The 70026-nt window shown below is 41.9% G+C and overlaps 7 protein-coding genes across 10 annotated transcripts; 1 reads left to right on the top strand and 6 right to left on the bottom strand.

The window, feature by feature from the left end:
* Positions 1 to 8630: 8630 nt before the first annotated feature.
* LOC142946211 (transmembrane protein 275-like) lies at positions 8631 to 9239 on the bottom strand. Its single transcript, XM_076087273.1, has one exon. The coding sequence runs from the start codon at positions 9237 to 9239 to the stop codon at positions 8631 to 8633; it is 609 nt and encodes a 202-aa protein (XP_075943388.1).
* A 1225-nt stretch (positions 9240 to 10464) lies between these two features.
* mknk1 (MAPK interacting serine/threonine kinase 1) lies at positions 10465 to 16142 on the bottom strand. 2 transcript variants are annotated; one of them, XM_076087766.1, is made up of 14 exons: positions 16050 to 16141; positions 15446 to 15508; positions 14802 to 14904; positions 14573 to 14671; positions 14385 to 14482; positions 14069 to 14148; positions 13894 to 13967; positions 13671 to 13775; positions 13510 to 13565; positions 13314 to 13409; positions 13026 to 13220; positions 12588 to 12752; positions 12430 to 12473; positions 10465 to 12283 (listed from the first exon to the last, which is right to left on the bottom strand). In XM_076087766.1, the coding sequence occupies exons 2-14, from the start codon at positions 15497 to 15499 to the stop codon at positions 12064 to 12066; spliced, it is 1389 nt and encodes a 462-aa protein (XP_075943881.1). In that variant the 5' UTR covers positions 15500 to 15508; positions 16050 to 16141; the 3' UTR covers positions 10465 to 12063. The 2 variants fall into 2 exon arrangements, with proteins under 2 accessions (XP_075943881.1, XP_075943880.1); XM_076087765.1 differs by having other exon boundaries at positions 13510 to 13775; positions 16050 to 16142.
* Positions 16143 to 16263: 121 nt separating this feature from the next.
* On the bottom strand, positions 16264 to 21881 carry mob3c (MOB kinase activator 3C). Its single transcript, XM_076087767.1, has 4 exons — positions 21573 to 21881; positions 19094 to 19707; positions 17802 to 18004; positions 16264 to 16974 (listed from the first exon to the last, which is right to left on the bottom strand). Exons 2-4 carry the CDS (start codon positions 19509 to 19511, stop codon positions 16945 to 16947), a joined length of 651 nt encoding a protein of 216 aa, XP_075943882.1. The 5' UTR covers positions 19512 to 19707; positions 21573 to 21881; the 3' UTR covers positions 16264 to 16944.
* A 5210-nt stretch (positions 21882 to 27091) lies between these two features.
* On the top strand, positions 27092 to 40138 carry elovl1b (ELOVL fatty acid elongase 1b). 2 transcript variants are annotated; one of them, XM_076087763.1, is made up of 8 exons: positions 27092 to 27237; positions 37624 to 37726; positions 37809 to 37999; positions 38193 to 38273; positions 38368 to 38424; positions 38506 to 38611; positions 38916 to 39052; positions 39298 to 40138. In XM_076087763.1, exons 2-8 carry the CDS (start codon positions 37657 to 37659, stop codon positions 39595 to 39597), a joined length of 942 nt encoding a protein of 313 aa, XP_075943878.1. In that variant the 5' UTR covers positions 27092 to 27237; positions 37624 to 37656; the 3' UTR covers positions 39598 to 40138. The 2 variants fall into 2 exon arrangements, with proteins under 2 accessions (XP_075943878.1, XP_075943879.1); XM_076087764.1 differs by having other exon boundaries at positions 27169 to 27303.
* An 809-nt stretch (positions 40139 to 40947) lies between these two features.
* On the bottom strand, positions 40948 to 46392 carry zfyve9b (zinc finger, FYVE domain containing 9b). Its single transcript, XM_076087427.1, has 13 exons — positions 46303 to 46392; positions 46099 to 46210; positions 45887 to 46009; positions 45510 to 45665; positions 45145 to 45369; positions 44980 to 45062; positions 44747 to 44851; positions 44487 to 44637; positions 43646 to 43726; positions 43216 to 43378; positions 42970 to 43075; positions 42270 to 42449; positions 40948 to 41645 (listed from the first exon to the last, which is right to left on the bottom strand). Exons 1-13 carry the CDS (start codon positions 46390 to 46392, stop codon positions 41484 to 41486), a joined length of 1737 nt encoding a protein of 578 aa, XP_075943542.1. The 3' UTR covers positions 40948 to 41483.
* A 3244-nt stretch (positions 46393 to 49636) lies between these two features.
* Positions 49637 to 53435, bottom strand: btf3l4 (basic transcription factor 3-like 4). Of its 2 annotated transcripts, XM_076087762.1 has the most exons (6): positions 53334 to 53435; positions 52783 to 52844; positions 51595 to 51708; positions 51202 to 51403; positions 50201 to 50260; positions 49637 to 50013 (listed from the first exon to the last, which is right to left on the bottom strand). In XM_076087762.1, the coding sequence occupies exons 2-6, from the start codon at positions 52834 to 52836 to the stop codon at positions 49967 to 49969; spliced, it is 477 nt and encodes a 158-aa protein (XP_075943877.1). In that variant the 5' UTR covers positions 52837 to 52844; positions 53334 to 53435; the 3' UTR covers positions 49637 to 49966. The 2 variants fall into 2 exon arrangements, with proteins under 2 accessions (XP_075943877.1, XP_075943876.1); XM_076087761.1 differs by lacking the exon at positions 53334 to 53435 and having other exon boundaries at positions 52783 to 53320.
* A 1918-nt stretch (positions 53436 to 55353) lies between these two features.
* On the bottom strand, positions 55354 to 57517 carry ptgfr (prostaglandin F receptor (FP)). The gene is made up of 2 exons (XM_076088580.1): positions 56723 to 57517; positions 55354 to 55662 (listed from the first exon to the last, which is right to left on the bottom strand). The coding sequence occupies exons 1-2, from the start codon at positions 57515 to 57517 to the stop codon at positions 55354 to 55356; spliced, it is 1104 nt and encodes a 367-aa protein (XP_075944695.1).
* Positions 57518 to 70026: the final 12509 nt, after the last annotated feature.

The raw sequence follows: 70026 nt of genomic DNA, 5'->3' as shown, positions 1-70026 counted from the left end.
ACGCCGTTTCATCCACAATTTAATAAACAGTCCCTTTTAAGAGAATTCAAACTACATCTTAGCGCTAAAGCTCGATAAGAGTGGATATGAGAGGAGAAGCTGGAGACTCCGGGCCCTCCTTTGTCCCGGGGAAGTTGGCCACCGAAGAGGCAGCATTGTGGACGGCGTTGTTTTTAAATACCGCCACATGGCACAAAAGGAAATGCAAACCTGGGACTCTTCTGCTGGCTACAGCAGGCCCTCGAGTGGAGCCTGGAACAAACAGAACATTGAGGGGTCAGATTTAATCCCCCCCCCGCCCCTGCCTTTTGTATTCAGATTAAAGACTAAGGAGGATTTGCAGGAGCCTGGAGTCTCTTGTTAAAAGACTGTGTTCTCCACTTAACCTGCAATTTACCTGTCACTTAAGCCCGCTGCAGCGATCATCCACACCTCTGGTAGTGAAAGGGGCTGTTATTTTTTCTGTTCTTTTCACAACTCTGAAGAAAGGCTTTATGTTCACTTGAGCATAATGAATTCCCTGACAGATGCTGATTAAAGCAGCAGAGGCTTGCGAAAGATACGTAACACTTATACAAAATAAACAGGAGTGAGTTTGCCACGAGTACACACACACACACACACACACACACACAAACACACAGACTACTTCTGATAAACCAGAAATCACTTCTTCACCAGTCGGACGGTTCTGATGAGGTTGAATTCGGCGTGCATCCTCTCGAGTGCCGTGAAAGAGAAGCCTTCAGGACACAAGAGCCAGAAACACATTGTGAAGCTTCTTGACTTGATTTGTACTGCCAACCCTCCTCATCTGCTCTACTGAAAAATCCTGCCATGGAAGCCTGACCTTTTTTCACCTCCAAACACCCTCTCGCATGATTCATCTCCCCCCCAAACCAAGTCAGGGGAATGAATGAAACTGCCCCCATTCATTCTACCCCACCTCATCCATTTCATGCTCTCCTGCGAGTTGTCTTGCCCTCCGCTGGACGGCCATAACGCCTCTCTAAATCTTCCTCCTGAACAGAACTCGCCAGGTCCACGGTGGCAGTAAAGTGGACCATTCGTTTTCACAGCACAGCCAACAGGAGTAATGGAAGTGGTGCGGAGACATATCAGTCACTCGCTGGTTGCCAAAGCTCTGTGAGCTGCCCCCCCCTTTTAAAATAAGAAAAAGCATGTGCAGATGCCCACCAAACAACCGCGCTGCTCTTGATGGAGCTTTACACAAGACTTTGATACGTCCCTTAATCTCCACTAAACTATCCCACTGGTTTTAACACCCTTACGCATTAGCCTATGTCTTATAACTTAAGAGTTTATCGTTACGCGCTAAATTTAGACGCCCTTTCTTAAGACTCAAGGCAGCTTGGAAGCTGTGTGCATACAGCGTACAAAATTATAAACCTTCCGAAACGTTCATTGTTTTAGGAATCAGCACCTTCTGCGATTGAGCCATAACAGATTAAAAACAGTTTGGAGGAACAATCTTCTGGATGGAGGAGATCATTTTTCACTTGGTTTGTGTGGACATTCAATTTAGAAGAGAGGAAAACTCTTTCAGTAAGCCCGAAGTGAAGGGCAAGAACAAATACAGAAGTTTCATCTTGATTCCTTTGTGATAAAGAGGATCGCTGTCTGGTGTGCTTTATTTCTAGAACGCTTCCTGTCCTCTTTCGACCATTCGCTCCTTCCCCCCCCCCCTCTCTTAACCGAGCCTGTTCTCTTCGGCGCCCGTGGGAGTTGCTGTCTTTATTCCGGAGGAACTCACCTGTCCACCCGCACATCAAACCCATCCCCGATGGGCTTCTGTGTTAAATTCCAAAGTTAAAACCCATTACTGAGCTATCAGCCCACTCATAATGCTGTCTAACGACCTCATTTCCCTAAATGTTAGCCCTGTCAGTCACCAGAGGCCCTGTCAGCTCGGCCGCCCATGTCCAAGGGTCCCGGCTGCTCTGAGGCATCACCTTCACCGCCACCGCCACGCGCACCTCGTCTCAGCCCGTCCTCATCAAAAACAGGATAGAACGCTCAGTCTCTGAGAACATGTCAAGGCAAAGTGACTGGGGACACAGGGGGTAAGAGACTTTGGAATGAAAGTGCCGGTTATTTCATTTACCATATCCACTCTATCAGTCAGAGCGGCACAGTCAATCAGGGCCCCATTTTGATTCGAGGGGAGTCAGGGGAGAGAGAATTGGGACACGGCAAAATGGCTGACGGTCACGGAGTGGCTATTCCAGCTCAGCCCAAATCAGTTTGAGGAGTCACCGTGTATAAAATGGATTATTGCCATTCGGATCCAAGACGTCACCGCCTGTCCTTGTTAACCGAGGGAGGTGGCACTGAGCATGTGCGGGGAGGAAAGTGACGAGAGGGGACGGGAGGGTCGAAGCCGAATGCAGGTGTTCGTGCATGTGTGTGTGTGTGTGTGTGTGTGTGTGCTGTCTGTCCGCTCGCTGTCTCCTCCCCAGGTCTCCCAGCGCACCTTTCTGTGAAACCATTTGGTAAATATGGAAAGGGGCCCCGAGGCCACAGAGGCCCGGCCCCTCTTTAGGACTGGATAATTGACTCCTTTTCCTCCTTGATAATTCATTGCTTGCATATGCCAGCTAATACATCAGCTGAAAACTGCCACGGCCCTCATCTCCCTTGACACCCACACATGCACGCACACACACACACACACACACACATACACACAGACACACCACCACCACCCAGAGGAATGAGTGACTGTGGAGCGCATAAAAAATGGGGATGACAAATGGGAGCACTTCTAGATCTATGAATGAATTATGTCTTCTAAATACCTTGAGCAGAGGCAACTGTCAGCCGGCGTCTATACTAATCTGGGACAAAATATGACCAGCTCCGCATTAAAAAGGAGGGAGCAGGGCTGCGAGAGAATGAGGCGAGAAATGAACGAGCAATCAGGCCATTAAAACGTGGTGTCTGATTCAGCTTTGGTGGACATTTATCATGAGATGGATATATCCTCCCCCTCTTGTCATTTTAATACGGCCCCTTCCATTGAAATAGATTAGGATTATTCCAACAGGACAGAGATATCGTTTGTTTTACAATAGCCGAGTCAGCACTCACAACGGTCATTAGGAATTAGATCAAGCCGGCTGCTGTTGGGAGGGACGCTTTGCAAACTGAAAAGAGGGATAAAATGAATGGCACTTCACTTTCAAGAGGCGGGATGTTAAACGCCTGTTCCACCCGACAACAGCGGTGGGACGGAAAGACAAATGGCTTGTACAAGACGCCGGGGCAAACCGTATACGAGCCGGGCCTGTGTATAGGAAGTTCAGCGTGCATGAAACACAACGGGGTCATTCACCTGCCGATGATTATGTTCACAGAGGAGGGCAAAGACACTGTAACCTTGCTATTGTTCTATCTTCTGAATATCTGGTAATGTAGTGTATTACCTGTGGGAAATGTATTTTTCAGGCGGCGGTTCAGAGACGAACCGACTGTGTTTCAGGGCCGCAGGAGGATCACTGCATCCCTCTGAAACGCAGCGAGCTGCAGGCAGGAGGAGGCACCACCAAGGACGGCGCAGTGCAGCCGGGCACTTTGAACAAGCGAGGTTGGAGGCCGTGGTGCATTCAAGGTCCAAACACTTTGGATGTGAAAAAGTAAAAATAGAGACAAAAGATATGGAAGAGTGTTTAATTCCTTATCATCGTTTATGTATTTTTCATTGGAATATTCTCATTAAAACTCGATCCAGACATGCTTTGAGACTCATAAAAACTCACTGCTTTTACTAATAATTTGGGTCTGAAGTGTTTTTTCCACAAAAACATTCACTTTGTAATTTTATTAAATCCGTCGCTGTTCTGACCCGCAATCCTCTGCACAGCGGATACATACTCAAGATGGTCAAAATGTAATATTATGGTGAAGTGGTACGTCCCAATTGAATGCGTACTGCATGCAACCGTATGTGCTTTGTGAGGGCAACTGCTGTACGTCAACGGAACCCCGATCCAAATTGCATACTTAGTTTTTCTACATGCAGCAGTTGCCCTCACAAGGTGCATACTGTTGCATGCAGTACGCATTCAATTAGGACGTTCTACTTCATCATATGGTACCTTGAACTTTGACTCTCTTGCTCAAAATACCTGCTGCACAAAGGATTGTGGGTCAGAATAGCCAGAAAAGCGTGCTGGCTCGTATAATGCAAAATGCGACCACATGCAGTAGCACATAGTGGTATTTTTTGGCATACATTTGACACACTAAGTATTGGGACTTACAAAATATTATCAAGCATACTAAATAGTATGGTAGTATGGGTATTGGAACGCACAGGTAGAGTCTCATTTAAATTGAGCACAAAAACACTTTGTTTTCAACAAACGTGAAATGCAGCAAACATTTTTTTTTTTTTAAAGGAGGGGGACTTTAAATGTGCACTTTCTATGAAGGATTCTACACGATAATTACTAGTTTACAAGTACAAATAACTGTCCCTAACCCTAATAAAGCAGCCCTGCAAAGACTGAAAATGTTTCTATCGGTGAGTTATGACTCAACACAAAACAAACAGCAGCACAAACTACAGCGTGGGAAATGACAAAAGTTGAGTTAACAACTCTCTGAAAAGAACACAGAACGTTTTCAGTAAATATGAGCAATAAGACCCTCATGAAGGAATTGTAGGACCGCATTCGTTAAAGCTAACGTCAGGTGTACTTAATAAACGCTAATTGAGACGGAAGGCTTCGTGTTAACAGCAAATCAAAGAGCTTTTTGAAGAGCAATGTAAGCGTTGAACTGGATTTCTGATTAAATATATTTTTCAATATCAACATCAAAACCAAAGACTACACCGAAAATAAACCGAGTAAATGTTCTCACCTCGAAATGAGAAGGACCGTCCACACCTGGCGTGCAAACGCTGTGTGAAGGACGACACTGCCCCCTAGTGGCAGAACTCAACACTGGAGGCAATGAAATACAGGAACAGTTCTCCTGTTGATTCAATTTGGGAATAGGAATTGAAATATAAACGGAATCCGAAGATGTCTCATGAATGCAGACTGAAAATGAGAGGAAACAAGAGGATGCCTTAAAGTAACATTTCTTTACTGACATCCTGTTGTCTAAATTATTTTTGAAGCACCAGCTGGCTGCAGGATGAATAATATCTGATGTCTGACTAATTCATAAGAAGTAGTCATGCACTCCATGAGGACTAACAGGGCCTGCTGCCTTCTCTCCACAAGGTGGAGATATAAGTCGTGATGCAGCTTCAACTCTGTCAATGGAGCTGAATTCTGTTTTATTGAGCTTTTGCATTTGATTGCAGTTCATTGTACGCTCACTGAACACGCTCCTCGTTCTAATGGCGGCAATTTGCATAAAAGCAATAGACTCAGCCGCGGCCCTTTGTGAATCATTCAGCTCCCACACTGACACTTGTGTGATTATGAGCCCTCAGCCTCACTATTAAATTCCCAAAATCATTACTTTAATGAGTGGGGTGGAAGAAAAATATAGATTGCCTCGCAAATTACAGTTATTTCATGCATTTGTCAATTATATAGTAATATTTGAAGACTCCTGTGATCATCAATATGAAGAACAACAGAGAGAGAAGCTCCATGGTGGTGAAATGGATACAATGGACTGTGGTATCTTTACAGGAAAAACACACAACACTTTTATTCAAATTATATTTTTTATTACAATTATTTTGCTTTCCCATTGCTCAGAGCGACGTGACTTTCTCACTGTTTGGTCCAATGGTTGTCAATACATGTTACTCAATGAATAACTGTCATTGCTGTGTGTAGGTGTTCATGCTGCAATGCTTAATCTGGAGCCATATGGTGAAATAACCCCCTGATGTGAAAGAGCTCAGTATGACTGGGTTTATGTTGGTGTGAGAGGAGAGAAAGGATTCATATAAACAGTCTGGTAGGCTTGTTCTGCTTTCCAGCAAAGTCAATTCTCACATTTTCTTTTTTACTATTGTGCGTAAGACGTTTTCTTTTTGTCTGGAAAAGCCTTTTATAGTTTCTCATATATTTCACTAAAGGAATATTCAAGTAATTGTCAAAATTGTTTTCTGTTCATGCAGAGGTAAACCATGCAGCACTTGTGCTTGCTTATTTGTACACATTTTATATTTTTGTACAAAAAAACAAAATGTGCACAGGCAACCGATACATCTTACGTTTTTGCTCTATAGTCATATTTTAGTATTTTTTGTTAATATTTATTTTTTACTAATTCACATTTTTGCTCCCAGCGTTGCTCATCATACACACCTGTCTCCAATCAGAGAATCATCCCTCCCAGTCTGCACACCTGCTTCTCATCAGCCTGCAGTAAATCTACCCGGGCTTGTCAACCACACAGCTGCTGTGGTGGCTACAAACCAGGCCAAGCTTTGTAAATTCAGTTTCTCTTAAGTATTCTTTTACCTGAATTAAATGTTGTCTTGTTTCCTGTGATCCAGGCTTCCTATCTGCTACCCTCGTGCAAACTGTCGCCATCAGTGGGTTTGGTGGATGCAAAAAAGGTCTAATGCTTCCTTCTTAAGGAAAAAGCAGCTTTGTTGATCTTGTATCATTGTCAGTTACTACAGAGCTGGATTGCAGCCACCTATACGCCTCCAGGGAATGAATGTTTTGATGCGCAAGTATATTTTGGGTGATACTCTAAAATTGCTGAAAATTCTCTAACAATATGAGGAGGGTTTCACAAACACTTTAAACTCTTTGCAGCTGCTTTAGTTAGTAAACAGGGATGATTCCAGGATTCTCTCTGAGAGGCCACTTGTAATTCTTTACCTGGGTGCCAAACTGAGGGCCACTCGAGGTTTCAACCTGCGTCTCCCAGAGGCTGTCCCCCAGAGGCTGTCCCCCAGAGGCTGTCCCCCAGAGGCTGTCCCTCAGCAGTGCTGGAGACTTTCTGTGGAAATCCTTCCTCTGCCATGATCCCAGTGACCCCCGTGGTCTGAGGTTGATCCTGAGAAGGGTCTCTGGTCCTCGCTCATTACCCAGTCCGCCTCAGGAAGCCACCTGCTGTGTGATATACACTGCGGACGGTGTTAATCTGGGGCTTAAATACAGTCCTGATATGCAGACTGTAAAGTCCAGCACACAGATCTAAAGAGAAATCCTGAATTAACTGAATGAATGGTGTCATTATTACTGGACCTGGATTTCCCGTCTGACAATGAACACTATGAAATATTACACTCAAGTTTTATATTTAGCATTGTTGCTTCCTCAATTTTATGTAATTTTAAAATGTCAAGATATTCCTCATTGACAGGATGGTTTCTCTTCATGAATGTAACCAAAGGCGTTACCAGTTATGAGAGATTACAATCACAGTTTTAATACCTTGTCCCATTCATGGATGTCTCTGAGTAAAATCCAAACTCAAAGTAGGAGTAAATAATCAAAAACGTAAGGAGAACTGAGGATGCTTGAGGAAAATTATGTTTTGTGCAAAAAAAGGCTCAGTGACACGAACCTGCAAATCTGCACTAAAGTAATTTCACTGTGCCATCCGTCAGAGCAATATGACCTCATTGATTGTTTAGAAATGAGTTCAGGTTGCCCAGAGATGTCATCCCCTATATAGAAACACTACCGGTCATATTTCTGATTCACTGGATAACTAAGGACGCCCACGCTGCCTCCCTGTAGCCGTTTATGAGGCAATAACAGCAGGCTGTGGCGGTTTTCTTTTCCAGTGGTTGAGTTGTGTGCAGGGATCACACTGTGTGTCCTGCTCTGTTTGTGGACAGCAGCTGTATAATGATGAGTAAACAGGGATCTCTCGCCTTTGCCAGCAGCTGTTGGGTCAGATGCCAAGTGATGGGCAACATGTCAGAAAGGAGCTGTTTGTACTGCCGCAGCTTGCTTTTCTCCGATAGCGAATGAATTATCTTCACAAGCCGTGCACCTTTCTCACGTAGCCTGAGATTTCTTTCTGCTACACAGTGTCTTGTTTACACTTTGTTCTTTTTAAAATCCTCACCAAGGTTTTTGTACAGAAACGCGACATAAAACTGACAATTAAATAACCTTTCAGTTTTATTTATAAAACGTGTAGGTGCCACAAACATATATAGAACATCTGCAGTAACAACATGGCATACACATTCACTTGTTCTTGAATATCCATCTAGACATGACACAGGTTGCTCACTCTTTACAGCTGATGCAAGGTTTTAAAAAGTGTGTGGAGAAAAAAAGAAATTGTGGTTGACCAGGCTTACACAGGAGCAGCTTTCATGACTCAGAGAAGCTTGGCTGGACATCTTCTTTCCCAACGGAGGTTGACAAGCGCCAACCACAACGTGAGTGCAGGATTATCAGCCTTTATACAACAAGAAGTACACAAACAGGCACTTGGATTAAAGTACCATCTCCTGTGGCAAAGTGTTGTACATCCTGGAACTGAGCAACAAACATTCAACAACATAACACACCGAATGAGCTACAATCAGAGAGGTTTATAACAGCACATTTCAGTCAACAGTCTGAGGGTGGTAGTCTCCCTTTTTTTTTTTTAAATCAGTCTTGTCAATCGCACCAGACATTTTTCATCCAGTAAACAACGAAACAAACAAGTCCATGCTACGTGGAGGAAGTGTTCTGAGCAGGCAGCATCTGTGTGGGAGTGCTCTCCTTGCTGTCAGAGGTCAAGGTGGTGTTGTCTCCAGTGACACCCACGTCAGACACCTCTGACATGTGCAGCTCACCGGCTCCATCCTGACAGCCAGGCGGAGGAGGGGTGTCGCCCCCGTGGCCGCAGCTGGACTTATGAGAGGAGGTGGGGGAGCTGGTGGGGCTGAGCTGAACGGCCGTAGTGTCCTGCAGCATCTGGTCGCTCGTCTCCATCTCGAACGCCGCCGTCCCCATCCGCATCAGCCCCCACTTCTCGCCTCCGTTGGGCCTGCGGGCCACGTGGGCCGGGGGCCTCCTGCTGACCACACAGCACGCGGTGAAGAAGGCCAGGGCTACCAACAGGAGGAGAGGCCCGATGATGATCGGGGGGTTGCCGGTAGGGATGAAGGTGCCGAAGGCGAAAGCTCCCACCAGGGTGATGTTGATGCCGGCCAGCATGATGCACAGGCCGCAGGCGCAGCACAGGGCCGGGGAGGGCAGGCTCTGGTGCCGCGGGCCGCGCCGCTTGGGGGCCTTCATGGGAGCAGATGGTCCCGAGGAGATTTCAGGTAGCACCATGTCTCATGGAGAGCTCTGTGAAAACCCAGAGGAGCTGAAGATCACATGACTGACTTGTCACTGAACTCAACACAGAGAGATGATGATGATGATGATGATGATGATGATGATGATGATGAAGAAGAAGAGACTGAAGAGCCGACATGTGCAGCTCACCGGGACAATACTGCTAAAAGTGCAGCTATGTTTAAGAGGCTGAAGCTTTTATAAGCTACACTTTAGGTTTCTGTGATCTTTTTTAAACATGTCATTCAAAAGTAATTCAATGCAGCAAAAAAAAATCTCCATATATGACTAAGTGACAAATTATAAAACGCCTGCTGAGAAAGGTTTTTCAACACCAATAAATGACTCAAGACATGTAATGCATGCAGCAATACCACTAAAAGTGCAGCTATTCCCAATAAGAATACATTTTAAATCCACATTTTCCTCACTGCTGGTCACTTTAAAATGCGCACCAAGAAGAAAACCTGAAAACATAGCAACACTGTTGTAAAGCCTTCTAATCTCAGTGTCACTTACCTTCAATCAGACCCATAAACCTCATTGATGTTGTGCCGTCTTCTGTCCGTCCATCACATGCAGGAGTAGCAGAGTTGGAGATCTCTCCCTCCTGCAGGTGAACAGCAGAGTGAGCTGCTGCTCTCACACACACACACACATACACACACACCACATGTTATAATGAACAAGGACCACCGGGGGCGCTACAGGGATCTGAAACAAACCCTCCAAACAAATCGGGGGCAATACCGTGTTTGCATGTGTGCATTGAATACATTAACATTTGATTGTTTGAGGAATCTATGAGAAATCAGTAGAAACTCAAATATACACCAAATGGGTGGCGATGAATGTTACTACTGCTACTTGTTGCTTTAAATCAATTTATTTAATTATGATGAAACCACATTCTGTTGATCTTAAAACGATTCAGCTTATCTGGGTACACACGCTTCTCCTCTGCTTTAAAATAAGTCTTAACAAGGACACGGCTTCCGTCTGAGCGTTGCTATCTGATCAGTGTTTGTGCGGGTTAACCGCACCGGCTTCCTGTCCCTTCACCATCCTCTCAGCATCCAAGGACGCTCACTCGACTGAAGCGTTAAACCACATTTACTCCCAACACCAACAACTCAACACACCTGAACGAGAACTTGCAATAAAGAAAGAAAGCATAAATTGACAAACGAATGTAACACAGATTAGACAGGCGAATATGTTTGAGGATATTTTTTTTTATTGAGAACACAGCAGTGAAAATGTGCTCCACACAGAGCTTTATGCATCGGACCCCATAACTGCATCTCATTTGATGATATTACATTAGAAGTCCATTTATGATTCATAATGGGAGTGAGAGGGCTTCAACATACCAAGTGGGTTTTTTTTTTTTTCTCGCTCTGAGCAAATCCCCGTCAGCCTCTGATGGCCCAGTGTTGCTATAGGGATGGGGTATCCATGGCAACAGGGGACGTGTCATTTAATAGGCGCAACACAGAGTTAATTCGGTGATTAGGGAAATAAAAAGGCGATGGACTGCCGTCCACTGGTCAAACAAAGACGGGCTTCATAATGAGTTAAACAAAGAAGTTAAAATATTTCTTTAAAATTAAAAAAAAAAAGGAACTTGGACTCAAAACTTTGGTTAGTCCATTATTATTATTTTCCATCGGCACACTCTGAGCGAGTCACAGAACCAAAACTAAATATAAAAATAAATCCATTCATCACCTCACTACAAAGTGTAACATCAACTGTTCATGAACCCTCTTCAAAGTCTCAAGTCTTCAGCTACAAACAAAAACAATTCTCACATTTCAATTCAGCAGAGTAAAAACACACAGATATCAGATCAATAAGAAACTAAGAGTCTTTTTGGGATGTTTAGTTACAAAACGTGCGAAGATGTGGTGCAAAAAAACATAAAGAGCCAGAGGAAACGTTGGACTCTAATGAGGATTAAACGGTTGTTAAAACATCACTGCGGGTGTTGACTTCACTTACATAGAATACAATATTCTCCCTTTCAGATAAATGAAATCAGTGACTTATGTTAAAGTATGTCAGTGCTACAGGTAGCTTGTGTTGAAGTGAAAGAACGATAAGAAATAAAAAAAAACTATTTGATCGAAGAGTCTTCTCAAACTTTCAACATCCATTCACCTTCCTGCACGTTCTGTAAGGTCTACGTAGCCTCGACTGACTTTAAAAAAAACAAGTTTTAAAAATGATGTGTAGCATGGAGAAAAGCCCATTTTCACTGATGAACAGTCTCCTTTAAGTGTTTATCAATTTAACCACAATCAAACCAAATACACTGACAAGCTTCAAAAAGCAAAACATAAAAGAGAACTCATCCCTTTCCTCCAGTGACCGAAAAAAAATAAGCAGCATTTAAATAAAATATTAACTAATTCACAGTTGGACAACAAGAAAAATAAAATCCATCAATATTAGATATTACATTAAAACAGTAACAGCTGCAAAACTGTACTGAACCCACGTAATGCTGTGTTATTAATGATATGTACTCATACAGGCATTAAGAGCGGTTTCTGCTAAACTGAATCATTGAATAGAAAATAAATATCTCTGTTAAGACTAATTGTAACAGTAAACCCCAAAAGCTGTTGTCAAATTTAAAATCAATAAGGAAGTGGTAGCCGACGATTAACCGTCAGTGCTCAAACTCTGTCCAGGTGATAAGATTACTGGCCATGGGACAGAGCTTCAAGAACAGTTACAGCGTGGCTGATCCTAAAAGGCTGCTGGTGAAAAAATAAATTATAAAAACACACGCAAGGACCTCACTGGTCCTTCAGGCCGTGAGGTCGTCCGACGCGGGTGCAAAGTCGCTGGTGCGCAGGGCGTTGGTCTGCGCCCGTCTGCGGGCCAGTCTGGAGTTGGAGGGAGGAGAAAGCCTCATGGAGCAAACGATGGCTCCCACGTCCTCCTGCTGCTCGTCGTGCTGAGATAGCTGCCGGTTAAAGGCGATGGCTTCTGCTGCAAACTGGCTCAGGTCTTTGGTGCTGCTGTTCCTGGAGGAAGAGAGGAGGCAGAAGAGGATTCATGAGATGGTTGAATGTTTTCACCTAAATCATCAACAGACTTTTCACACAATTTAGTTTTGAACACCTTATAAACTTCATAAATACATCCGATGTGACTTTCTTAGCTGCCTTACCTCTGTAGAACATGAGGAGTTGGAAGACCTCTCTCTGGAGCGTTCTGTAAAAATTTTTTTTTATTAATAATTGCTTTAAATACAACAAAAAGTAGCATTGGATGAGTGATACAGTGGCCTTGCATGTGAGATGCATCAACAGATCTAATGGCACCCACCCCTTGCACCCAAGGGTGCTTGAGGACCCGAGCAGCACTGAGGCGCAGAGTTGCGTCCCGAACCAACAGCTTGGAGATGAGATCCTTGGCCCCCTCTGTGATGTGATCCCAGTCCTTGTCCGGAAATTCATACTTGCCCTGCTGGATGCTCTCAAACAGGTGACTCTGCGGAGAGAATACGACCCGACATCCTGTTAAACTGTTGTTGCGTATTTGTAGTGAAGCAGGACGGCAACATTCTTCAAGCTGAAGCACAGAGGTGCCTGAATGAAAGTCTGGTGGAGACTAAATGCTGCTGAAGGATTTAACATTAAACCCCTGACTCAGAAAATCAAAAAACAATTCATGTCCAGAAGTACAGATGCAGTCACACGTAAATCAAGCTATAGAGAGACTTCCTCACTTAAATCAGATATGGCTAAACTAAGAGGCTCGTACCTGGCAGGTTCTGCAGGTTTCTCCCCGGTCCCATCCACAGTCGGTGCCACAGTGGCCCGTGAAGGGGGGGCTGCCGCTCAGCAGGATGTAGAGGATGACCCCGAGACTCCACAGGTCACAGCGTTTGTCGTAGAAAGAGGCCTCGTCCGTGAACACCTCCACTACTTCTGGAGCCATGTACTCTGCTGAGCCACACTGAGAGAAAGAAAAACACACGGGAGACTCACGCAACTTGTTTTCCATGAGTTCGGTTCAGTGTGTGTCATGAATTAAAAACTAGACCGTTACCGGTGTGGTGAGCTCTGGAGTCGTTATGGGCGTACAGGCACTGCTGAGCTTCACTCCACTTCCCAAGTCAAAATCACAGATCTTTACTGGGGACACCTGCGTAGAAAGACGGAGGAAAAGCATTATACTTGTACACTCTACACCTCGAGGAAACACTAATGTCCTTCAGCTTCCTGTCCTTTAAAAAGTCACTTACCCGATCAGTGTATTCACAAAGGATGTTCTCCAGCTTAAGGTCTCTATGTGCAATGCCTGTAGAAAAAGCACAGTCACCATGACGAAAAATGAAAATAAATAAATAACCCACAGCTATTCTCTTTGGACTTTCACAGAACAGCCGCGTGGTTGTTGACCTACCTTTAGTGTGAAGGAAGTCAAGAGCTTGTGCAATGTCCCGGACCACCTTACTGGCCTCCAGCTCGTCAAAGTGCTTCCGGTTCTGGATGTGTGTGAGAATGGAGCCTGAAGGAAGAGAAGACAATTGTTGGAGCAATCTGCGTGTTTATCAAGAGAAAAAAAAAAAAAAAAAAGCTACGTGTAAGCAGTTTTAAATGTTAACATATTAATTTATATTACTTACCACCACGCAGCTTTTCAAATACCAAATAAAAGCAGGAGCTGTCTTCAAAGAACTGGATCAATTCCAAAATGTTGCTGGATCAAAAGATAGTTCAGGACACCGATTAGAATCGCTTTCATCCTGTTCGTTTTATTTAGTTAAAAAAAAAAAAATGTCTTTTACAAAATACACTCACTTGTTTCCTTGACACTGGTAGAGAGTTTCCACTTCTCGAAAGACTCTGCTGCGGCTGTGCCCTGCACTCTTCTCTATGATCTTTGTAAAATAAAACATATTAAATACATGAAATGTATAAAAAGTCAAAGCATTTATGCAAACACTTGCCAAAGATTTGATCCAAAACTATTTCCACAACTTTCTGTGTCAAGGTTGTCCATCAGCATGATAACATAATAAGTAATTAACTGAGAAACAGCATCCAACAAGCTGTCTAAGCATTTCCTTAATCATAATAACAAATAACTTTGTTACCTAAAATGATACGTACTCACCTTCACAGCATACTCCTGTCCGTTCTGCAGACTTATGCATCCTTGAACTTTAGCATACGCCCCTTGACCGAGCACCTCATCCATCAGTTTGTAGAGATCTGAAGAAACAATATCATTATGGGACTGCAGTACATGCTTGAGTCATCTTTACATTTTTGATGTTTCGCCAATAACATCAGCTTCATTACCATCAAAGGTGCCCGTGGAGCTGTCGGTCGCTCTGGTTCTTTTCTTCTTTTTTCGTTTAGCTGCATCTGGGATATTCACTGGCTGGCTTTTCTCGATTTCTGTGGCGACACAAAAGAACCCATTTGCAAGCAAATTCGTTAAAACAGTACAGAGTTTGCCAGAGTGTTACTGTGTGCACCGAAAGTTTCAGTAGCTCCAGAGCTGTTGTGAATCATAGAGCTGTCGTACCTTCTGGGCCTTGGGAAAGGTGCTGTCTCTCCTCTGAAGCGACCCCGTTCTCCTGAGTTCCCCCACAGTTCTGCCCCACTTGGCCCAAAGCCAGGGAGTTACCCTGTAACAGAGCGAAGGAGGCCGCATGGGAGGGGAGGGGGGGGGGGGGGAGAGTGCGAGAGTATCCAGAGTGAGATCAGGTGGTGGTACAGTAGAGAAAGCACGAGAGGGAATACATAATACTCTCACTTTGTTCTCAATGTGAAATTACAAAAAAAAAAAAAAATGTCCCACACAACAGGCTTATTACTCTTATACATGATAACAACTTATTTTGCATAATGTATGCGTTTGCATGATGTATAACTACTATTACAAACCCATCTCATCTCATCTTCCCCTTTGGCAACCTGCCAAAACAGCCTGATGTGAATGCAGGAAATACTATATCAGGCCTTACCTCACCCTGGTTATTACCAGAAGCCTTTACACAAACGCTGAAAGTGGCGTGACTCATGGAAAATGATGAAACTTCTGCATTTCTGTTCTGATAGCCTTGACAGTCTGTGAACTGCGTCCTGGCAGCTTGTTCGTTTCTAACACGTTACATTAAAAAAAATTAAAGGGTTTTAAATCGCCAGCATTAAGAGAACAGATCTTACCTGGAGGGAGTGCTGGAAGGTCTGCACCTCTGTCATCATGCTGTGCCTCACCATATCTGCCAACTGAGAGTAACAAATACAGAGTTAGTCTGGCACAAACTGCATCAGCAGATACATAAAGATACACGATGACAAGCTATTTAGGTCAAAGGGAATAAATGAAACAGCAAAAAAGTCCATTGATCCCCTCGCAGTAACAGTTTCCTCTTTCTTTACTCTCTTGTGTCAAACTTTCTTTCGCTCTGGTTATTGAGTGACAGAATAAGGTTGTTGCTACGGTAGGTTAGCTTTAGCATTATGCAGCTAACATTTGCTACATTGTTACTTCACATTCGCACTGTTTCTACACAAATCGAGGCACTCCGACCAAGAGGCAGCAACGACTAAACGATGAACCACTCATGTGGAAAGCTGAGAGTTAGCGTTCACTGGTGACTGTACAACCATGGATGTTATTGTCGTTAACCCCAGCTAGCTAGCAAGTACCCTTAGCTAGCTTGTCCTACCAAATGTTCGTCCATTCGCTAGTTTTGGGGTAGTTGGTGTTTAAATACGAGTAAAGTTTCGTTAAACAGAAAAAAGAAATACAACAAACCAGTCGAACCTGGACTCTGGATCCAAATGGTCCAAACCAGCCAAGTCCCCTCTGTCAAAGCCTCTCACAGCTGATGTAAGCACCCATCACTAGCTGAAATTTCAGTCAGTGACGCGCAGGGCGGGAAAACACATAAACAGACGTTTGCTCCGCCCCTTTTTGCAAACCCACCTTCTCCCATTGGTCGGGAATACGGCTGCCTCTCCTACGTCACTTCGCTTGACTCCCCGCCACACCCCGCACCACGTATAGTGGGGATTTTCTTGTGCATGATGATGCGATTTATTTACAGAAGCACAGGTTTGACAGGTCAGCATCACTTATAAGATTAAGTATGGCTCATGCCACATACCTACAATGTTATGTCATTGATATTTTTGATAATACTTCTCCTTATCCTTGTCTTTATTTATCTGGTGAAAGCTTCATCTGTGTTGGTTTTGGCCTGAAACTAAAGGCCTGATGCATTTTTAATACTCATCTTGTTGTCTTGTGAATTGTATACATTTTCAAAAGCATTTTTAGACTGCATTTTTATGTTCAAACTGTACAAAAAAATACACACATTTACAACAATATAAACATTGAACAAAAAACGACTTAACACTGTATACAAAAAGGTCAAACATACATGCACAGGAGGAAAGAATACGCACAAGTACAGGAGGATGTATTATAATCCAACACAAAGTCCTATAATGATGGCACCAAGCACAACTTCAAGTAAAAACCTGAAGGCACTGCCACCATATGCAGAAATGTAGTAAGTTAGTGGACCTTCCCAGTTATGCTTAGAAAACGTGATGTAAAATTGTTCTTTGTTTTGAGTGTTTTGAAGGCGATGACTTCTCATGGGGCTCAGATAACGTCAAAATGTAAACTCCTTTTGTCCTTGTGGTTTTGTTTAATTGCATATCTTCTCTGTCATCGCTTTCTGTAGGAAAAGAAAACAAAGGACACGTTTAACACATCAAAATCTTATTGTACGACGAGATGAATGATTGTTAATAAGGGCTATCTACACTTTCTGTATGAAGAACATTATTTCTTATCGTGAGACAGAAAATTCCTATCAGACAAACAACAAAAAGAATCGCCTTGGGTACTAAAGGTGGAACAACAAAACAGGGTCTGTTTACAAGACTCATCCTTTCTGCGGAGTGTTGACATAAATGTCTCATCCCCGTTTTGCTTTATGAGGGGGGCTACACGACCCAGGCTTCATAATGATGATAACTGAAGCTTTTTATTGACGCTCGGAGGACCATTCTCCATCTGCTCATCTGTGATGGAGGTCTACAGCTACACAAACGCTGCCTCACTACATGACTACACAAAGACAGCAACTCCTCTTACGAGAGTTGTTGCTTCAAACCAAACCATGAAGCAGTTTACAAGTTTATTTCATAATGGAGAATTGGGGGAAAACGTGAATACTGGTTCCAATCCTAGAGTAAAATGGAAAATGATTGTTATCGTAGGGAGAACATGTAGTCTGTCAGACTTCAGAAGACAAACATTGCCGTTATTTTCTTTGTGCATTAGCCGGGAAAACACACTGGCATGAGGACAAAACTCAACCTCACCAAGCATGCTGCACATCAAGGTTATAGATGGCAGGATGGCTGATGTTTTCTGCAAGACTGACAGTTATGGGAGTGAGACTGACAACCCCTCCCAACACAAAACATCCATTTGATCCTCTTTCTCCTGCTCCCTGTCGTCACCCTCACACATCTGAGGTCGTTGCTATTGTCTCACCAGGGGCTCCAGTTCCGAGTGATCGATGAGGTTGAACTCCGAGATGAAGTAGTAGTAGTGCTTGTAGCAGGTATTGATGTGGGCCTCTGCACCCATGCTGCAGATGCTGTCAAAGTGATGGATGTAAACGTGCACAAACACCCTGAAGAGGCGGCTCAGGATCTTCTTGCACACCTGCTGGAAGTTCTTGGGGAAAGGTACACCTAGTGTGTAGAAAGGAGAAACGTGTTACAGACAATAGTAGACTTCCGCCTGAGAATTTGTTTGATTAAATCTGAGACATAAAGTTAATCAATCATTTTATATAATTGAATCCCATCTTTTAATAGATGTAATATTCTGTAAGTACAAGTAATAATTTCTCCTCAACAGCATCAAAGGGAGAACTCCACATATTAGTTTACAAATAGGATTACTTATTGGTGTGAGCCTGAACTTTAGCATATTTACTGCCACAATAACCAAGACTCAAGCAACTTGTGAAAGATTCCAACTTAATAGCTACACGTATAGATAAATGGCAGAAAAGTCTAACTTTTACTGCCTGAAGTGGTAATAATACACAATGCAAAAATCAGCTTAATAAAAGAAAGAGACCAGGCATCACAGTGTTTTCTCAGCAGTGAACAACTAAAACAATTCCTTTAAGTTATCCCATCTATGGAAGGGGCTCATTGATGAAATGTACTTGAGCCCTTCTGAAAAGGCTCTGTGGGTATGCCAGACAAATAAAGCTTACGGTATTGAGGCACATTGTTCCACGTCTTACATGGACGCTCACACTAACTTTCATTTTCTGTCTCTATTTATTCCTGTTCAGGGCCATGGAAGATTGAGCACACACTGGGTAAAAAGATAGGAAAACACCCAGTTAAAACTGGCAATCTTTAGTCTAACAAGTAGGCAAAACCCTTTTACACCTAGAGGTAAGTTTCACCTGACCTGCATGTCTATGGACTGCAGGGGGGAAGCAGAGCTCCCAGAGGAAAATCACACACAGAGAGGCCCCCGATTCTCTCCTCTAACAAATGTTGATTGTCAAATCTGCTGCTGGGATAAAATATCACCACAATCACTCGTCCAGTCTCCTCTAAATGTCAACCTCATTGTTTAATTAACTCCTGCTTGAACTTTATCATCCCATTTGAGATGTTAATGAAGGGGAACAACACTGCACTCCAGGCAGACACTTCAGCACTGATGCAGCACAACGTCAGTGCAGCAATCAATCAGGCATTAGGCTCACACTCAATAACAGTCTGACGCCTTCATTTGCAAGACTCCTCACACACCTACTCTGGTGGGGAAGATGTCCTCATTATTGATGAGCGACTCGATCCAGTCCATCATCAGGTTCATGTACTTGAGAGCGGGCAGCTTGGTGGGTTTCTTGTAGTCGTCGCCGTCCTGCCACCTGTACTCGTACCTCAGCCCCCCAGACATGATGGGACAAGTGCGCTCGGAGCAGTACTCGCTCACCGTGCCGTAGATCAAGTTGATCCTGTTAAAAAAATCGACCACGTGAACGGCAATCCAGTCGTTGATGTTCTCCCCCTCCGGCAGCTGAACCACTTTCCTCAGGTCCAAGCCGGACTTGAGCGAGGCCTGGGCCTTCTTGTAGAGTTCAAAGCGCTGGGTGCCCGGTTCGAAGCGCTTCCTCGGCCTGAATGTTTTGTCTTTGCTGAAGACTTGTCCGAGACACAGCGCCATTGACTCAGCCGATTCCCCTGTGATAAGGGGAGAGTGAGCTCTCCAGAATAATAATTAGTTTTGAGTTTGATAAAGCGTGACCTTTCCTGAGCGACGGCACCAGGCGCGTTTCAGCTCGGAAATCAGGTCAAATGGGGGTCAGCGCCTGTCGCGTAAAGATTGGAGGGAGCTCTTGTTTTCAGATCGCGGGACGTTTCTGTGAAGAAGAAGAAGAACAAGAGAAGTCAAAGGCTCATTCATTTCCTGTCAATCCACTGCTTTAAACTTTGTGTGACTGAGATGACCTTTTCACAAGATCTTCAGTGGCACACGCTGATAAAAATAGCAACAGTTTTAATCGGTTGTGGCAAAGTTCAGGCCACTACAGTCAAGCATAATTGAGAAAATGAATGGCATGCTGCGTCTCACTCAGAACACTGGATGCTATGATGGCAAAACTTTAAGTTTGGTTTAAAAACAAATTTCTGGGAGATGAGTCTTTGGATATGACACACAAACAGTACATTATTGACATACGATTATCTTTTTATGATAGCTATTTTTGTATTTTTATTAAACCCATTTTAAACCACGTGACTCAGTGAGATCAACTCGTTTTTTTTACAAGGGCGACCTGGCCAAGAAAGCAGCATAATAAGTTAAAGACAACAACAATGGCCGCGAGAAAAACGAAGCATAAATATATTAAAGAGTCAAAATATGAAAATACCTGTATACACGCACAGTGGCGGGTACCAAACGATTCAATAACTATTTCACTTATAAGAGCTTGATTAGGCAGAGAAACCAGTTCCAGTTTCAAGTCTTTTTTTCCCAGTTTGGTCCGTGCACTTGGAGCAGACAACAAGACGATATATCATGTGATCTCAGACTATAACTACAGTGAGACTTCTGTGCAATCACAGTGCTAATAACCGCCTGGCAGATATTACACACTGATCAGGAGCATGCCCTCGCTGAACTGTTATGTGATCCAAAGCCTTCATTATTATGGTAATAAAACAATAATGCCCGCATTTGAAAATTAACTACATACTGTAGGTTATTATAGTAAAGTGAGGTGGGCAGTTTGTGAGAGATACAATCTAGGTACGTCACATAGTTGAAAGGGTTACATTTCATTGTGTTACACTCCACTGAGTTGTGTGTTTCCATCCAGCAATGTGGAAGACTGCAGCATATGTTGCTCCCACAGATTTGACACTGCAGTGACATTCAAGTGACTGTGGTTGCAACATGATACTATATCCGCATTTGTGTCCCATTTTGAACTGCCGGTCTCAACGTTTCCTGTGGTTGTTTCCCTCTGACTCCAATAAGCAGAAGGGTTTTTTTCGTCCCCGCATTATCATCTGTGCTCACATTATAGGCTGAGCACTGATACGGTGGTTTGTTGTGAACTTCTGTTGACCTAGTACCTCATTTCAGAAAAATAGGGTTCTGTTCACCCTTATCCTTTTGAGCGAACAGTGATGATTTGAAATGCAAACAGCATTTGATATATGAGAAGGGTACTCTTTCTTTCCACTAGCTTTCACAGTCTGCCTGATCTCAGTTTAAAACTCACCACTGGGGGAGCGTGAATACGTGGTCATGAGATAGCTCTTAATGTGTCCATAACAAAAGGGCTTTCTGAGGAAGGCTCACAGTTACAACATGCCATTCACTTCTCCATAGGGAGACACGGTTTCAGCCAAATATTGAACTTGGACACTCTTAGTACTGAAGCCAGGAAGGGTTTCAACAAAAAGTGACAGCATGTGGGACAGAGGGACTTTTTGTATTGATCACTTTACATCTCCCTGCGTGCTTCAACAGCCTCGGAATGAAGCATGTCTGATCACGCACTGTTGGCATACTTTAATGGCTTTTCTGCAGTTTGCCTCTGACAACTGCAGACTAGCAAAAGCCCTTCCAAGACCCAACACATAAATGAGAAAGAAGAAAAGAAAAAAAAAAGAAGGCACTGCAAGTCTCGGTAACCAGAAAACAAAGGAAGAGGGAGATCACAAACAAGAGATTACAGAATCGGGGGAGAAAAAAAAGCTGTCTGCACTGTACCTGGCTGAAATCCTACCGCAGAGGAATGTGGTGGGAAGTTGTGAGAAGTTCAGGGAGGATTCAGGCGCCGGAGCCCTTGGCTTTAATCTCCCCGTGGAGGACAGATCCAGCTGCTCTGCCCCCTCTAACTCCTCTGGATCCACTCCCTCTCTGCCGGCCACTAACAGACCGAGAGGCTCCAACTTCACTCAGCAGCACAGACAACACAGTAAAGGGAGAAAAAAGTTGTTTGGCTTCTCTTCCTGTGGATGATGTCACATCCTGACTTTGCCTTCTGGGCTCTGTGTGTGAGTGTGTGTGTATGTGTGTGTGTATGTGTGTGTGTGTGTGTGTGTGTGTGTGTGTGTGTGTGTGTGTGTGTGTGTGTGTGTGTAAGACCTATAAATTGAAAGAGTAGAAGGGCTGGAAAAGGCCTTTCTAAACCCCCACTCTGCCCTCCCTGTTTTCCATTTCTTTCCTTTCTTCTCATCCTGTAGGAAGAGCAGCCGGCCCACTTGTCCCACTAAAGTCCAGCCCTCTGGTAAAGGTCCTGAGAAAGCAACCCCTCCCTCTTAAGCCACATATAGGACAGAGGGAGCAGAATGATCCCACAAACATTTCTGGATGTTTGGCAGTCCGTGCTGCTCTTTTTTTTTGTGAAGTCTCAATAACATATTATTTAAATTCTTGGCCTTTTTTTCTTAAGATATTGTCGTTGAACTCAGAGCTCAACCTTGAATAGAGAAAATGCTAGTCTCCACAAAAAAAAACACTGCATTCAAATCATGAGCAAAACAAGGCATGTCCGACTGTCTATCTCACGGTGCCCTCGGGGGCTGAGTGTTCTCACGATAGCTGCCCTGACTGTTCGCTTTGTCCCGAAGGTGAATGGGTGCCACTAAGATGAAGACGGTGTCTGTTTCTCTGCTGTGTAATGGCACCCAACCTGCAAAGAAGAAGCGGTCTACTCTTTGTGATAGGAGTCCCTCCAGAACGGGAATGATAAAACTCTAGGATGAGATAAAGTCTCATTCACACAGGTTCAGCTTTATGACATGATTTACATTTTCTTAATTAAGCAGCAACAAGATCAAAAGCCAGCAGACAGACAACTAGATCTGTGATGACTGTTGCCTTCCGTCCCAGGATTACAATATTGCAACAGTGTTTAGTGTGTGTCCTTATCTAAACAAAAGAGTTTCCCTGAGCTGCAGCAATCAAGTCAGTTAGTTGAATTGAGGCGGTGAGATTCCCAATTTTGGGGTCCTTCATGAAGCAACAGGTATACTAAATGAGATTTTATTGTTTCCTTTATCTCAAGACGCTTCATGTTGCTGCATTGGAGGAATTCTGACCCTGGTCCCACAGTCATTTGATTCAAGACGCATTGTACTGTAGGAGGCAAGAATTTATTTATTTTATAAAGTTATTCCCGACTATATATGGAGCCAAACGAAGACAACCTGAGACATAAACGCATGATTATGATATTTGTATCATTTAAATTAGGGATGCTCCAATCGGGTCGATACTGACTCAAGTAGCTGCTATTGTGGCAAAGTAGCCGATCTGTTCAATGCTATGTTTATATACTATATACATTATAAACTGGTATTTTAATTCATGTTTAACTTTTGACCAATTTGTTGAGCTGTAATTTCTGCTGGTGTACAACGTATTATTCTAATGATAACTAACAATTCAATGAATTCATAGCTATGTATTTATTTGTTACATTTTGTTCTACAAAGTTAGGAAAACAATATTGAAGGTATCGGCCCGAATCCTAAAGCCCAGGAATCGTATATGTATGCATAAGTATATATGTATATGTTTTTGTATATTATGTTGTGCTTCTTATCAATTTAATTCTGCAACGCCACCTTTATACTATTCAGTGCTTAATGGAAACTTAAATAAAAAAGGGACATGGACTGTCGTCATAAATTGCAGTGACACAACATATCCACTTGAGGTCACTATGACTATTACTATGAGTGCGGTTTCATGACACTTTCTGTACTCTGGGTTATAAGTGATGATATAACTATCATCAGAGGAATAGCTTTGTTTTCAGATCAGCAGGTTGTTTGGGTTTAAATACTGATTGAATATTGTTTAATGCTCATCAATTTGGCATAAAATGTTTGTCTACTGCACAATACATAAAGAAAGTAGCCTCAGAATAAGTGGAAGACTACACTTTTAAACTGATGTTAAGTGTTGGATTAGTTTACCAAACTCAATTCAAATGGAGTAGAAGTCTCTGTTTGAAAAAACATTTTAGGAGGTCTATAATCTATTACATACAATTACGTGCGATCTAACCAAGTACGATTTTTCAATAAAATCCCCAAAGTTACGACATACACAGGAAATGCATGACAGATTAGGTCTGCTGCTGCTCTTTGCTCTACTTTAGAGTGTTACTCTCATCCCCCAGAAGTGTGACACAGGAGGAAGTGCAACCAGTCAGGCCTTCTCTTCAGCTTTGATCATCACTCAGCACTCACTGTCCCCAAAACCCATGCTGCCTGTCCAAACAAACACAAAGTTTAATGACACAGTTGTAGCTGTAGGTTTGGGGAAAGTGGTATGCCATTGAACTATAAATATGTTTTGCTACCATCTGTTCTCAACTGAAAGTAAAAGGGTTCACCTGGAATCCTCGGGTACTGTAACAGACACTTGACAGTTTACAACCAAACGGGTGGATGATTTATGATCATGTTAGCAGAGCAGGTGTCCGACTCAATACAGATCTCTCTGTGTTCTCTGTGTAATCATTAAAGGCTCACAGGTGAACGTCACCCATCGGAGTATCCATCCATCTCACTTTAATGTGGGATTACTTTAAAAGGAGACATCCCAGGTGAATATGGACAAAAACATAACTAATGGATATCACCATGAAGCTTCTCCATTGGATTACTTACATTAAGACAATTATTTCATTTGTGCGACAAGTTTTCTGAAATGTTCTGTTTAAATATGCAAACGAGGTACTATATTAAATATATGCTAATTTACATATATCTCCAGAACAGCAAACTGAACATTGGATAAAGCCAGGTTCGAAATTCTTGTTTCATTTCATTGACATATTAGAGTCAAAGGTTTCATCAGAGCGAATTTTGGATATCTATTTTTTATCACTCAAAATATAAATATACTTTCCAGACACCGTTTTTAGGAATAAAATGTTCTATAAATCAGGCTATGAATGATATACGAACAAACCCCTTGGTAAAAACCTTCAGACTATAGTTTGGAATGAAACTGGAAAGTTTGGTGTGTGTTAGTGATACTGAAGTGGAGATTTCTGGCTCAGAGTGAGAAAAAAAACACATTTTGAGATAACGGCCCTCAAGTGTCTAAGATATTTGATGCAAAATGCCATGACTTTTGAGAACGCTACACATGCAAATAGACAAAGTGTAGTGAAATAAACACCTAAATGTGTTTTTTTACGTGTAGTGTCTCACCTCAAGTGACCAGCATTACACGTATCTGAGCAGATGCAGGTTAACAAAGTATCAAATGTAATGCTGCTGACAGACATGCACAAGCAGCAGACCTTTATCCTTACAGGGGATCAGATTAAGTCATTCATTGACTGGATAACAGTGTTATATAAATGATGTTGCCTTTTCATCCTATAGCACTGAACAGTGTGCCTGAAGATAAAAGCTGTTAAAGAGATAAAACTTTGAGGCAGGTAGCTCAGGCGTGCTTTGTACGGGGGGCCCTGAGGGTCAAAACACAAAAACTCTTCACAAAAAACAAGATTTCACAAAACAAAAACATTTCACGAAACACAACCGCAGAAGATAAAACACAACCACATTGAGGTGAGACTCAAACAGGAAGCGGTAGCTACGTATTAGACAGTCATTCTGTCAGCCTGCGACAAACTGAATTACTTAATTTTCTGGATGCCCTGTGGCACATTGCTCCCTCTCAAAGGTCGGGATGATAAGATTCAATTAAACTGTATTTATCTCAAGGGAATTATTGTGCAGCAGTTGCAACACCATGTGTGAAGAGTGCAAATATGGCGCCCAGTGTAGATGAGCTCTGCTCCGAGCTATCTCTAAGGCAGAGCCCAGCTCCCCTATGAAGGAAGCTCATTTTGTCCGCTTGCATTCGTGATCTCATTGTTTTGGTCAACGACCAAAGCTCATGACCATTGGTGAGGGTCGAAGCGTAAATGGACTGGTAAATCAAGAGCTTCGCCATCCGGCTGAGCTCCCTCATCATCACCACGACGGTCTGGTACAACGCCTGCATAAACACAGACGCCGCATTGTACCGCCCGTCCATCTCCTGCTCCAGTTTAGCGTCACTCATGAACGAGACCTCGACATACTTGAACTCCCTCGCTTGGGGCGCGAAACAAAATGTTTTTGCATATTGCGAAATGTTGCGATGTTGTTGTGACATGTTGGTAAGTTGTCGTTTTGTTTTGTCAAACATTAATGAGTTTAGTCAATTGTGACGTTGTTTTATTTGGTGATTTGTCGTTGTGTTTTGACCCCCAAGGGCCACTGTAGATTTTAGCATCTTATTTTGTTGCAAATATCACAGATATGTAGATTGTGTTAAAAACTGGGTTGGTAATCTTAAGAAATTAGCAAGAGTGTGCTAGATTTTTTAAATCATCAAACTAGAAAACCAAGCCTAGTGTTACTAACTGTTTTCTAATAAAAGTAGCAGCGCTAGCTCCCAAAGTTGCTAATAGTGAGAAAGTCGCTAAGTCGGCAACACTGACAGCCGGTTCTTTCAGAGCTCTACAAAGCAACTCCCCCAAAATTACCATTATGAAAGTAACATTTTAAAAAACATCATAATGACAAGTAGGCCGTTCAATCATTACATACAGGCTGAATGAAATTATTATTATTATTTTGTCAGAGAATTGGATTCAATGATTGCTGTTCGGATTTAATGAGAATTTCAACATAAATAGATAAATAGAAGATTACCAACCCTGCCAACCAAACCTATATACATATATACATATATATATATATATATATATATATATATATATATATATATATATATATATATATATATATATATATACATATATATATACATATATATATATATATATATATATATATATATATACATATATATATATATATATATATACATATATACATATATACATATATATATATATATATATACATATATATATACATACATATATATATATATATACATATATATATATATATATATATATATATATATATTGGTTTTGATGGTAGTATGATGCCAAATACTATTTGCTCCCTTTACATCAAAGACCAAAATGGAGTGTATAATTATACCCTATTCCAGAGATTAGTCAACTCCACTCCCACTAGAAGCAGCCTAACTCACACTTTTGTTCGCCAGTTAACCGCTGAGTCTGTCAGAATGGAGCTGCAGCTGATTGATCTCATATTGCCGGTGACTTTACATTTGATACCGTCAGTTGGTGAACTCCATATTTGGCGCCCAACTCACAGCAGTGTGTGGAGAGAGAAGACTCCACCTTTTTTTTTTTTTTTCCAGCTCCATCAAGCGTTTTTGCGTCGCGAGGAAGGTTTCCGCGGAGAGGAAGAGGAAGCAGGTCTAACTTCTCTCACGCGCTGGGTCATCAGGCTGCTGTCGACAGCCTTTATTTCAAGTGAGTTCTTTCTAACGCTGTTTATTTAGGAATGCGTCGACTCGACGAGGTTTTAGTTCATTTCAGGTGCGTAAATATATTTTTGGGGTTGTGTTTGGGGGGTTGCGCGCGCTGCCAATTTCCGTAACGTCACATCAAAGTGTTATTCATTCAGGTGGCTTATTATGTTGTTTTTCTTTTGTAATTTGAATAGCTAAGGCGTACACTAAAACACTCATTTGTTTTGCTGTAAATCATAAGTTTTTTTTTATTAATTAAAGTTAGGCTCGAGTGTGGTGCCCAAAACGTGCGCTTGGAGATGAAACGTGCTCAACAATAAGCTTCACTGTTAGTGTTTCGGGATATTGATGGTTTCTTCTCCTCATCATTTGCACCTGTGCTGGACAAAGAGCTCATTGACAGCCGGGACTCTCTCCTCACTGTGAAGGCAGATGGTTGTGTCTTTTTTTGTTCATTGTAGCCTCAAACATGTAAATGTCAGTGATAATGAGAACACATTGGTGTGTGTTTTGGCTGTCGGTTATGAATAATAGCACATATAGTTTAACTGTAGTCGATCTAGAAGTGCAAAAAAAATAAACTTACCTGGTGGCCAAATGTTATAACTTTATAACAGTCTTACTTTGAGACTCAGGTACATTCATGTTTTTCTTTTCTTCTTTTTATGTCTTTGGTAGCTGAGTTTTGTGTCTTTACTAGGCTGCCATTAATGTGATTATGGGTCAGAGGTGATGTAACTATCTAACGCACACAGCATACAAGCTACTTATTAAACGATACATATATCCATTTAGATTGTAAGATTTAGTTTCAGTAAAACTCGAGAAACATTTGACTCATTTTGAGCAGCAGGAGGACTTGAACTTTGTACTGTGTGATTCTGAATACATGAGTAAATATTGACAGTGTATCATATATAAAGATAATGTTTTCGATAAGTACTCTGATTATTCTGTCACGTTAGTCATGTTAAACTCTCGTTTAATTTCGCCATTGTGGGAGAAAGACAAGAACCACTGACTACCACACCTCGTCTATGCAATGCATGATGGGGAAAGAGCACTGGGAGGCTAAGATTGTACGTTTTTACCACACAATTAAGCGTAATCTGACATCTGAATATATATAAAATAACACTGCCTTTTACAACTAATGCATGACATGTTAAGTTGACATTGGGCACAATGCGTCAGTACCTGTTTTTATACTGTGAACAATGTTTTAAAGATGGCGTCTTTATGGTTTTTTTTACAAAAAGGCAAAAGATGTTGCGCCGGAGCTTAGTGTCATGTTTCTTGAATGCCTCGTGTTAGCTGGCCCCCTATTGATGGCCTCCTAAAGTAGATTATGGATCACTAGCTCTGTGTAGACATGTAAACATTAGTAACTAACGGCTGTGGGATGGAGACAAAGGGCCTCAAGGTCTACCAGCCCAGGTGTGCTAGTAATGTAAACACTAAAGCAGCGTTGTGACTTCTAACGCTCCACCGTTGCATACTGTTATCATGTCATAATCTTCTAAAGTCAACACCCTTATTGAAGGACACGCTTTTAAGGCAAGTTTCAGCCAGAGGAAATGACACAGACTTTCTTCAAACCACTTTTTTTTTTTTTTCACAAGAAAACGTTGCAGGCTGAGCTGAGGTGTGTTTATGCAGCAGTTCTACTTCAAAAAGTGGGCCGGTCTTCTCTTGTTGATCACTGAGCAGCTGTAGTAAAGTGCTTTGCTCGACAGTTAGTCACCACATACTCCAAACCACTCATTCAGACTCATCTACAAAGTCTTCTTCAGTCCTTCCACCGGGGTTTTTAAAGATGTTTAAAGCTCAAAGTGGGGGCTGTGTATCTTCATAATGGCCGCCTCTGTTAGACTTCCAGTAAAGGTTCAGTTAAGGATCCTAATCTACACCTTGTGTAGGTTACTTTGAGGCGGGGTTGTTTTCATATATATGAAACGTGTCTACCCAACCCCCTACTCGCAGTATTTCCGTTTCATTGGATCTAAGCGATTTTTTTTCAGCTCAAACAAGTGTGAGTTTATCATTTGAAGCAGTTTTTTAGTGGCTGGACTGTTAGCCTACATGTAGTAAAGGGTTTTTGATCATACATTATACAGCTAGCCCAAGGACAAACTTAAGTATCAAATCAAACAATTCAATAAGTTGTTGGTTGTGCACTTCAGTCCAACACTGGGGCTTAATATGTTGGCGCTGTAACATGGTTTAACTGGCTCTTGTGTAAACAACAGGAGGATAATGTAGTGTCAGCACTGACATTGTTATGCCCTTTATGAATATGTCCTGATGACTGTGAGATGATTGTGGTTGTGTGTTTTGACCAGCATGTCTGAAATGTGGCTACACGTTAAGGTGTGTTTTTAGTTTCATCAGTGACAGAAAGTATGAATGTCGTTAAAAAATGCTGCATCATCATTTTTTGGAAAATTGGACCAAAGGCCAGATTGTAAAAAAACACAATTATTAGAAATTGTAAAAGAATATAATCTGTTTCGTCAACGTTTGCACAACTTCCTATTGTTCTCTCTCTCTCTCTCTCTCTCTCTCTCTCTCTCTCTCTGTCTCTCTGTGCGACATATAAGTCGTATCAGAAAGTTCCAGTTGTATATTTGTTCTAGTGCTCACACGTGTGCATGTTTGACACCATCCAGTGGAAGCTCTTGTCGTAGTAGAATCTTAGGTATTCATGACGGGCATGAAGAGAGTCATTCCAGTCGTGGTTAAGTCTTGCATAATCCCAACCTGTCTGCAGGGCCTGTTTTAAACTTGCCCCAAATATCAAGTCTGGAGCTGTTTTGCTGACTAAGCTTTGCATGCTCTCCCATGAGACACCCACAAGGACACACCCTCGAGTGGGAGAGGAAAAACCTTTCAATGAGTGCAAAAAATGGAACTTTTTACACATGTTTCTTTGTAGGTTTGGCCATCGTTTCAATCATCATTTAAACATTGTACTTTCCAAGTTCCCTCTCGAGATCTCCGTTAAACAGCTACATCTCTCAAAAGGAAAGTAATCAGTTGTCATGTGGCCAAATTGAATTTACTGTTCAATTTAGACACATAGTAGTTTCCATTGTTGTGTGCACTTACATTTCATGTCTGGACAGTCAAGTCCCTTACCTTGTTGGACTTTATTGATCTCCATGTTCTGAGATCTCAGTAATTTGAGTAAAATTTTGTCATAACTGTCGATATGATAAATAAAACCTACGGTGTGCGTTATGTTTTCACGTTGCCCATCTGTTTCATTCTCGTGAATGCAACGTTCTCAGGAACGTCTGGAGGGAGTTTCTTCAAATTTGGCACAAAGGTCAACCTGGACTCAAGGTTGAACTGAGCAGAATTTGTTGGTCAAAGGTCACTGTGACCTCACAAAACACATTTTTGGCCACAACTCAAGAGTTGATATGCTAATTATGACAATTTTTTTAACGCAAATTTCCGAGAAGATGAAGTGATGACATTTTGGACAAACATGAATGTAAACTGCAACATGACCGGTTGGCGAAGGCGGTAATTGTAGTTCGTCCACAATCTGCATTAGTTTGAGCTCATTCATGAGGACGGGATGCTCTATTGTTATCGGTGGAAAATTACAGAAATCTGGGTCATTGAGACCTGCAGAGAGGTCAGAGAGGGGGAGAAGGAGGGAGGGAAGACAATTAGACCAGTGTTGAAAGCCCGGCCAGGTCTCAGTACTTGCAGGTGTGATTATATACACACACACACACACACACATCAAACCCTCAGACAAACACAATGAGGGGGAGATGGTATAAACATATCAGTTTCCAGACAAGTTTAGCAACATTCCTGTGCTGGAGGGGTAACGGTCACTACGATGTTCGTCACTTAGAAAAGTGAGCTTTTCTTAAATGTGTTTTTTTTTTTTTTTTTTTTATGTATACACTCAATTTGTATATCCCCAGTCTTCATTTTTATCATACCACAAATTCTTTTGATTTTGATAAGGCAAGGCAATGTGCATTATTATATTCAGACCAAAAGACAAGGTTGCAGAACAGATACTGAGTCTATCACGTGACATTTCTTCTTACAGAGAGGCATGCCCACCAGGAATGTTTGCGGTAGTTTGAGGTAATTGAAGGGGTCCGTTGAAAGTGGGGAGGGAGTTACTGGAGGGATTACTTTTCTTTTAGATTCAGTGTTGGGTAAACTTTAACAAAAGTTAAATGTGTACATGTAATAAGCCTTTGTTTATGCTAAATGTGTAAAGTGTCTACTTTACCTCAACAAGGCTTCAGTCCAATACTGGATTTTTGAAGCTGTTATACATTACCACTTTATTTTCTTCATTACACAAGATTCAATTTAGTTACTGAAGAGCTGTGATAGATTTTATTTATATATATATATATATATATATATATCTATATCTATATCTATATATATATATATATCTATATCTATATCTATATATATATATATATATATATCTATATCTATATCTATATATATATATATATATATATATATATATCTCGATGTCCCTCATTGTTAATCGATGAAGTGGCTGTTGCCACATTACAAACAAGTTTAGTTTAGCTAATCAAATCATAGAAAACGTTGCTTAATAAAACCCCACAGCGTCTAGACATAGGTCTATGATCACATTCATTAATCAACTCTGAATTTGATCTTATATCTGCTTCTGATGTTTCCACTTCAGGACCACCCAATAATATGCATCTCTAAGTCTTTGCTTCTACAAGTGACATTTATTAGTTAACAGTAATAAGCAACAACAGATTATGATTTGTTTAGTTGGATCATTTATTTTGCTCCACCAACATAAATAGTTCTGCAGCTGACCGGGACAAGCAACACATGAACAAGCTAGCTGCTTTGAATACGTCTACATGTTACTGCAGGTCAGATAGACTACGCCTGTGAATGTAATTAATGGTCATTATAACTCCAGTAAAGTGGAGTGATAGTATAAATAGACTGCCTCTCGTCCAATCAAATTACTCGGTCGGAACTAACTGTCATATACAACAAATAACAGACTGCTGAGCAGTGACGGTGTTTGATCATAATGAACATTAATATAACCTTGTCAGTTCCGAGCCAAACCCCTAATAACTTAAAATACACCATCAGTCTTATCTTGCTTTTCAGAGCGGCGTCATTTCTTGACAAAATATATTTTTATGACATTGCATAGCTTGACCTGAGACTTGTACGTTGACAGCAAAGTCAGATTCCTCACACGAGTGTGTGACACGCTGGTGGAAATATCTGGCTCAGTGCTCAGCCGCACACTTGTTCCTGCTTTTACACTTTCCAAGTCACCAGATCATCCATTGGGATTATGTATTGTTTTTATGAACCAAGATCATCAATAGTTCAGAATTAAGCTTTTTTTCAGCGGAGCCCCTTTTATGCATTTCAAGATAAAGTTAGAGATGTGTTGTCACACTGCACTTTGTGTAATGGATTGATTTGCCAAGACTTTTGCTTGACCAGGGTTACCATGGCTAACTTTCTACTCTTTCTAAACATGACTTGTTTTGCTCTGATGGAGACTCTTTTAGGCTTTGTAAACCACAATAATTGTCACCTGAGGTTTTGGTTTCACAGGAAAAGATGACTATCATGTTATCAAGTGTGTATTGGTGTTTGGAGGAGGGGCTGAAATGCACTGGAGGGCTGCCACCACCCCTCCCATCCCCCGCAAGGATCGAGTGACCAATCGGCTGCAGTGATAAGATCACCAGATTCCAGATGTTTGTGGTTTGAAAAACCAAGTTCGACTAGTATTTACAAAAAAATGACATCGTACAATATGCTTTTAATAGAAATTCCAGAATTCCAGGGTTCTTATAACTATTTGCATTTTACTTATAAGCTACATTTTGAGCATGATCTGACTTTGCAGGGCTCTTTCTGAATGAGTCCGCAATAGTAAACGCTGCCTTGTTCATTACGCGTATGACTTGATCTCTGAAACTCTTATTAAGTCATTGTGTGCGGTTTCATCAGACCATATTCATAACTACTTATGTTCTCAAATCTAGAGAAGTTATGCGTTCCTCCCTGCAGCCAAAGGACTAAAATGATTTCTCAGCATAAAATAAAATCAATTATCTATTATGTTTTGTTCCTCTCTTCGAAATGAATGGGTGTGGCAGTAAGATCAGAGTCAGTGATTTCCTATGACGATCAAACCCTCCTTATACACGACACGCTCAGAGGAATTTTAAGCATTATCGTATGAGTCACGTTCTCCCCTCGCAGCCTCACTCTCCAACCCTGAGCATACATCAAGACTTTATGACTGGTTATGATGCTCCCTAGCTCGAATGTATCCCAATGTATTTCTCTCTATCATGAGCTGTACTCCTTGTAGTTAGGTAGTAGTGTATGAAGCAAGCATGTTGCCAAACATTAAGCAGACAAAAGGACAGAAGAAATGCAGCTACTCCCGACTTGTTCCAGGCATTATTTTCCGCGATGACATCGATCGTCTCCAAACACAGAGCGAAACATGGAAGCTACTTTTGCTGTAAGGGTGTTGGCTGGGTCCAGAGCCAACACAGGGTAACAATGGCCCCTTTCATGATAACAGAGTGTCCTCTGATTTCTCGCCTGCTGCCCGTGAATAATATTATCAGCCCACCCCTGAGCGAAAACTTACAGAGCGACTCCACAGTTGTGTGTCGTGTGTTTCACTGGGTGGGGGGTGAACAGGAGAGAAAAAGGTAGCGGGGGGGGGGGGGGGGGGGGGCATCTCAGACTTGTTGAATTCAAGGCGGTGGTCACAAGGTAGCATCTTAAATCGGGGTGTGGGTTTAAATAGGGCCCATCTCTCAATCTCACCCCAGTTGTACTCCGTCTTGGCGCTGGCTTGTGCTCTCTCTCTCTGGCTCATTACACCCCCCCCCCCCCCCCCCTCTGCTTCTGTGAGCTAGTTATTCATCCACTGTGTGAGTCAGGGAGGGTGGGGATTTGGAAGACTGCTGTACCAGTCACAGTTTGTCAGTTTACACTCTCATTCCCTTTCCCCATCTCGCTCTCTCTCTCTCTCTCTCTCTCTCTCTTTCTGCTCTGCTGTTCTCTCTTTTTGCTGCTGCCCGCCGGCCCGTCCTTATAGTTTTGCACAGAGGCTTTGCCGTCCTGTGAAAGAAGGATCCACATTGGCTTCTGATGATTTAAGAGGTTAATTCTAGTCTCAACGAGGTAAGTTGCATATGGTTACGTAGAAGGTGAACTCACTGACTAACTCCGCCCAACATGTTGAGCAGCTCAGGGGTGAATTGTCTGTTCATTTGGTGTTTGAGGATATCAGGCTGTGGTGGTTGAAATGTCCTTTTTATAACGGATTCTTTGCTGTGTGTAACGGTTCCTGTCGGTTCATCGGTTTATCATTAACTTCTACCGTGTGAATGTGAGTTCCCTTTTTCCATCCCTATGATTCATTGACATGGCCTCCATAGGAAATGTTCCACCTCCCTTTCCATTCTTCTATACAGATGTAAACCAGCCACGCTGTTGTCAATGTAGTCTAAAAGAGGACATGCAGAAGGACTAACGCTGTGTTTTTGTGGAACCATTAAAACAACATTTTGCTCTGGTTCGAGAATGGACTTGTGTAGCTCAGGGCTTTACATTTTTGACATTCCTCTTGAGAGGTGACAGAAGTCATTGCCTAAAGGTAGCGTGGTGCTTAAGTGGTCATGTGTCTGCTGAATGTCTTCACTCCGTCACGGTAACACTACAGCACTGTGTGGACTCCTCTGTACGCGGATGCTCCTCTAATCTTGTGGATTTACTACTAATGTTGTTTATTTGGCTGAACAGCGCTGAATGTTCAACAGTGGAGTTCCAATTCGTATGTGAGCCTTTAATTGGTGGAGATTGAAATCAGTTGAGTGGTCTCATCATGTTTGAGGTCACTGATGTGTAGATGCAGGAAATGGCATAGAAGTGTCAGAGCAGTGATGTTCATTAACTGCTGTCGGCCGCTCTTGTAAAAGATCTGTGGTTTCACTAAGCTGGGATGGAAGGGACTTCATTTTCAATTTTTTGCCAACTTCATCCGGGACTTAAAGATACAGAAATATTGTTTCCTTTTCCTTCTTAGTGTTCATGATCATAAGACTATCCTCCTGACCTCGCACAATCACTTTATTTATGTGTATTCTCTAAAACATCTCTCTCAAGTGAGTCACAAGTTGTTCATTCAGCAGTTTGAACATGAAAACTGGGAGATTTATATGACTTGTATTCAAAAAGCAAATCCTATGTACATATCTAACTGTAGGGTTTCTGTATGATCCTGTTGCAGTGTCGACAACATCATTTGATTGAACTCAGAAAAGTGGCTTTTGGTGTCCAAAAGCGAAATCAATTTTTTCATGTATACACAACTATTTGGTGAATTACCAATATTTTGCCAATATTTTACCAATAATCCTAAGCCATGTGACGTCAAACTGCCACGACTCAACTCGCGGTGCTACAATAAACTCGACGTTATCACTAACCTGACCCGACGGTCCTCTGCTCAATGTAACTGTTCAGCATTTTTCCTCAGAACAAGACAGACTCTCCACAACAGACGTGATGGTGCTCTTGTTGAAATGCGAGGGCGCCTGACCGAATGTCTCACCGTCGGTTCAAAAACAACCAGCGCGTTTTTGCGTAAGAGTTTTCTGAAATGTCATGCATCTGATCTGCTGTACAACACCATCATTTTCGCTTTTTGGTGATACTGCCGAGGGGCTGCAACAGCACAAAACTCCAGTTCAAGTTTTCACCATATTGACAAAAGGAAGCTAAGACAGCAGTGCAGCCGTTATAAAGTGTCCTGGAATGCTCGACTCAATAACCTGGAAGCTCCACAAGAAGATCGAACAGAAAGATACTACCGCCCTGTTGACGGTTGCTTTGTGGTTAACGCTTAAAAAAGCCCTGAGGCGAACAAACTGTATGTGGGAATTAAAAGATTATACAATCTGTTTACACTGTAGCTGTGTGCTCAGAATCCGCTTCAACTTTGACACAATAAACTCACTAAATATGAACTTAAGCAGATCAAGGGCTGTTATGCATATTTTGGGTTGACAGCTCAGTATCTGTGTGGCCTTTTTATTTTTTGCAAGTCAGTCGTTGAAGATGTAAGATAATGTGTTGTACATTCATTACCTTGAGGCATGAGGCGAGTGAGTTTTAGACTGAAGCAGCCTTGAAAACAAGTATGCACAAGTGCAGATTACAGAGCCGGTTTGACACCCTGTTGAAAAGTTTTAAAAAATTGATACTGAAAGCGAGTTAGCATTCTTAAACTTGGATCCAGCTCAGTGTTGGCAAAATTCACATCTGTAGTTTGCACTTCAAATGTATTTTTACCTGAGCAGCACCTCTGTATCAGCTCCACTCCTCACCTGCCCTTCATTACACAACATGGTATTATCGGCTGGTGATTATATTGGTTTAAGGCGGACTGTTCTTGAGCAGTGAAAACTCAGAGCTTTGCAGATTGTACAACAATAGCGTGGGTACAGAGGGGCCGCACCCTGCGTGTCCTCTACTTTGTGAATACACTTTACACTTGATATGGTGAGCCTTTTGTCAACAGAAACATTTGTAGGTCAGAAACCCAGAGCAACAGTCGTGTGTGTGTGTGCACATATTTGTAGTTGAACTGATAGATTCAGTTCGCAGCGGCAATGTCTCAAATAAGTGCGGTTTCTACGTAACAAGACAACAAAACCACTTGTGAGTTTAAGGAGCTTGGATGACAATGTCAGGGCTCTGCGGTTTGAGAGCAGTTTGTCTGTATGCAGGAGTCATGAAGTCAAGACACAAAAGCCAGCCAGCAGAGTGCCAGCCCTGCTGTGGGACGAGGGTTTCCCTCCCAGTTCCTTGTAGCTCCTCCTCTCTGATATCAGCCCATGACTGACGGTATTTCTGTTGGGTGTGTTTTGTTTGAGGAGAGATGAGCCGATAATTGCATTTCAATCCCGCTGAATCAGGAAATGCTCCAAAATGCTCCTCATTGTTCCAAGCCCCCAAAAAAGCCATGTGATTTATATTTTTGTTGAAGAATTTATGTAATCCATTCATGACGGAGAACACTATTTTCGGAAATTTCATTGTCTAGGAAAAGTGAACTGCTTTTTATAGGTTCCAAAAACAGATGAGGAAGGATAATGGTACATTTCAGCTACTTTTACACATCCAAAAACAATACATCTGACATTCAAAAAATGGCCAAAATAGTTTTCTTGAACTTAGTGATGTGTCACTCCTTGAATTACTGCCATGGGAGTGGTAGAGGGGTTGCTGCTGTGTTTGGCCTTGACTAGATCAAATTAACAATGAGCTTTATGTGTTTTTGCAGATAATTTGGTCACAACAATTCAAGACGGCAAACATGCTTCGAGAGATTCAGGAGATCGGCTCGCATGCCATGGATATCTACAACTACCTCTTGGCAGGAATTGGTAGGTGACTTAGCTAAACTAAATGCAAAAGATCACTCTATTTATTGTTTTCTAACGTATTGTCTTTTTCTTCTTTCTCTAGATCCACGGCTGAAGGAATATCCAATGATGCAGACTCCTATTGCCATGTCTGCAACATTGCTGTGTTACCTCTTCTTTGTACTGTACCTTGGGCCGCGCATGATGGCCAATCGTAAGCCCTTCCAGCTTAAGGAAGCCATGATAGTCTACAACTTCTCGCTAGTGGCACTGTCGATAATCATCGTCTACGAAGTAAGACACTGTTACTTAAAGTCTCCGACATTTAACGACTTGCAATTTACTTTTTACACATTTTGAACATTTCATGGTCGTACATGAAGAGAAAGTGGCTTAATTTGTCTAGTTTTGGTTGAATTTATCTCTGTAAAGATCTTAATCTAGCAATGACCACAAACAAAGTAAATCAAATGTTCTTGTAATTTAGTTCCTGATGTCTGGTTGGGCCACAACATATACCTGGCGATGTGACCCAGTGGATACGTCGAACAGTCCTCAAGCACTTCGAGTAAGTCCCTCTCTTTCTACTCAATTATTAGTCATTTCTTGCTTTAATATGAAGTGAAATGATCATTTTACAAAGTCTTTTTCCTCCTCAACAGATGGTCCGAGTGGCCTGGCTGTTCTGGTTCTCCAAGATTATTGAGCTCATCGACACAGTAAGTTCAGTCTTTTGCTTGACTCGCCTTTGTGTTCAAGTTTTGGTTGACTTTAACTGATCAATATCGTCTTTCGCTCAGGTCTTCTTCGTGTTGAGGAAAAAGCACGGCCAGGTGACCTTCCTACACATCTTCCACCACTCCTTCATGCCCTGGACCTGGTGGTGGGGGATTGTCTATGCTCCTGGTGAGTACACATTAACTCAATCTTGATTAAATAATTATTAATGGTTTTAGTGTCATTACTTTGTCCTGTAAACCAATCTTGTGGATGTTGACCTGTACAATCGGCAACACTGTCCTCCAGTTGGCTTCTGCTCTTGTTTTTTAAAGGAACCTTCTGCCGGTTATTGTATAGTTCTGTTTGGTCATGAGAAAATGATTAACCAAGAGTCTCTGACCTTCCAAGAATGTCGAGGCCGTCGAGGTTTTACTCGGGTTCTTCCGCTACTTTGAGTTGGCCTAATGCTGTTTGTGATTATTACCCCCAGGTGGAATGGGATCTTTTCATGCCATGGTGAATTCCACCGTCCACATCATCATGTATTTCTACTACGGCCTGTCTGCTGCTGGACCACGCTTCCAGAAGTTTTTGTGGTGGAAGAAATACATGACGGCCATTCAGCTGGTAGGGACACCCTATACTCTGCAGTTTTCTGTGTTGTTCGCTTCATCATCAATTTTTTATTTGAATTGAGCTACTCGTAGGCTTCAGGGATCAGCTCAAGGACGGCATGAGAGCCTCGCTCAGCGTCTTAAACTACTAGAGTCTTTTCATTTTAATGTCTGGTACTCTGGTTCAGGCTTCAAGACGAATCCATCTGCGTTTATTTATAGTAAGTGCTTGGCTGACTCCTGGTTTCTTCCCGACAGACCCAGTTTGTCCTGGTATCTCTCCACGCTACCCAGTACTACTTCATGCACAGCTGCGACTACCAGTTCCCCATGATCCTCCACCTCATCTGGATGTATGGAACCTTCTTCTTCGTGCTCTTCTCCAACTTCTGGATCCAGGCTTACGTGAGGGGCAAGCGGTTGCCAAAACAGGATGCTAAGCAGTGTCAGAACGGCACGGCCGTCTACACCAACGGCAAGCACCACGAGAACGGCGTCAACCACGGAGCGAGCAACGGCAACAGCCGCAGTCACGTGAGCAAGATGAAGAAGGCCTAAGATCCCTGGAAGGAAACACCTAAGAAGTGTGAAACGGTTTATACTACTACGGATTCCAAAGATAGTTTTGGCTGTGTTTCTTTTCCTGTTATTAGTTTGAATTGCGACACATGGGGAAATGACGTGGTCAATGATTTCCACAGTTGGGCTCCAAACTTTTGGTTGCTTTGTTTGTTCGTTCGTTCAACTCGAAACCTCTTTTTGAGTTGGGGAAACCATTTATGGAACATAAAAATGTATGAAGAGAAGATGTTTTGACCAAAATATTATCTTCACTGATGTTGCAACAAGTTCCTAGTTCAGTATCACACTGGCGGCCTTTCACCCCACTTGCCTTCACTACTTCTCTGACCCCCACATCGCACTGACCTCCCCCTGTTGACGGATAACTGTACAGTTTCTATCAAACTTGAAAATACTTTTTGTAAATAGTTTTACAGCAAACAAAAATAACTAATTTGTATTGGTTTAGACTTTCTAAATTTTGTTATCTTGTGTATTTAAAATTAAATCTCAATAAATTCAATCTTGAATTATCTTACACGTTTTGTGCGTCCGTATTTTCACAGAATAGGTGCTTACTGAATGTGCCGCATGCTTAGAAGGGTTCAAGTTGTCAGGGCTCTGGGGAAAGACTGCTGTGTTGCAACAAAGAAAAGTATTTGCATTGCGTGCCGAAGCCTCTTGTCTTAACCATCTCAAATATGTGGAGCCAGTAGGAGGTTAACAAGAGCCCCATTCTGCTTTGTCTGGAAAAAAAAAATCCATCGTTAAGAGCCAGAGAGAGAGAGTAAGCATCCTGCAGACCGGATCTCCACCCACCGTTATCAACCACGCGCGGGTTCATCAGGTTGAGAAATGCGATCTTGTTGGCACTCAGCGTCCATTCAGCCTGAAAATGAATGCAAGCTAAACAAACCACAGATCCAGTACATGAAATAGTTGCTTTGTTTTACAGACTGGAACAGGCAGCTTTTCTGAGCTGAATCTGAAGGATTATTTTTTGTATATGACTGCATTATCTTTTACATTAATAGGTGTTTCTAACATTCAAGTGAAGTGCATACCTCTATGATAGTGTCAATCAAAACTGAAGTTTATTATCTTTGTAAATGAGCTATTGGATTTGGTTTTACAGGTTTTCCCTAATAAAGTAAATGAGTGCATTTGTTGCAAGTAAAATGTTAATCTGCAATGTAGTTTGTAATTATAGCAGTTGGCGCAAATGTAGTGGAGGAAAAAAAAGAATAATATTTCCCTCTGAAATGTGACGTATAAGTATAAAGCTAGTTAAGTGCAAGTACTTTAGTAAATGTGACCTTGATGAACAGGCGGTAACTCGGTCGTTGTTGCAAGTTTAATTCCAGGCCGACATTACATTTCATGAGCAATCAATTAAAATACAACCAGTATGAAAACATCCTTTAGGCATTCATTCAGTGCGCATCAAATTGCTACAGATCTACTACATACTGTTCTTCAAGTCATTCTCTTTATCTCTTTGCTTTTAGGTCGTGGGTCTGAATCCAGCTCCCACTTTTAAAGGTATTCTCCATATGGGAATTGGTATTGAACTTTGTGACGTGGACGATATCAAGCTATGACGTTGCTACGACTGTACAGTGTACAGTGATCTGATGGCCCATCCTAGGTTTCATGCGTACCCAGATTGTCTGCTGCAGGGCAGGGTGAGATCAGAAAACCACTAACCACTTCTCTCTCTACTCGTGAGTGGATGAGATGTATGCAGACCTTGGATGTGGTCCGGTTCGCCCTTTTGAATGCTTTTATTGCCCTGAACCCGTTGGCAGCACTGATGAGAAGTGCCGGCGACAGAGTTGTGGTCAGAGTTTGAAAAGATGAAATAGCGGGGGCGTGTGCGCTCTTTAAGTGATGTTCTCCAGGATGTAAAAGATGAGCTCCATCACGATGGGCTCGTTGCCCCTCTTGCGCCCCCTGCTGTGTATGACGGGGATCAGCACGCTGTCCAGGGCGTTCAGGTACTGAGCTGGGAGGGGAAGCCCATTGCTCCCAGCCACAAATCCCACCTGAAATTACAAAAGAAACCAGTAATTCGTTTTAATATAGTCACACCCTGAAGATTGAGTTAATAGCTTTACAACTGTGCATTATGTGAGTCATATGTTACACCACTCAAAGTTAGACCGGTATGATTTTTTACGAAACATCCCTGAGTATTTTTCATAAACTTTTTGGCCGAGTGAAAGAGCATCTGAAACCTTAAGGAATCCCATGCTGATGTAATCCTCACATTGTTAGCAGAGTACCACTTATTCTGTAGCATAGAAAATAAACTATTTAAAGAATTTATAAATGATCACTGTGAAACTAAACGTTTATAGACAAAGGATTTCATCTCGGTGGCATGGTTGTATTGGCTTCATTTTATGGCTCCACAGGCTGATAATATAACCAAAAATAAATATTCCATAGACCTACATTACACCTAAAATAAATACAGACACTACATTCTGCCTGATGATAGTATAGTATCTATAAACAATGTGTTCCTTTCACTATCTATTCTGAACAAGTATGTACTTTGTATTTTGGCTTTGCAGGGCAGTATTCATGATGCAACCTTATTATGGGAAGTTCTAAACAATATGTCATTGTGACTCAGCTCACTGATACCAAACATCCTTTCAGACCTCTTGAGCGTCAAACGCGACACGCAGCCCCAGCTTGGCCATCCCGTCCTCTTTCAGCAGCTTGAGGTGGGGACACAGTGCCAAGCAAAACGCCCGGGCGATCCGCTCCGTCAACCGGTCGTGTTCAGCAGAGTCACTCGCTCCTCCTTTGGGGTGATTCCCCCTCTGCAGGAAAAACACCTGCACAGCACGTAGACAGATGTATAGGGAGGAGGCAGTTACGTTAAAGGCTGCAACTAATCTGTTGATTATTTTATCGATTAATCAATTGGTTGTTTTTATCTATAAAATGTCAGAATGTCGAACAGTGTTTCCCAAAGCCTAAGATCTTTGATAGTCTTGTTTAGTCCACAACTCAAATTCAAGTTTTACATTAGCTCTACTTATCCTGTGCATCTCATTACAGGTACTTCATTAGATGGAGAATACAGTGTGATGAATCAGATCTAGCTGAACACCCGCTGCAACATTATTTGCTCCACAATGTCGGTTTGCTTTCATTGTGGAGCAAATAAATCAGAAAATATTCCTATTTAAGGAGCTGGAACCAGAGAAATTTGACTTTTCTTTCTTAAATAATGAGTCAAACCGATTAATCTATTAGCAAAGTCATTGGTGATTCATTTAATAGTTGACAACTAATTGATTAATCGTTGCTGCTCTACTTATGTCGATGTTTTTAGCAGATCATCATATGTACTTCTGTCCAGCGGATGATCTTCCCGTTTTCTTTGTATTCTGACTTCTGAAACATCTTGGTATTGCAGATGGACTCCATGGATTTCCCATCGATGGGGCTTATAACTCTGGAGGACACACATTTACAACATGGGACAGAAATGAAAACGCAGACGTTACTAAAGCCGGCACACTCTGCCATGTTGTTCTCTTTGAGCACAAAAGCCTCATTCTGCCACATGAGCATCAAACAGGCGGACACGCTCACCCCTTATTCACTGAGCATTTCTCCTCCACCCACTGTACACACACAAGCTCCTGGCTGTCCGATTGGTCGAGCCGTCCGCAGGTGACGGAGTAGTCTTTCATGTCCCGTAGCGACCGCCGCAGCTCGGCCATGGTTTCCACGGTGATCTGCACCATCAGTCCATCTGGGGGAGAAGGGGGCAGCGATACAGGAGGAACACACGGACAGACACACGTACACTCACATGCATCAACATGTACACACGTCTGTTAAAATGTACACAGACACACACATATACACACACATTCTGAATAAAGCATGTCTTAAAGCAGGGGTGTTAACATGCACTACTTTTTGTTTTTTAAATAGTAAATATATGTAAGCATTGAATTTCCTGCAGGGCATGAACGTGTCAAGGTGAACCTGACTCCCCTCTGAGCTGACATCCTACCTTCTACGATGCTGGACTTGGCAAGGTATCCTGCAGACGCTTTCAGTGCACTGCTGAATATAAAAAAGCATGATCCAGTAACTGCAATAACAAAAAAAGAGAAGAAAAAATATGTTTAGAGACAAACTCTGTGGCTCCAATCCTGATACATCAGTCTATAGTAACAAGAAAGAAACTATCATGTTGTGCCATCTAGTGTTACATAAGAGAACTTCTTGAGCCCTTTGTTTCTCTTTAAAATGAATAGTGTTAAACAATATTCTGTCTGTATTCTATATCTTCTTCTGATACAATTACATTCATGGAAAATTCAAATTGAGTAAAAAATCTTTAAATCCCAAGATTTAATTTTGTCGCGGCTGCACAATCGCATGAAAACGTCTCCCTAACGTTTACATACTTCCTTCTGCCACAGAATAAAATAATTGAATGTCTTTGGGAACATGGGGATGTAGAATAAAATGTCATGAGTTTGCACAAATTCTGGCTGCACATTTATCATTTGTAATGGTAAATATTGTGCAGCAAATACTATTTTAAAAGGTGTAAAACTAGTAGATAGAACCACATGGTTGGTGGAGATCAACGAGTGTTTCTAGTGAACACTGAATGCAGCTCCTAATGTGTTGATCTCTTTCCTCCCAGTGCACCAATTCAACTGTACCAACGTTCCCCTAAATAACAGATGAATTATCAGCTCATCAAGGTGTCCCCCCCCCCCCCCTTGTTGCAATCCACATGTCTGATTGCAGTGAATGTTCCCCACTCCTGCTTGATTATGTAACATTAAGTCCAGACTCTGATATCTTGATGTGCCTCTCGGTATCCTGGAATGGCCCACCTTTGCGTGGCTGATTGTGGATGCTGATGGCCTGGGTCTGGTACTGGCCATCGTCTCCTTGCACGCAGATGAGGTGGGAGTCTGCAGTCTCATTGAAGCACGCCCCAATGGCCAGCACGTGCTCATTGGACTTATTCAAAGCCTTCATTAGCTAATGAGAGGGAAGGATGGCGATTGATTAAAGAAAAAGAAACTACATTCACATTATTATTATTATTATTATTATTAACTCTGTGAGGGATTTAAAGGCTCCGTCCTACCTCATTATACCCAGTGGTCGGTATCTTTATACAGGTCCTCTGAGCCTCTAGATCCACAGTGAGCCCCGGCACCATCGGTAGGCTGTAACGGTAATTCCTAAAGTCCTGAAGCACGATGGGAGGATGGGGAAAGTTTGGTCAAAGTTTCAACACCAAACGTAACTACTAATGGTGAACAATTTGGTTTTTGTAACAACACCAAACAGGAAGTTGTTACAAAATGTCACACTCACCACTAACAGTCTCATTATGGTGTGGCCAATTTCCCCAAACAAGGGCTTCCTAAAGCGCACGCTGTACAGAGGACACGGGTAAACTGGAACAAGAAAGAAAGCTGGTGACTGAAGAGAAATCCTGTAGCGTTACAGACGCAGCATTTCATTCATTTCATGGCTTACATCTGTATTCGGCCCCCAATCGAAGCATGAGACGCAAGGGAAAGGCTTTGGCCCAGGCCACCTCTGCTCTGTGGACCAGCAGGCCAAAGAGGTAGGGCTGGTTTGGCAGAGGTAGACCTTGAAGGGACTGCAGAGTGGAGCGAATGTACAGGAAGCCTGCGTGCTCCTCACTGCCCAGGAAACTACTGCCGAACAAGGACAGCGACAGGTGTTTCACAACCTTTCCTGCAGAAATACAGAGGAAAAGGACACACGTAATCATTGGAGAAAATACCCTTTTACCAAATTCAATATAAAACATCACTACTATACATAACAAGTTGGAAATTACAGTATGTAAGCATGTTATTGTGTGTGGCTCTGACCTGTGAGGGTGTCCCTGTACAGCTGGATAATGTGGCTGAATATGTCTTTGGGGAAGCTTTTCTCTTCAGGCAAACACTGCAGCAACAACACCACCTCCACCTGGCCCACAGCGTGCATTCCCTTTGTCGTCACGCACCAGCACTTCCTGTTAACATCTGTCACACAATCAAGGCACAACCTCAGAGGTCTAAAAGGACAGTTGTTGTTTTTTTTTAAATTCCAACTGAAATCACATTCAGTCACCTTTTTTTTGTAGTCAATAATTATTATTATTTGTAGGATCACAGCAGCCATTATTGTGTACAATATGTCGCCAATGTGTCGTTTTCTATGCACTTTATCGTGCACAATGAGGAGGGGAAAAAAAGAAACGTACAGTTGACCAGCTTGACTATAGCAAGCAGGTTGGCATTGAGGACGAACACCAGCGGCTTGGGCCTGCCACTCTCCAGCTCCTGAATGAGCAGCGTCTCAGAGGGCTGCTCCTCCACAGTGTAATCTGAAGAACAAAGACATAATAACACTGATGTATCTTATGCTGCTCTTGCTTTTGACCCTCCCCCTCAAATGGGATGGAACCTGTCTTACCTCCTTTGACTCCTGTGGAGGTGAGGATGGGTGGCAGGCCAACCAGGGGGATGAGGTTGGCAGAGCTGCTCACTAAAGCTGTGGTGCCCCAGCCGTAAGGACCACAGGCCTCCTAGAGGAGGTGGGAGGCAGAGGACTGAGCCCATGTTTTTGTACAAACTATCTGACTAATTACAGATCAACAGATACGTTCAGTGATCTTACATTGATATTTGTCCCGTGTGGCCGCAAGGCTCTCCTGATCTGTGGTGAACCCACAGGACTTTTAACCAGCCCGCCCAGTGCTCGTCTCATCAGCGGTGAGAACCCTCTCACTGGTGTGGTCGGAGCAGACTCCGACTGCTTTTTGGGGAGGATGTCATCTGCAAACCACACCCTCCTTTTCCCCCTTGGAGGTGTCCCTGAAGAGAGGATGCAAGAGTTACTTAAGCAAAGTTTCATTTAAAAAACTGTGAACTTAAACAAAAACAAAAAGAAATCTGTGCTCACTTTTGACGAGGATTGAATGACAGGAAACACAAACTCGTCCCTCCTTACAATCCAGATGTGTGAGTCTGAACTTCAGGTTGGAACAAAGCGCACAAAAAACCTGGCGATACACCACACAAGGACAGACACACACGTTTAACACATCAACTGCAAGGCAATTTCTTGAGAACTTTTACGTTTTATTTCAAATGCTGCACAACATATAAACGTCCTTCCTCACCTTCCCACAAGCACGGCAGTGATGCCTTCTCTTGGTAAACGTAAACTTGACCCCACACTTCATGCAGACCTGCGCCTGAGCATCAGGGACCCACACTGGAGCCACCTCCCCGAGGACAGTGCTTCGATCCTTGGACAGAATGCCAACGGGGCTCAGCTGGGACTCGTTGTCGGGATCCAGAGGGGAAGCTGCACAGTCGCCCATTGCTCCCTCCCCGCCGGCTGCCTGGGCCTTGCTGCTGTTCGTCTCATCTCCTCCATTAGATCTGACCTCCTTGGACCCCCTGCTATCATGTGAGGGAGTAGAGGGTGCTGCTGTCGCCTCCGAGCTGCAGGACTGCTCTTGCTGCTCCAGCCTGCTCTCCTCCAGCTCCTTCTCCTCAACCACAGAGTCTTCCTTTGATGGGAGAGCCTGGGGCTTCTTCTTCTTCTCCTCCTCTGCCACCTCCTCTTCCTCTTCCTCCTCCGGCCACGCAGCCTCTGCAGGGCTCAGCACCAGGGGACTGGAAGACTCCCCGAAACAACTCTCACCCCACGTGGAGATGGCGGTCACAGTGCAGCTGCCTTCCTCCAGCTGGGAAGGTGAAGTCGTTTCGGCAGGATGTTCGGATGGTTTCTTCTCACACGGCCCAAAGCTGCTTCTGACCGACGCATCTGAAGACGTCTTGGACAGAGATTCTGGTCTTATTTGGCCGCAACCCAATCCCGGTTTGGACACATCACCATCTTTGAGCACCAGCACACAGGGTCTGTTCAGCCAGTGGTGCTTGGTGTCCTGAAGAGACGGATTGTCTCCTTCATCTGTGTCGAAGGAGAGCTTGATTATCACTAACACTCAATGTGTCTATCGCTCATTCTGTCACACACTTACACACACCATGTTTTCATGCTCATTAATGACGACTTATTAGGCGGAAAATGTTCACATGTGCTAAGTGGCCATTTAACAGCGTGTGATAATTTATTTCATCACCCTGAACACACCTCTTAGCTTTCAATCACCATGAAAGGCAGCATTAGCACCCCGCCGCCCTTGAGGTGTGCTTGAGCTGATCCCAGAACGGATCACATGGTTGGAAATAAGAGGTTTGTTGTGGACTAAATCTAAAATGTAAAACCAATCTGTATACGCAGTGGATGATACCACACAGCTGCTGGTTCCAGACCAAATGTTCAATAGTGGTTCTGTGTTTGATTGGCTCTGCAAGGACTCTCTGAATGTATTACCGTGAGGATTAACAGATGTTGTTTTTGTTGTAGTTTTCTATGTTGGCTTGCAGGTGTTCACGCTGAAGTCTTGACTGGTCCTGCAAATTGGCTCATTTGTTGTGTGTCTTTGGTGGTAGACCAAAAACAAATGATAGCTACTAAAACTGATCAGCAGAGAAGCATGTTTCACATGTAAATACAGCCAAATGAGCCATTTGATTCTGAATGACTCCATTCCTAATCTCAACATGAGAATCTACATAAAGGAAAACACCTTTCTCTGATGACAGGCAATTACTGTTTCTGCACCGTTCTCTCGAATGGTAAGGTTGGTAATAACCATTACTGTTAATTACCAGCACGCATGGGAGTTAACGTGTCCATAGCAGGTGTTTCATTGAGCTGTAGCTGCCAGTGACTCATAAAGAGTTATGACTCAGGACCCAGTAAGAGGAATTAAAACAACCACCAGAAATCAGAGCCTATAGTATATCTATATCTACCCGGGTATTACCTGCTGTTCCAATTTAGATTGGACGTGAATGGTCTAATTTCTCAGGGTTAAACTGCATTGCAGCTCCCTCAATAAAAACCATAAAAAGGAAGGCGCGCCTCATCGTTCACTGCTGCGGGCTGCAGAGTGACGATTCCCCGACACGGCGGCGGGGTTGCACCGATCCGGCTGACTGGAGCGATCGCTTTCCCGGGACAGTGACGCATTCAACACACACACGCGCGCAAATGTTTAATCCGCTCGCAGGCACCGAGGCCGGCGGCAATGCGACACTCACCCCGCACCCCATTACATCAGACCACCGAGCAGGACACACCACTGGGCTGATGTTTACGGAGGCCGGCGCGTGTATGTCAGCAGCATGTCTTCACACCGGAATGTGCGCAACAGACACACACACATAAACGCGCGCGCGTTTCAGATGATGCAGACTATGCGCGCGGCGAAATGCTGCATCAGCGAATTTCTGTGACAAAACACAAGACGCGCTGCATCATCACCCTGTAACTCGCAGGCAATGAATATGGGGGGGGGGGGGGGGGGGGGGGGGGGGGAGCGTCTCCACCCGCGGTGCGATCGACACAATTCTTACCCTCAGTTATTGCTCCCAGGAGGCTTTCATTCTCGTCATCCCGCGCAGAGAAGAACTTCAGCATTTTATCCCGTTACATGTGAGAGCCGAGGAGCCACGGGCTTCAAGCAGCAGCAGTGCCTTGCTCACAAGCGGAGGATGGGATGATTTCGCCCCTCTACACCCCTCTCTTCTGTGATCCCCCTCCTCCCCCTGTCTCTCTCTCTCTCTCTCTGCGGCTCTTTGAAGAAACTCAAGAGGTGTGCAGAAACGTCCCTCCCCAGTTTTGCCCATCTGCACAGCCCGCAGGACCGCGCGCATGGCCAAGACAACACCAGCTATATGATGCCAGATGTGAAAAGCCTGGCTGCATGCACAACCTGTCACACTGTAGGAATATATATATATATATATATATATATATATATATCATTAGTTGATCATTTACATGCAAAACTGCACACTTAAAATCTTCAGTTTGGATGAGAACCGTTGATATTTACACAATCTTGTCAATGACCACAGCACCATCTAAAGAATGTTAATCACCTTTATTTTGTTTCATAAACAAAGTCTTAAGACTAGCTTTAATGACCACTGAAATGCTGACCATGACACTGTGGTGAAAGGATTTGACAGTTTACCAGAAGGGAGTATTTTTATTTTTTTGTATTTGTTATAAGTGCACAAGCCAGTCTGACTCGGACATCCTTGGGCCATTGTGAAATAGAAAAGTCTCTGGTTTGTGGGGGGGGGGGGGGGGGAGGAAGTGTCCGATATGTCTGGATGACTAGACTTTAAAAACACTGGAGGAGGTTTCTTGCTTCGTTGCAGTCCCGCCTGTGTGCAGGTGAACTTCCCGTGCGTCAGTTTGCCTCGTCCTTTGACGCTTCATCAAAGTTCTCCACCAGATCTGCAGAACAAGAACACATTTTGCATTATTACATTTGAAGAACAAAATCACATCAAATGCACTCAGCTGAAATAAAATATTCAAGGATTGCAGTAGGCAATATACCACCTATACAACGTGGATCTTCTTTATTTGAATAAATAACAGACTCAGCATTATGAGAATTTGTTGAAATGTGTGTCCATACCTGGAACATCATCGTCCTCTTCCTCAATGTCTTCTACCTTTGGAGCCTTGCTGTCGAGAGCTGAGACAAAATGTACAAATAAAAAATAAAAACACATTATAGCTTTGGCTGTTAAACTATTGTAACCAGATTGTAATATTTTCTTAAAGAAAGAATATTTTCCGTGTGACAGACTGGTTTAACCTATTCCTCTGTGACGTTGTCAGTGAGTCACTTTTACTCTGGGTGACATGTTGCTTCTTTACCATGAACATTGGACTTGTAGTTTTTATTTTCAGTTGATCCCACATAAACCATCCTGCTGCTGCGAATACTCACTAGAGCATCAAATGTATATTAATCCACTGCTGAAAATAGTCCCCAACAAATACAATACTGACTTCAGTTTGAGTCAAATTTGCTTAAAAGTTACAGTGCCCTGCTGTTTTAAGACATTATTTTGCCCTTTCAAAAATGAAACTATATAAATGTGACCTGTTTTTAAACATTGACTTTGTCTTCAGTAGGAACGAATGGGCTTGTAGCTGAAAAAACAGCTTAATGGAAAAGCTTATGGAGGAGCAAATGAGCAACGGAGGAGGGATTCCATGATATCTGAGCCAACAGCTGCCACAATAACTAATAGTTGGTCACTGACTGCTTACATGTTCAAACCAGTCCCACACCTCCTCCTATCCTCTCCATGAGAAAAAGTTAATCTTGACATTACATATTTGTATATTTAAATGGCTTCAGACCATCAATTTCCATCACATGGTATCAAGCAAGTTGCACTTTATATTGAAGCTGCAAAGGGGATGACACATATGTAAACACACCAATCATCCTAAACCACAAAGGAGGTGTTGCAAGAAGTTTTCCCCGGAGTGAAGTTGTAATCTGTGTTGTCGGCTTCAGATGCCTCACGTCCCACAGGAAGCGACTAATCTTAACTAAACCACCCTAAGTCATCCTCCTCTTTTACAGTGACTTTAAGAGGTCAGAGGTCGAGGCACACCCACCTTGCCGAGGGAACTGTTCCGCCAGTTTGCGCAGGCTGCTGAGGCTGTCTGCTCCCAGCTGACTGAGGATGCCGGGAAGCATCTCTGTCAGCTGCTTGGTCTCAGCGTGGCCCGTGATGGCGAAGGTGTTGGCGGACAGAGAGGCCTGAACTTTGGGGTTGTTGAAGTGGATCACAGTGCCGTCATCCTTGATCATGTTCACCTGAGAAGACAAAGACCATTCAGTTTTTTAATTACGGCCGAATGCTCCGGTGCAATGATCTCGGGAGTTGCTCTATGCCGAGTGTAAGTATGCAAATTACAGAGCGGTCTGGTCTACACGGTAAGAATGCATCACATTAAAGTAAGATCATGTTCAGGGTTTCCTTTGACAGAAGATCCACACAAATTTACCTCCTCAATTCCAGCAATATTGTTGACAGCCAACTTCTTAAGTGAACTCTGAAGCTTCTTGTCATCAGCTGTTGCAGTTCTGTGTACCACCTTCTTCTTCCTGCGTGCAGATCCCTAAAACCAAAGCAGACATTAGAGTCCTAAATCACAGCCACTTGAAGCGAGCTCTGACTTAGAAGAGTGAGAACATTAGAAGGAAAAGGCTAGAGGGGCAACACAGCCTTGGTTGTTGAATTATAGTATTTTATACAAAACTCTCCATTCAATAGACATATGAACCAAACAAGGCGCAATGCGATTCTGTTCAAAATCTGTTGGAATTCATTGCATAAACATAATACAAACGGTTATAATTAAGATCCCTTTGATATTTTTAAATGGTCTCTGATGGACAAACTTTGTGATGGTGTCAATGTTTCTTAATTAATTTTTGTATCTCAACTTCCTGTCGTCGGCCTGCATGTGTGCCGATAGCAATAAATTGGCAATAAGCTAATAATGACTGAAATATCGGTCCGGCAGATTTATTGGTCAAATTGACGTCTCCTGTTTTGCAAACCTTTATCTTTTGTTAACTCCACCAGCTGTTTTCTTTTCTTGTCAAATATCATATTTTAATTGATATGAGTTATTTATAATCATCTGAAAGGAGGTTTGTAAGGCACATACTCAGACACTGAAACTATTTTTTCTTGAATAAATGTCAGAGAATACTATAAACACGCTCATAACTATTTCCCAGAGCCCAACATGAAGTCTTGACCATCAGTTCAAAACCCAAAGGGATGGATTTACAATATAACATAATAATAAATAATAGCTTCACCTCTACATACGTTGATAGAAACTCAAATATATATATTCAGATATTATCTTTTTGTTTTTAATAATTAGCATTTCAGCTGTAATCATCAAATCAATCTAAAAGTACAGCGCAGACTTTTTGTAAAAGAGGTGTATTATGATCCCACCCAAAAATACCTAATCCAACAATTTTAATAAATGCTAGAAAACACACTGTTCAACTTTTAAATAACAGCAACTAAAGCACAATACATATATAACACTTTTTATTGCAAGATGTCTTGTAGGTTTGGGTTAAGCGTAATTTATTGAACTTGTTGCAAGTGACCCAACATTAAACCTTTCCAATCAAAACAATAAACCACTTCCTGGTTGTCAACTCACCTTTCCCCCTATCCGGACCTGGGCTTGAAGTTTTGCCAGTTTTTCTTGATTCATGTTGTCACCTGCGTAATAAAACAAGTTGAAGATTAATGTTGAAAACAAACACATGTGATGTGTAAGCAGCTAAACAACTAGCATGCTGCTGCTTTCCCTGTCGACTGTGAGCTGCTGCAACAACAACATGAGCTCATCAGACAGAAGTCCAGTTCCTAAAGAATACAGTACAAATATGTTTAGTCAACAATGTAAACTAATAAAACACAGACGTTAAAGAGACGTGAAAATGATACCACGCTGGTGCAGTAATAACTCAGACTAGCTCCAAGTTGTCAGTCTGCTCTGTGTGTGTGTGTATGTGTGTGTGTGTGTGTGTGTGTGTGTGTGTTTGGTTAGCAGCTGCAGACATGACAACACAACACAGGGCCTACAGACTGAACACAGCGTGTCACGGCTCGAATCGGTCCGACAGCTCCGGTCCGACCACACACCAACAACCACGCGCACCACGAGCGCCGCACGGTACACGCAAATCAACACGGATCATCCCAAACCTGGTCAAATATCCACACAGGCATGCGGTGGCGAAAGATGGAGGTTATGAGGAAGAGATTACGTCACACACCATACGGATTTTTCTTCTTCCTCTTCCTCTTCTGTGTTTCCGACCAGTTGGAAGGATTTGAGCGCCGTGCTGCCACCTACAGGACAGCTTATGTATTACATCAACAAACGCTTCTGCCCATCCATCGAGCGTGAGACATTCACCCACTGTAGGCTTGAAAGGTGTCTGAAAACGTCAAAAGTTTGCCTTTTCACAAACCATTAAGACAATTAATAATTAAAAGGTTTCATGAAGATATGGAAATATGGAAAAGTCCAAAGAAACAAAGAAAACATATCTTATATGGAGCCAGAAGTGAGCATCTGAATTAATAATTGATTTTTCAGTTTTGTTTAGTTATAATCAACAAACTGGTTTTGTTTTGAATAAAATAATTGTAAATTGGTTAATTAAATTTGCATTTACTTTATGCTTTTCAAAACTCGGAGTAAACTAAATAAGTAAAATAGTAAAAAGATATAATTAAATGTCTTGTTTTGAAATTATGAAATATGAAGTGGATTTTAATGTGGAATCCTAATGTTATTATTTTCATTATTATTTTTTACCATTTGTTTTTTAATTTATGTGTCTGCCTATTATAATCCACCTCACGATATATTTGTTCTCTGCTCTACTATAATATCCACTGTGTGATTGTTTTACTGTAATTACTATAATGAATGGCTCTCAAAGATGTGTGAGCAGTGTGCCACCTACAAATCAAATTACACTAAACCCCCGGAGCAACAGAGCTGTAATTAGCAAGAACTCTGTCAACACATAACAGCTGGCAAATGAATTAATCAGTTCATATGTCGTTCTCATGACTGATACGTTATAATTAATATAATTGATTGGCATTTAATGGTTGTAAATGATTAGAATTGAAAATGTCTTTAATTATCTTGGTGCCACACTCTGGACTACCTCCTAACACAAATGACCCAGACCATCACCCATCAAAACAAAATGTTCAAGGTTTATCATTTTGCTTCGTTTTACCATTTTCACCTTTATTACACATTTCAGCCCAAAGAAAAATTTTACAAAAATTTCACGAGAGAGAGCGAGAGAGCGATATATGCTACAAACATACAAGTTACCACAAGCGGACCACTGACTGACTGACTGGCCCTGGTCGGATAGATAGACGCTACAATTAATCAAACATTGTATGTCATTCAGTCTTTTTGTAGACTGGATCAAAATAGGTCACAAGTTCAGTTACAGTATTTTGTACATTCTGCTGCAGACATTTGTGTTCTGCATTATACACGTGTTCACGCTGATTCAAGCTGATTAATTAGATGGTAATCATGAATCCATATGTGGCTACTGCCAGTATCAGCAACAACAAAATAAGACAAAGAGAATTAAACACTTGTAGTAAAAATCCTTAGAGGTTAAGGGCACAGGCTGGAGCTGCCAAATGGAAATCTCAGCAGTATTAACAACAAAAATGGTCACTTTTCCAAAAAGAAGAAAAAAAAAGTTCAATACAGGAATGACTGAACCAATTAACTGCAATATTTTCTGCGTATTGTGAATGTTTTAAACAGATTTTGTTCAGAGTAGTTGATATGTAAAACAGAGCTGAAAGTTAAAGTGGCAATCTTTTCATTTAAGTAAATGTCTGTTAAGTCACTTTATCTATGACCGAAGGAGGTAACACAATGGTGAATGAGCCTTTATGGCCCACTGATGAAAGTATTGCAATATGTATATATTTGCAGTATTATAAACTGGGTGTCTGTGGCGGCGTTCCCGGAACAAAATGTTGTACTTCAGTTTTTCTCCATTGTATACACTCTCAAAATGGACAAATCAGGACTGAAATCTTAAGGATTGCCACTTTAAGAGCAAAAAGTTCATGATTATACAATAGAGCACATAACTACATGGTAACCATTTTGCTTCTTCCTGTTTTTCTCACACGGTGTTGTCGTATCAGAACACGTGACCCGGGCTCAGGTGATGGATTTAATCGCAGTGTCTGGTAATCTACCGAGGAGGCGGAAGTCAGTCGGACCAAAGCCAGAGTTGCTGGTCTCCATGGAGCTGTGGAGCAGGCTGCGCTGCCAGCGTTGTAGGTAGTGAGATTTTGGGCCCCAGAAGTCGTGGAGCAACGTGAACATCTTCCTCAGAACAGCCTTCCTCAACAGGATGTAGACCCAGGGGTCCAGGATCTGGTTCCACGTGGCCATACGCACCACCATCAGGAGGCTGAAGGACGCAGGCTCGTCTTTGGCTCTGGTGCTCAGCACGATGACACGGATCTGGTGGAGTGGCCATAGAATAATGGAGAGTGACAAAAAAAAAAAACTTGAATAGCTGCATAATAACTATAGACCAATATACAATTAAATGTATCATTTAATATAACTCTCTGTTTCTTAATTTAAGAAATATATATTTTATTCCACTAACTGTATGAAAGCATCTCTGTCTATTGCACAAATGTTTAAATATTTTATAATTGAGATTCAAAGTTACACAAAAGAGTCTGTAATACAGTAAATGTTTTCCAACTCATCTATCACAAAGCATCTTCCACCAATGTACAGTGATACACTGTCATTTGCATTCTGATTGTAAACTAATTCATAAATAGTAACTGAATAAAAACGATTTGAATATTTGCTTTGGTCAGTAAAAATAACATGTTTTTAAATAACCCAAAGGAAATTTCAGTACATTTCTTTGGTCATATTGCCATACAGGTACCATTAAACAATATGTGAGAGATGTTGCTCTGTAACTGTAGTGGAGTGAGTGTGGCATGCTCTGATCTAATGGTGTAGACCGCAGCGCACTTTTGCTGCAGCAACAAGAAGTATGAAGGGAACATGTTTGTAGAGCAGGAGAGGTGGCTTGAAATGCATGTCCTTCTCAACCAGAGCAAGTAAATATTTTAAAAGATAATTAGAGCATTTTGATGTCATAATTGAATCGCTGAGAGCTTCAGCATCAGCATCAAAGAATAAAATGGGGGGACTGATTGAAAATGAAAAGCAGTCGTGCGAAAACCTTCAAAACAAGCTTTTCTTGAGTCATCTTCTCATCACACATCACAGATAATAAAGGTTTCCGTCTCATTTAAAAACCCATTTCACTGCCTCTGACAGTCACTTTGTACTTACCAATGTTCAAAATCCATGACAGACACACACTGGCTAAGATGCGGTTTTAAGATCAGAAACGTGATGGTATGTGAGAATGTAAATCCAATAATAGATGAATTGTGATCAATCCAAATAATAGTCTGGATTAACAAAGAGTTTCAACTCATTTTCATTACTTCAGGCAGTAGGAAATGTGCGACCTGCCCACTCTTACCAGTAATGGGCCCCAGCACACGCAGGACACCAACATGATACCCAGCAACTGACAGATCATCTCTATGTGGTAGGACGTGCCTTGACAGCGATGCTTACGGCGCAGTCTGGCCCGCAGTAGAGCACAGCTTGTCATTGCATTGCACACGATGGAGAGCAGCAGGGCCATCAGCCCCAGCATAGAGAAAAGCAGGGGGAGGAGCACATCCAGCCAGTCTTTAGGTTCCTCCATATGGAAGAAGCACCAGCTCTTGGAGCTCTGAACCTTGTAGGGCCTCCACAGCAGCACGGGCAGCACAGCCACCAGGGCAGCGATCAGCCAGGTGAGTCCCAGCAGCCGTTTCATGTGGTGGGATGCTAACGCTGTGGAGTGGAAGATGGGCCTGGTGACTCCAATGCAGCGCTCCACCGCCATGGCGCTCCCCAGGAACAAGGGGCTCAGGCCAAAGAACACCATGCACGCCCCGAAGACGCTGCACATGATGCGGTGGGGGTCAAACGTCTCCCATTTCTTGTGGAAGCCGTAGACGAAGATCACCAGGGAGCCGTTGATGAGGTGACCCAGCAGGTCGGTGACCACCAGGCTGCTGGCAAACAGCAGGAAGGACGCCTTGGACTTGATCCGGATGCGGTTGTAGGATTTGACGAGGATGAAGAGGGCGAGGCTGTTGGAGAAGATGCCCACAGTCATGGAGATGGCGGAGGCGGTGATAGACAGTTCCTTCTGGCTGCAGGTGCTGTTGCTTGGTCTGACCTCTGACCTGCAACCTGTTTCTGAGCTCCCATTGGCTGACATGGTGGACACGAAATCTGAGGGAGAGGATAAATAGTAGATGGGTCATATGATTCATTTTTACCAGCATTTTTTAAAATGAATTCAACTTCATGTGCTAAAAATGTCGTCATACATTTAGTTTGGTGAGAAATCAATTCAACCAACACATTTCTCTGACTTGTAACAGATGCATCTTTATAGTTTACAGCCCCCATGCACTTTTGGGTGTGACTATGGGGACAGTGAACGTCCTGGAATACAAATCTTAACATGAAAAATGTCCCACATTCTTATAAGCCAATAACGTTTGTTAATGATCTTGACAGGTTAAAATCTTGCTCAGTTCCTTACCTCAGGTTTGCTCTTCTCTCACGCAACTCGCCTTCACTCTGGGTCTTTTATGATCAGTAAAGCAGAGCGGCGTGTAATCAGCCCGGCTGTAAATGCCATTGAACGGGCAACGGCTCTCCTCAATATTCCTGTCGAGGCTGCGATCAGCGCAACTTGTTCTGTCTCCACTCAGTGGAGGCGGACGAGCTTCATTCTGCGAAGTGTCACTTCAAACTCAAACCCACCGTGGTGGCTGAACACATCTGTCGCATCCAGCAACCCCCCCCCCCCCCAAAAACAGCTTAAGTGCACTCTTTTGTTTTATCTCGACACTGGACATGAAAATGAAAATAAACTGTTGGCAAAATACGCACGCATTCATTCTTATAATTACGCATGATTGCTCGAAATTGTGCTTCTATGAAATGTATCCAAAAGTCTCTATTTTCATGAGTGCTGCAATTTTCTGTATTTTTAAATTGAGCTAAATAATATCTATTTTTTGGAGGCTTTCCATGAGTTCACATCAAAATCCTTTCTCTGTTTTCCTTCACAGTCTGCGGGTTGTCGGATCGCCCTGCTGCTTGCGTTTGAATGGCAGCAATATGTGCCAATAACACTTCCTCCAAGTGCAGGCTGTGTCTGCGACTGCATGAGTCCACCTGCTGGTTACTGACGTCTTCTGTGCTTTGTTGATTAAAAAAAGATTGAGATGTGTTTTTTGCCCTAAATGATAAATCCTGTATACGTAAAACAAAACATGAGTTATCACTTGGCTTATATTTCAATCTAACGTTTTTTTTATTTATTTCCAGTCGTGTTGTATGTCACCTCCTGGATAATTCATTTTGCATCAATCTTTTAAAATAGGAAACAGTTGGGAACATTTGATATGAGAAAAACATCTGAGCCAGCCTTTACCAGTGGGAGAACAACATGTCTTGGCTTGGACTTGTAGTGGGGAACGCTCCTCAGAGAAGGAAGTGTGTTGTGAACGCAGCCCTCAGGCTAGGCTCCTCCCCCCCCCCCAATTAGTGCCAGCATTTATAAGGCACATGTGGTCCTGGCCTCATTCTTTTTTGGCCCTTGTTCTGGTGGTGAGTTTCACACATATTCCGCCTCTTGTTGCCGTCTGACTACTTACCCCTTGTTTGAGGTGGAAAGTAGTCACAATCTTAACTTGTATTATTTTGCAGCATGATGTGCCCTTTTACTCTCCGTTTGTCATTTGTAGGTTCACTTGCTGCTGTTTTGCTGCTGTTTTGCTGCCTCCATTTTGCCTGTTTTGTCTGCTTGTTTTGCCTCTATTTTACTTGTTTTGCTTTTGCTTTGCATCTTTTGGCTGTTTTTCCTTTTGTTCTGCATGTTTTGGTTTTTATGATTTTCATTGAATCCTTTTAATAAATATGTTAATTTTACGAAACGCGTCTCTGTCCAAGTATCAGTAATGAATCTGTGTGCCCTTAATAAATTCTAAACAATATATTAGGGTCGTTAAGTTTATATTTCCTGGGGTGTAAGTCCCCAGGTGGTGTTGTTGGTTCCCTTTAAACTATTATGGCTTTCTTTTTTGTGGCACGAGCAAGAAAGCAGACATGGACACAAACTGACTTGAAGCAGCTGAACAAAATAAGATCGAAGACGCATAAATGGAAAGAAAAGTGCTCTAAAAAAAAAAAAAAAAAAAAAGAGGGTCAGGTGGCAAAACAAAAGACCCTCTAAGTTTATTGCAGTTCTTCGCATGCATCTGACCCAGCAGAGAGACAATTGTCGACTTTCCTGAGAGCTGGCAATTGAAGATGTATTAGTACACACATGAATTTGATTTGTACCCGTCAATGATTAGTACACAGATTTAGTATTGCACTCCTGTAACATTCACAGACTCTTGATGGTGTAAGGTTTTTGCAGAAAATGAAAGGGCTGGACCCAAATGCAGGGAGACGAGGGAAACGGAGGGTAGGATAAATGTGGATTTTAATGGGAACAAAAAAGTATTCAACACAAACTTGTGAATCAAAAGTCCATGAAAATAAAACATCCAAAAAACAGGGAACACAGCAGAGGGGAGCAGACACAAAATGTACCAGGGAGACATGGCAGGGAGCGGAGCGGAACAGACAGACTATACACCAAAGCCGAACGAACACTGAGCCAAGGGACACACGGGGTTTAAATACACAGGGGAGGTGCAGTGTGATTAGACACAGCAGGTTTCAGTTAAGGGCGGGGCAGACAATTACAGGAGAGGAGCAGACAGGGGCAGAAAGTTAAGTGAAGCAGACTGAGGAGCAGGTGATTGAACGCATCAGTGTATAATTGGGGGAAGGGCAGACCTTCACAGGGGTAAGACAGACAAAGGCCGGAAATAAAGTGCAAGACACAGGGAACATCTAAATAAAACAGAATAAATAACTAAACCAAAACATAAATCGTGACAGATGGACAGTTTATCAAAAAATTATCGATTTTTTTTTTTTAACGAAGACCAGTGAAGCCACAATTACAATAGTCTAGCCTTCTGAAGATTAACAAGTTTTTCTTGATCTTGTTTGGACAGAAATTCGCAAATTCTTGCTGTTTTTACTCAAAAATAACTAAGTTTACGTATACAATGGAGATGCTGCACAATCACCTCTGTATTTCCACCACATCCGTCTTATTGAACACAAGTATTTGTAGATCTGGATGACCTCAACACCTGTGCCTTGAATACATCTTGGAAGAAGGTTTTGGTGATTTAAATACATTTTTAATCTTGTATCGAACCTAATTGCCTCCACAATTTTGTGCCATTTGTGTCAAATTCTGTATTTATACATACAGTCTAAACTATATGACCCCTGCAGGAGATGGTCCAGCAGCTTCACATCTTCCATGTAAGAAAACATTTGTTTATTACAATTTCAACAGCTACTGAAAGAGTTCAGGAAGAGACAAAACAAATGCTTTTCTTTTTCATTCACAATTAATTGATTGATTTTTAAGTTGATTTGTTAAAACCTCCTAAGCTTTCTCATGTGCCCAAATTGTCCCTAATTATCCAACAAGGTGACTCTTGATGAAATCTTCTCCCAGGTGACATTACACCTCTAAGTGTGGTGTCATACAGTGTCTGCTGTAATGACAGGCAGCAGAGTGCTTGGTCACAAGGCAGGGAAAGCACAGGCATGGGAGCGCAATCACATTCATTTGTTGGTTGCATCAAATGGGGCTGTTGTAATTGACTGCCTGCCTCAGTGGGGTTCAGATGGAGCCGGGAGTAGATTGAGCGAGATGGGAAAATAACCCATAATGCAGGCTTTTTGCCAGCGGCACCATTGCTTCCTCCTTCGCATCTTATCACAAAAACACCCCTGTGCCAAGATTCACAGGTAACAAACGTACTCTTCCTCTGCTCTCGCTCTTCTTGTACTTCCCATCATTTCTTTTTTTCTGTCTGTCACCCTGACCAAACGATTTCCTCCATTTTGGAAATCGTTAATGGAGCCATATATGTGAGGTAGTTGCAAAATGTGTCAAAGGTGGTCATCAAGAAGGGACAAACGGTCAGTCCAGAGAAAAATAACACCCTCAGCAGTTTGAGTTTGCTTCTTTGTGCTACCCTCTCACCCTTTGCTAATATCTCACATGTCCCTCGTGTTCAGACACAAATTTGATCCGAAAAAGATCAGGAAACTTGTAGCAACTGAATTATTCCACAGTAACAGTCTACTGGCCTCCCAGATGACAATCTCGCATATCATCAAAACAAGACTTCAATTAAACTAGAGACAACAGGGTTTCTTATTTGTGTGCGTAATTACTATGTTGTTATGCTTTTGGTGTAATCATGAATCTTCTCTGCATTTCTTTGCAGGACCGGCCCTGCGTGGCCGGTTGAGGCGGAGACAAAATGTGTTAAATGGCTGGAAACCATAGCCATGAGGGCAGCTGCAAAGCTGGCAGAAGGTCAACCAATCAGCCTGGTGAGTTGTTATATTTTACTATCATATCAACACTGAGATTTGTACAGCACTGTTGACAGGCCTGTGTATTTTCACCTTGTTCTGTCTCTGTCTTTTGCACAGCAGTGAAATGTGTCAATGCCTTCACCTGTGACTGTTTATGGAGTGAAATTAGTCTCAAAATGGTCATAAATGTGTATTACATGAACCACCAATGAAAATTTAGATTTGCAAATGTGTACAGTGATTTCTGCACAATTTTCGGTAACCACAAATGCATTTTCCAATCTACACCAAAATACCAAGCAATTTGAACAGTTAAACTAATGCGTACATCACAACCTGAAATTTCTTTTTATATTTTACGTACAGAGGGCAAGAAGAAGTGCAAGGATCATCTTGAGGCTAAAATCTCCCCGGGTCTCAGCAGTAATTTAGAATTAACCGTCCCTAAACATTACAAAAAGTTAGTTAAAAAAACATCATAGTTACTGTAAAGCAGGCAGTTCTTTAAATCAGTACAATGTGGCCAGAAATATGGTGACAGCTCATGGTCAGTGTTGGCTGAAGTGCATGTGAGCCTGGTGACACACAGTTTTTACTGCACAATGAACAGAGCAGGTATGAAGTCTCAAAATAAGCCACTAATGCTCATTTAGTTTAAAGCTCCAAGTTTTTATTTTCACTTGTTTTAGCCACAAATTGACATGAAAGGCCTCAGAAAACCTCAGAGTCCCAGAGCATCTCTCTGCACGTTGGAACCAAGCAGAGCATTTCCTGCTTCCACACACTTTGTCACGCATGCTGCAGGAAAAAACGAAACACAAAACAAGTCATCAGCAGACTGAATGTAGTCAAACAGCTGGTTGTAACCAGCACACCTATAGTTTACTAAAAAGATTCAAACGTAGTATAATGTATACCATTCTGAGCACGGAGCCATGACACAGCCTTCATAGCGAGAAGCTCCCATTCTTCCTGAGCATCCATCTCAAAGCCATGAAGCCAGATTACAGCCAGAATGGTGCCCCACACTTCCTTGTTGACCTAATTCACCAAATCAAAGAACAGAAAATGGAACGGGGCCGAGAGGGAAAACAAAATCAAAGAGAACAAAGAAGAGATGGCACAAAGGGAACATCTTATTTCCTAACAACGTAATCACAAGACAAATAAGTCCCATTATTAATTTACATTATTATGTTTGACAATAACCCACCGATGCAGGCTTGGCGTTTTCCACCTCCCAGCTGGTCTTTCCCAGTGCAGCAGCCAGAGCTGAATCCAGCACCCAGCAGCCAGACCCCTTCTGGAGGGAGACCAACTGCTGAAAAGGGGCTTTGGGTGGCTGTTTGTGCAAGGAGCATCCTGAGGAGAAAAACAAAGTGCAGAGGTAAGATCATCTTCTTGGATCAGTGTACTAAATCTCCTGCCATTCTATTCATCAGTTGTTCCTTACCATCCAGCAGGCTACTTGGAGAGACATCCAACCCTGAATTGACACTCCCACTGGCTTTAAGAGAAAAGGAGAAGGAGAACATTATACAACAGCAACAACAGTTAACATTGTAACACAGACAACGTTTCACTGTATAAACCACTGCACCATAAACTATGACAGAGTTTGATACAAATACAACTCAAAATAAACTAATTCATGTAATTGTATCTTTAAAAATATAATAATTACTTATCAAATGATGAATAATATGAGTGATGAATATGTTAACACAGCAACTTGCAGTACATTGTGACACTAATGGGGCTGTAACGGGGAATAATCATAAAAATTAGCCCCCATATTTAAAGCTTAAATGACTCAAGCGAGCTGCATTTCCAGACTTCAATTTAAAACTAATCACAGCCCATAATCAAAAGGTCCAACTGCAGGTACAGCCACTGTGTGATCTCACATATTATCTAAATTAATACTCATTCCACCAGTCTTTGTAGGACATCTATCCCCAGCTTTAACTCAGAAAATCTAAACCATCTTAGTAAATATAAACGATTATATGAGAGCACTGAAATGACAGACGGCAGCATCTCCAGGCAGAGGGAAGACAAAAACAGCCTCTATTGGTTTGTCTTCCTCGTTCTCGTAGCTCAGAGTGGAGACCACTGTAGCTACATGGTCCCTCACCTCCAGCTCCACCTCCACACTCTTCAGAGGAACTGAAGGAAACACAATCATATTTTTCCCACATTGTTGAGGATATACTGCTTAAAGTTTCTTCTCTACTGAATAGTTGCATTTTAGCCACACTAGAGATGTGCCTGTTACACAAGATGTTAAACCTGCCTTTTGAGTTTGCAAAGCAGGATACGTTATTAGGCCTATGTGCCCAAGAGCCACTACAGCTAACATAAGCAGACAACAATCTCTAACAACTCTGTACCTGGTTCCTTCTGGGAGGTTAGCAGACCACAGCAGTTCGCCATCATACCTGTACAACAATCAACAACAGTTAAAGACTTCCTGCTGTAGTGGTGAATGGTAATGACTGTACATTCTGGCCGTTCCTTACCAATCAATCAACAATAAATATATTGATTTTCATCCATTATAAATATTTTTACATGAATGCAAACAAACATGAACATTATGGTTATAAACATGCTCTGGACACAGGACTGAATGTGAGGAAGATACACAAAAAAAGTATAAAAATACCAACAACACATTTTATATATTCACTACATGTATCATCTAACAAACTAAATGGATAATAAACAATACATATGATTATAAATATGTTAATTATAATGTAAGCTAACTGCATCGCCTGTTAATCTACTACACCCCATTTCCCTCCACATATTTCCTGTAATCATATATCAATTAACCACTTCACAATCAATAGATAGGATTCTTCTGCCTTAAATTACCTTTCTTCATCTTTCTTGATTGAGTTTCTCTCCTCTTTTTGTCACTAGTTGGTGTAAACCGTGGTAAGATGTTCAAAGTCCCAATGCAAAAGTGAGTATTGTCTTTTAAAATATGTATGATTTGAACATCAACATTATATGTACACAAGTAGAATGCTCAGGTAAACATATTTATTGGGGAATTAAATCATAACAGACTTTGCTATTATAAACCGTTCTAATGGAATATGGAACAGGAGCATTCTGGAGTTGAATTGTAGGGGTTAAAGGTTAGGGTTAGGGTTCAGATTTTGTTTCACAGTAAAATATTTTGCAAATATCAAGTCACAAGCCTCTGTTAATCTTTACATCAATGCAAAACTAGGGTGTGTAAATGAAGAAAACTATTCATCAGCATGCACGTTTGTTGATTAATACCGCTGTACCAAATCATCTGCTGGTGGAAAGGTTAGTCTGGAGCCTTAATCCTAACGCTCACACACACACACACACACACACACACACACACACACACACACACACACACACACACAGACTTTACAATCCTGACCCGATTTTGGTGATGGGGTGGTGTGGTTGCATTGCAGGACGGTTTCTAGTTTCTCTTCATTTTGATTGTCAGATTCCTCTGAAATGTGTTTTGCATCACAAGGTGTGCAGAATGACTCAGATTTCTGCGAGTAGTTTAAACATTAAGCCCACAGAACCGTCAGGTTCAGCGCTCTCAAAGAACATAATGACCCTTGGAGAAAAACAAACATGCTGGTCCCTTGAGAGACGTACAGCTTTTATTAGTGAGGAGGATCATGGAAACACCTCACACTGTTGCCCTGGACTAAAGCGAGTGGGGGCACATTTGATCACTTACCTCAATTTATGGGTCAACAATTTGTTCAAACAAAGTGGCTCTTTGACACCAGAGCAAAGGAAGAAAAATCTTTGTTTTTGTGTCTCCATCTGCTGCGTTTGGTTAAAAGATTGATTTCATCTTTCAGTCTTGTACAATCCCTGTAACTTTACAGACACATAAAACATCAATAGACTCTAAAACAAGAGGTATTTACACACATATTTAAGTGTATATTACAGTCGTTTGTGAGTTATTTAACTCACTTTACACAGATGCCACTTATGGCCCATGAATATAAAAAATGACAGAAATATTGTAACATTACCTCAAGTGGTGTGCTATTCATGCAACATAGTTCACATTGACCAACAGACCTCTGTAAATTACTCATCATCTCTGGCTGAAGCGAGCCAGAGATGCCAGCCTGCTATACTAGCAAAGTGTAACACACCTGAAGTTACCCTAAAATGATTTTTATTCTATCTACTCTCTAATGTTCTTCTCCATAATGATGAACGACTCTGACTGCTATATACAAGACGATGGTCTTTTACGACTCTGCCGCTGGGCTTTGTTGGAAATGGAAAATGTCTTTCTGCCTAAAACATAAAAAGAACAACAACCGCTGGAACACGTTTAATAGCACTGGTTGTAGATGTCTGGGCCAATAGTGCAACAACAATACCGGGTAATAAAATATTATTGTGAATCATTAGAAGTCGGTTTCATTTATTCATTTCCTCTTTTATTGCACCTTAAGTACAAACAAATTACCATTGTTATATTGTATTATATATACTGAGCCCTCTGTTTCCAAACCACACAGTTTTACAGTAAAATGGGTCTTTTCTGGTCACCTTTCAAAGCCTTTCTTGATGTGATTTCATTTGAAGTTGTTATACTATTATACATTACTAAAACGCTGCACCTCTTATGTTACATATCTATTGTATACTTGACAAATTTTCCAAATCAGAGGTTCCAGGTTGTTAGTCTGAACAGAAAATGCTGAGACACGTAAGGCCACCAGGTGTCAGTGCAGCCTCACCTCACAGTTCTCTATTTACATTTTTAAAAGGTTCAGTTTAATCATTTGTTTTATTGGATTCTGGCTATAAAAAAAAGGATTTGCAAAAGAGATTACTTGGTGAAATGTGAATCAGAGAGAGCTCATTCTTAAATTCATCTCTCTAAAACAGCATGGTATTTTGCAGGCTCTCTGATAAAAGCCTCACTATTGCTTTATAAAGACGAGCAGTTGTGTAACTCAGTTTGTTATCAGCAGGTATGTGGTTCCTGTATGCTTAAAGAATGTCAAGACGAGCTGTTGTGTAACTCAGACAGTTTGTTATCAGCAGGTATGTGATTCCTGTATGTCTAAAGAATGTCTTAACTAGCACTGCTGAGGAGATGAAAGTGTGAGTTCATCCTGCTGCTCTATTTACAGCCAAACACACAGAGATGTGTAAAAGTGTTAAACACTGGAACATTGTTCTGCCTTAAAACGTCACTGCATTAGTGAGACTTGCTTTAATAGTAAATCATTTCTTATAGTATCATATCGTGCCGTTCAGTACAAGGCTCACAATTCAGTACATAGTGTGCTAAACGAAATAACCAGACACAACTTTATACAACAGATTAAATGTTGCTGGAAAATCCCTGAGAGGGATCTGGCAAAATCAAGGTTTTTATTCAGAAATTCCAAATGTATTTTGCTGAATACGTTGAATGTTATAACGATCTAAAAAGCGACATGTAAGCCACATTGTACTTCTTTATGCTGCAAAACATATAATCCTAAATAAAACCACAATTTGATATCAATTGAAAATGTGGATTCTACGAACCGTTACATTCTTTCTCAGATTTTTTCTTAAAACTCACAAACAGTTTTGTATCGACGGGCTGAAGCTTAAAGGAATAGAAATTGCGTCTGACAGTTAGATGAGAAAATTGACCCCACCCTCATATTTGCATGGTGAACATGGGGCTGCAGCCAGCAGCTGGTTTGCTTAGCTTAGCATAAAGAGCTGCTAGTAGGCAGACTTTGTTAAAATGCCGGTGACACCCCCTCTGGCTCCAAGCACCTTCGTCTCCCCAGGTTTCCAAGGTGAATGAAAATCATGATGTCGCCTCGAGCATGAGTTTAAGACTCATTTGCAGCCAGCTTGTCCTTTGAAGCGTTCGAGAGCCAACCTTTCTACCTGAGGAGTTAGTAATTGGTGTGCAGAGCACACAGCGCAGATCTCAGGAGCAGCCAGTTAGCGTGATACTCAAGCACTGCATGAGCTTTTCTCAGAGCACCTGTGAGAATTACAACATTAAGATTCCACCTGTGTACGGGAACAGGCAGCAGTGAATGTCTTGTTTTTTTTTTTAGGCCCCTCTGCAGGATGGCACTTTGTGAATTCTGCAATAGTCTTGCTGCTCCGCTCACTCTGGAGATACGGTTGGATAGCACAGTGTAATCCCTTGCTAACAAGCAGCTCCCCTCTGTATTCGGAAGAGGCGCAGGCCTGCTGGTCAGGACTGAAGAGGCTGCTTGTGACACTCTGATGTAATCATTTGTATTAGTATTATGGAGGAAGTGCTTTGGAGGGCTTGTTCAGACATTTGGCTTTAGTAACAGGAGAAATCGTGCCCCCCCCCCCCAGTATCAGACACATGGGCTTTTATGAGGGGCCATCTGTTAGAGAACAAAATAATGACTTATTAACACGTCCCTTTGATCTAGATCAAGTCTAGATATGATTTAAGAAGGATTACATTTACACTTGGTTTTTAAATCCATCTCGGTTTGAAAGTGCTTTACATTCACGTTTTTTAACACTTTTGTTTGTACTTTTAAAGTTGTGAAATGTGTCTGACCGGAACTTGATTTCAGTGACGACTTGCTCAGTGACGACTTGCTCAATTTCTCACAGATTTAATGTTTTTTATGCAACATTTTACCACAAGGATCCTGTCACCAGGATTTTATAAATACTGATGTCAAGAGTCTAAATAATTTGACTAACAACAACAAAATGTCTGATTATTGTCTAATTGTATTTCATTTCCCTCGATGATGCTGGTTCAAACTTTATTTTGGAATATACAGTTCAACTGCTGCAGCAATTCTACTAATCTTTACTGTCATTTTAATTTTTTGGTCTAGAAATTAGATAGTGTCTGTTTTACTGGTGAGAATTTGTTCAGAAAAATTCCATTTCTGATGCCACCTGTCCTAACAATGGGCCTTACGTTCTGGTCATGCATCTCTTTAAATCATTGCTTCACATCCATATTTGAAATGTTTTCATACATTTAAGTGAGAAGTTAATTGACAGAAAACACTTTTGATAAACAATATTATAGTTTGAGTCATTTATTAAGCAAAAACTTACAAACATTCACTGGGTTCATCTTCTCCAATGTGATCATTTCTTTTGTCAAATCAGAACAAGGCACGTGAGGACCTTATACTGTATAGGGTTTATGAATGTATAAAGGCAATTTTTCACAATTTTCTGATATTTAATAGACAAAACAATTAATCCAGTCATCAAAAAAATAAATATATATATATATATATATACATTGGCAATGACAATACCATTACAATATACCCAATCAATTAACTGCAATATTTTCTGTACCTTCAGAGCACTCGCATTACTTCATATCATTCGACTGTATTTGCTTCATTGTTGGCTTTGAAGGCTGCCTGTTATATGACAGATCAAGATGGTGGTCTGATGTTGCTTCACTGATTTTGTGGAGAATCTCTCCTAACCAACAACATATACATAAACACTTCTCTCCTTTCTTTGCCTCCTTTTGTTGTTGAAGTTATTTCTACTTCCCTTAATGATCCTTGAATTTATTTGGCTATACATACGTGATATAAGTGGCCTACTGCAATGTGATGTGTTTGTTCTGTCATTGACATATCGAGTATGAATAGGTTCTGTTACAACCAAATATGAAGTGTTTGCAACTGGAACTGGAACACTGCTTTACTCAGTGTTGTCATTTTTGTCTGTATTGTGAATATTGAATTGTTGAAAGGGGATAAAAGCAGCTCTACTCAGAGTTAAAAAAACAACCAAAAGACACTAGAGCCCACCTCCATGGCTTTGATTCCAGTGTGAAATTCATCCCATTATAGTTACACTTCCAAAACACTGTCTGGGCTTTGTGCTGCCATTACGCAATGATCCCATTCTGCCAAGCTGCTAGGCAGCGGGCTCACAGCCACAACAGTCGCTTGCTCAGTCTAGTGCTGGGCGGTATACGGTATACCGGTTTTAATTCCCCGTATGATATGAATTCCGACGTTTTGCGAGTTTCTCCAGCCACTGTTGTTGCAGCTGGTGGTAATACGAGCAACTTACTCCATCACCTCAGCAGAAAACATGTGTTGGAATACCAAGAGTGTGATGACGGCCGTCGGATTCGAGGCCGTCAACGAGTAACGTTAACGCGAGTGAAGCCGAAGGGTCAGACATCGCTTGAAGAGGCATTTGCTC

Source organism: Anarhichas minor, unplaced genomic scaffold (assembly GCF_050575085.1).
Source record: "Anarhichas minor isolate MPS153535 unplaced genomic scaffold, ASM5057508v1 ptg000010l, whole genome shotgun sequence".
Lineage (NCBI taxonomy): Eukaryota > Metazoa > Chordata > Actinopteri > Perciformes > Anarhichadidae > Anarhichas > Anarhichas minor.
Note: the sequence above shows the minus strand (reverse complement) of the source record. Positions and strands in the feature narration are given on the sequence as shown.

Bases quoted from the DNA above. Each gene is read 5' to 3' on its own strand.
- mob3c (XM_076087767.1), bottom strand. From the start codon at position 19,511: ATGGCGCTGTGTCTCGGACAAGTCTTCAGCAAAGACAAAACATTCAGG. The intron at 18,005-19,093 runs GTGTGTGAGGAG...TCTACACACTAG, and splicing joins CATCTTCCCCACCAGAGTAG to GTGTACCTTTCCCCAAGAAC. The intron at 16,975-17,801 runs GTGAGACAATAG...CTTTTCCTACAG, and splicing joins ACTCGGAACTGGAGCCCCTG to AAAGCGATGACAGAGAAGAT.
- ptgfr (XM_076088580.1), bottom strand. From the start codon at position 57,517: ATGTCAGCCAATGGGAGCTCAGAAACAGGTTGCAGGTCAGAGGTCAGA. The intron at 55,663-56,722 runs GTAAGAGTGGGC...CCACTCCACCAG, and splicing joins TGTGCTGGGGCCCATTACTG to ATCCGTGTCATCGTGCTGAG.
- LOC142946211 (XM_076087273.1), bottom strand. From the start codon at position 9,239: ATGGTGCTACCTGAAATCTCCTCGGGACCATCTGCTCCCATGAAGGCC.
- zfyve9b (XM_076087427.1), bottom strand. From the start codon at position 46,392: ATGAGACGAGCACTGGGCGGGCTGGTTAAAAGTCCTGTGGGTTCACCA. The intron at 46,010-46,098 runs GTAAGACAGGTT...TTTGTTCTTCAG, and splicing joins CTCCACAGGAGTCAAAGGAG to ATTACACTGTGGAGGAGCAG. The intron at 41,646-42,269 runs GTCTGAAAGGAT...TTGTAATTTCAG, and splicing joins TCGCGTTTGACGCTCAAGAG to GTGGGATTTGTGGCTGGGAG.
- btf3l4 (XM_076087761.1), bottom strand. From the start codon at position 52,890: ATGTGTTTGTTTTCAACATTAATCTTCAACTTGTTTTATTACGCAGGT. The intron at 51,404-51,594 runs GTAAATTTGTGT...TTGTCTTCTCAG, and splicing joins ATATTGCTGGAATTGAGGAG to GTGAACATGATCAAGGATGA. The intron at 50,014-50,200 runs GTATGGACACAC...CTTGTTCTGCAG, and splicing joins AGAGGACGATGATGTTCCAG to ATCTGGTGGAGAACTTTGAT.
- elovl1b (XM_076087763.1), top strand. From the start codon at position 37,657: ATGCTTCGAGAGATTCAGGAGATCGGCTCGCATGCCATGGATATCTAC. The intron at 38,274-38,367 runs GTAAGTCCCTCT...CCTCCTCAACAG, and splicing joins ACAGTCCTCAAGCACTTCGA to ATGGTCCGAGTGGCCTGGCT. The intron at 38,612-38,915 runs GTGAGTACACAT...TATTACCCCCAG, and splicing joins GGGGATTGTCTATGCTCCTG to GTGGAATGGGATCTTTTCAT.
- mknk1 (XM_076087765.1), bottom strand. From the start codon at position 15,499: ATGGTGAGGCACAGCATGATGACAGAGGTGCAGACCTTCCAGCACTCC. The intron at 14,672-14,801 runs GTACGACAGCTC...GTGTCGCCACAG, and splicing joins CCTTTCCCAAGGCCCAGAAG to AAATCGAGAAAAGCCAGCCA. The intron at 14,149-14,384 runs GTGAGTACGTAT...TATTTTACAAAG, and splicing joins GACAGGAGTATGCTGTGAAG to ATCATAGAGAAGAGTGCAGG.